Source organism: Brassica napus, chromosome A6, assembly GCF_020379485.1.
Source record: "Brassica napus cultivar Da-Ae chromosome A6, Da-Ae, whole genome shotgun sequence".
NCBI lineage: Eukaryota > Viridiplantae > Streptophyta > Magnoliopsida > Brassicales > Brassicaceae > Brassica > Brassica napus.
Window position 1 is genome coordinate 11,827,029 of NC_063439.1, and position 59,715 is coordinate 11,886,743.

General features: G+C 36.7%; 7 protein-coding genes and 1 pseudogene across 9 annotated transcripts; 4 read left to right on the forward strand and 4 right to left on the reverse strand.

Annotated features, from left to right (window-relative positions):
* Positions 1-5,788: 5,788 nt before the first annotated feature.
* LOC106351685 lies at positions 5,789-9,179 on the forward strand (annotated as a pseudogene).
* Positions 9,180-10,268: 1,089 nt separating this feature from the next.
* On the forward strand, positions 10,269-15,533 carry LOC106350182 (uncharacterized protein At1g24485). Its single transcript, XM_048734776.1, has 6 exons — positions 10,269-10,561; positions 11,210-11,729; positions 13,589-14,121; positions 14,255-14,302; positions 14,462-14,620; positions 14,699-15,533. The coding sequence occupies exons 1-6, from the start codon at positions 10,501-10,503 to the stop codon at positions 14,839-14,841; spliced, it is 1,464 nt and encodes a 487-aa protein (XP_048590733.1). The 5' UTR covers positions 10,269-10,500; the 3' UTR covers positions 14,842-15,533.
* A 1,455-nt stretch (positions 15,534-16,988) lies between these two features.
* LOC106350181 lies at positions 16,989-17,453 on the reverse strand. The gene has a single exon (XM_013790102.2). The coding sequence runs from the start codon at positions 17,451-17,453 to the stop codon at positions 16,989-16,991; it is 465 nt and encodes a 154-aa protein (XP_013645556.2).
* Positions 17,454-20,145: 2,692 nt separating this feature from the next.
* On the forward strand, positions 20,146-21,058 carry LOC106347533 (17.4 kDa class I heat shock protein). Its single transcript, XM_013787099.3, has one exon. The coding sequence runs from the start codon at positions 20,417-20,419 to the stop codon at positions 20,888-20,890; it is 474 nt and encodes a 157-aa protein (XP_013642553.1). The 5' UTR covers positions 20,146-20,416; the 3' UTR covers positions 20,891-21,058.
* On the reverse strand, positions 21,033-25,877 carry LOC106347532 (E3 UFM1-protein ligase 1 homolog). Its single transcript, XM_022687454.2, has 20 exons — positions 25,620-25,877; positions 25,226-25,537; positions 24,871-25,137; positions 24,684-24,731; positions 24,430-24,495; positions 24,219-24,322; positions 24,016-24,109; positions 23,886-23,942; positions 23,391-23,778; positions 23,150-23,304; positions 22,992-23,057; positions 22,840-22,908; positions 22,670-22,762; positions 22,511-22,576; positions 22,055-22,101; positions 21,900-21,963; positions 21,729-21,806; positions 21,598-21,660; positions 21,395-21,487; positions 21,033-21,308 (listed from the first exon to the last, which is right to left on the reverse strand). The coding sequence occupies exons 1-20, from the start codon at positions 25,791-25,793 to the stop codon at positions 21,198-21,200; spliced, it is 2,415 nt and encodes an 804-aa protein (XP_022543175.2). The 5' UTR covers positions 25,794-25,877; the 3' UTR covers positions 21,033-21,197.
* Positions 25,878-25,973: 96 nt separating this feature from the next.
* Positions 25,974-27,998, forward strand: LOC106347531 (exosome complex exonuclease RRP46 homolog). 2 transcript variants are annotated; one of them, XM_013787094.3, is made up of 9 exons: positions 25,974-26,104; positions 26,328-26,486; positions 26,571-26,684; positions 26,758-26,858; positions 26,969-26,989; positions 27,148-27,220; positions 27,314-27,381; positions 27,458-27,578; positions 27,757-27,998. In XM_013787094.3, exons 2-9 carry the CDS (start codon positions 26,381-26,383, stop codon positions 27,867-27,869), a joined length of 717 nt encoding a protein of 238 aa, XP_013642548.1. In that variant the 5' UTR covers positions 25,974-26,104; positions 26,328-26,380; the 3' UTR covers positions 27,870-27,998. The 2 variants fall into 2 exon arrangements, with proteins under 2 accessions (XP_013642548.1, XP_013642550.1); XM_013787096.3 differs by having other exon boundaries at positions 26,019-26,104; positions 26,379-26,486.
* Positions 27,999-28,052: 54 nt separating this feature from the next.
* Positions 28,053-30,104, reverse strand: LOC106347530 (nudix hydrolase 9). 2 transcript variants are annotated; one of them, XM_013787093.3, is made up of 9 exons: positions 29,894-30,104; positions 29,738-29,812; positions 29,521-29,577; positions 29,314-29,396; positions 29,171-29,229; positions 28,936-29,084; positions 28,732-28,866; positions 28,484-28,642; positions 28,053-28,351 (listed from the first exon to the last, which is right to left on the reverse strand). In XM_013787093.3, exons 1-9 carry the CDS (start codon positions 29,963-29,965, stop codon positions 28,232-28,234), a joined length of 909 nt encoding a protein of 302 aa, XP_013642547.1. In that variant the 5' UTR covers positions 29,966-30,104; the 3' UTR covers positions 28,053-28,231. The 2 variants fall into 2 exon arrangements, with proteins under 2 accessions (XP_013642547.1, XP_048590734.1); XM_048734777.1 differs by having other exon boundaries at positions 29,171-29,396.
* Positions 30,105-45,854: 15,750 nt separating this feature from the next.
* On the reverse strand, positions 45,855-47,590 carry LOC106350178 (mitogen-activated protein kinase kinase kinase 20-like). The gene has a single exon (XM_013790100.3). The coding sequence runs from the start codon at positions 47,209-47,211 to the stop codon at positions 45,979-45,981; it is 1,233 nt and encodes a 410-aa protein (XP_013645554.1). The 5' UTR covers positions 47,212-47,590; the 3' UTR covers positions 45,855-45,978.
* Between the last annotated feature and the right edge of the window lie 12,125 nt (positions 47,591-59,715).

Sequence of the window (59,715 nt, forward strand, 5' to 3'; positions counted from 1 at the left end):
ATTTCCTTTAGACCATATTAAGACACTAGAAGAATTTGTTTTGGGCATCCAGGAGCATGAAGCAACCAAAGACTACATCATCTGCAAGCTATTCAAATATTCTCTTTCTGGGAATGCGGTAAGTTGGTTGAAGCTCCTACCACCAGGATCTCTCACTACCTGGAATGATGTCAAGACTGCGTTTCTGACTAAATTCTTTGATGATGCAAATCCTGGAGAGATAAGAGATGAGATTTGGACATTCTCTTAGGGACCTACTGAAACATTCACAATCTCTTGGGACAGATTTAGGAGATACCAAAGGGACTGTCCACATCATGGTTTTACAGAGATTCAGCTGCTGAAATAATTCTGTCAGGATATTGATGCGTGATATCATATAATGCTGCATACTGCAAGCGAAGGAAACTTCAAGACAAGGAAACCAGAGGAAGCTAAGAAATTGATTGAGAACTTGGTATCAAGCAAAATTACCAAGAATTTGGATATGCACAAGATAAAATCGACTGCAATGGATGGTGACAAGATTGCTGAGGCCGACATTGGTTATGTATATGAAGTCTCTTTGGTGGAACAGGCTATAGAGAAGAATGAGAATCATGACCATATTCAGAGGATATAATCTATAATGGAAAAGATCCTGAAAATTTAGCAGAAGATGAGTGACCACTTAAATCCGAGGTTGGATTTTGTCTACAAGAAGCTGACTGGAAAATTTGAAGCCTTGGACACCCATGTCATGACGCTAGATACCCAGGTTTCTCAGACTGCAAAAGCTATGAAGATGCAAGAAGCTCTGGTTAAAGGGAAAATTGTAGAAAGTGAGAGGCACTAGGTTGATGATATCTTAGATAATGATTCCAGGGAAGTGATCGAGTATGAGAACTTGGAGGAAGAAGCTTTTCTAGTCAAAATTTTCATATCCATTGGCAGCTCACATTGGCGTCGATCGACACCGTCAGCCAAGCATCGATCGACATCTTCAGCTGAGCACCGATCAACAATATCAGCTGGGCATCGATCGACACCCCCTGAAGAGTACAGGAACAGTGAGAATTTAACGACATTCAGAATTTTCTGCTCGACACCCACACCCTCCCATCTCGTACAGTGTTAAAACAGACGATATTGATCGGCATCATCACGACGTAATCGATCGACAACAACAGAGGAGCACCGAGCGACATCAGCAGCCGAGCAATGATCAACAATCTCCTATGACATGTCAACTGCGTTTACCAGACCTCGATGCACACCGCTTGAACAGAACTCAAAACCCATCTCAGACATCAGTTTGTTTACGAACAGCATAAAAGACCAATCAGCAACCTGCATATGCACCAGAGCAAGAGCAATTGACTCTAGTTGAAACCTCTTTCCTTGAGAGTGTTGATCGACGATATAAACCAGGTGTCGATCGCATCAAATGGACGGACACGAACCTGTCATGGAACGGCAGGCAACAAAAGAAGGGATTCCAATTGGGGAAAGAGTGAGATCTAGGAAACCCTATATTCCTTAACACCTCAGGAGACAAGTTAACAAAGTGGAATTTGATGGATTTCACAAGAGGGTGAAGAGGGTTCTTAAGGATATGTCTTTCGAGGTTGCCTATCATAAGTACAGACTTGGTAATTTTTTCAGAGAGAGCAGAGAGACAGATAAGGACATTGAATTGCTATTCAACAAGGTCAGCCGTAAACCCAAGAGGACACTAAAGAAGGAACAAGATCCTGGAAAGTTCTTGATTCCATGCTGTATACATAGCCAGAATTTTGCAAACGCCCTCTGCGATACTGGATCTGCAGTCAACATCATGGCCATCGACACTGCTGAGCTATTAGGACTAAAGATGGAGCCTTGTCAAGATAGTTTCACTTTCTTGGATAACTCCAATGAAAACTCAGCAGGAATGATCAAGAATGTTAACATGGAGATAGGGGAATGTATTATCTATGTGGACTTTCATGTTGTGGATATCAAATCAGGGAAGACATCTCCACTTATTTTTGGAAGAGCATTCATGGCTACAGTGGGGAATTTTGTGATCTCAAGAAGAATAAGATGTGCCGGACTAATGTTGATGAAACTGTCTTCTATGATCCCGTGGAGAAGAAGAACACTGAGGAGTTTATTTCATGAATAGAGATGTTTGAAGATCCAGCACCTACAGTTGATTCAAATCGCGAGCTTGCAAAACTATGATTAGCATCGTTCGACATTCATATTTCAGCATTGGTCGACATTCAGCCTTCAAAATCGATCGACACGAAGCCATTAGCATCGGTTGACACCATTCGAATTTCAGAACAGACCAAGACTGAAAAGTCTAAGTCTAGAGGAAGGATTAGGAAGATGAAGAAGAAAAAGAAAAATAATGTTGATGCAGATTGCGTGTCACTAGTCCCTTCGCAATGTCAAGAGGGAAGTCTTGAGTATAGAGTGCGCTGCAGAGGAGGTCCAGAACCTTTTACTAGGGTTAAAGTACTATGTGATCCAGAGCTGAGAGAGAAAGGGAAAATTTATGCAAGAGCTTTTATCAACTGCATCAACAAAATGAGAAAGAGAGACATTGAGACTTGTTCTGAAGAAAGTTCACATTCTCATCCGGTCCAAATAAAATCTCCAAAAGTCAAGCTAATGACAAAAACATAAGCTCTGAATGGAGGCAACCCGTTTTAGGTAAGTTTTAATTATTTATTTTTTATGTTATACTGATTTTCGCATTTATTTATTTCAGAAAAAAGATGATGAACAGTGACGATACTGTAGCAGAGGCAATGTAACATCGATCGACATTGTAGCAGAAACGTTGATCGACATTGTAGCAGCGATACTGTTCATCGGCAAAAATAAAAATAAAAAAATAATTTCTGGTTTTATTTATTTCTGATTTTTTGTGTTATATTAATTTCAGGTAAAAAAAAGAGAACCGAGGAAAAGAGGTTATATACCATTATGGACCGACACCTGATCATCGTCGGTCAACACCACTTCACATGAGCATCGTGCGACACCTGATCAGTGTCATTCGACAAAACATCAAGAGAATCGATCTATGGTCACTTAATTGTGTCTATCGCCATTCACATCCAGCGAGCAGGTATATCATCTTACTTTGTTTAATTTCATACTTATGATTTATTTTTCCACCAATCTTAGACTGTATAACAATGAGGACAGTGTTTTTTTTTTAATCTGGTGGATGTATTACTAATATTGTGCTTTATTTTGAGTTTTATATTTATTGAATTTTATTGAGTAAAGAAAGGGATGTGGAAATTTTTCAATTTTACTTACTATCTAACCACTCTCTAGCACCATTCTTTGAGGTTATTGACTGCAAGGTGTACTGAATGGAAATGCAAAAGTGGATCACCTGCCAATAACATCCATGCTAGCTAAGAAAGTCCGAAGGAACCAAAGCTGACTTCCAACCTTAATAAACTTAACTTTCTTGTCTTGGGGCTTGGTTTACATTGGATTAGATTCTTCTGTCAGGTCTGAAAGGTATAAGTCTGGAAATTTTTCATTTTCTTCTCTCCTCTCTTCGGCATCCATAAGAATAAAAGATTAAAATGGTTTCATGCAGTTTAGAGGGGTAGGAGTGTCTCATGCGACTCCATTATTCTTGTCTAATGGAATGATCACACATTGTTGGAAGCGAGGGGTAGAAGTGTCTCCTGTGACCCCACTATTCGCCTACACTTACCAAGAAAAGAAAAAGAAAAGAAAAAAAAATCGAAAAAAAGATGAATAAGATCGACTGCATTAGCATTGGATTTAGGATAAAAAAGATTCAGATAAGAGATATAAGAGGAAAAGAAACCATAATAAGACTACATGTGTACTTAGATACTTACTGGAGTAAGAATCCACGTGTCCCTTGATCGATACTCCAAGATTTAGCCTACACGTTTAAATGCAGAAATAATGTCAGTAAAAGGGTATGTCAGACGGAATCAGCTAAGCAGTGGGCTAGATGGTTTGTTTGCTAAGCTAAGGTCTAGTACATGAAGTGCGTCTAAAATTGGCACTGATTTGATGTGGCTTGCAGCATTGCAGAGGTAAAAGTAGGAAGTTTAAAATTGTGTGAGTCCTTGTTGTTTTCAAACCTCTTTCACATATTTATTCTTGTTTTGCTTGAGGACAAGCAAAATGGTAAGTCTAGGGGTGTGATATACCATGGATTTTATCCACTTTTAGCCATGGTATATGAGTGTTTTAAAATATATTATATGAGTTTGGAGTATGTTTTAGAGTATTTTCAGGTTCAGGTACGTTTTGGAGCACTTTTGGTATTTTGGAGCCTTTTGGAGTCTTTTGAGGTACATAACTATATAGACATATCAGATTTTTATATATGGATATAGACCTTCCCACGGTGAGATTGAGCTGATCATTTGACACAAGATATAGCTATAATATAGCTTTCCAATGTCACTGGTTTGAGGTCAATCCAACGGTTAGATCAGAAGTTATGCATGTTTTACTGAAGTGTGGTTAGTTTGTCTCGCGAGAGAGAGCTGTTGAGGAGATGAAGAAACGTCGATCGACGACACAGCTTTGGTGTCGATCGACGGTGATGCCAGAACGCGGTCCGAGTATATTTGAAGACCGACTAAAGCCCAGAAGCAACCATAAATTACCAAGATGCCCTTGGATGATCTAAAACCATATTTCTGTGTTTTTAGGCCATTGTTGATGGCTACGCTTTCTATTATTCTATTCTATTATTTTATCTTAGGTTTGGAGAGAAGATCAACTCTCTTTCAGAGATTGATTGGAACTCTATTGGTTTTATCATTGATTTCTTATCTATTATTCAGACTATGATTTGTGTTATTGCTTCCATGTCTCACAATTCACCTATAGGTTTAGGGTTCAAATAGGTTATGAAGAACTAGCCCAAAATATAGAACTGCTAAGTTGTTAGTGATATACATCAATAGAATTGTTCTTACTGCTTGTGTTCTAGTGTCGCGAACTAGAACTCTGATATTAGGATAATTAGGCGCAAGCGAAAGCATGGTCTTTTTACCTGTATTGTGCTAGGATTGCTAGAAACAAACGGAAATTGATCTAGGAAACTTAGTGAACATAATTCAAACATGCTCGGTAAAGCTTGCTGGAAGGAACATCGATCGACAACCCTATAGGTGTATCGATCAACATTTCGAAAGGTGTATTGATCGACTATCCATTGATAGCATCGATCGATACTTTTTCCAGATCGACAAACGACAGTTGAGATCTGAGATCCAGATAGTAGATATTCTAAACAAACAGAAGTTGATAGAATATTTCTTAGTTTGAGTTTTATAATATCCAATACTTATCTCTAGCTTCTATACTATTATAATCCTGATTATCTGAATAGAAACCCTAAGTCTACTTATTGCTCCTTATTGATTACAACCTCAACCAATCAAACAACTGTCTTGTTCACCTTGCTTTCATTTATTTACTGCCTTATAAACCGTTTGTCTAGCTTAACATTAATTTCTAAAGTCTATTGTGTGACCTAGCTCTCTGTGGATTCGATCTCTAAATACTACAACTTGACCTTTTGTTTGAGAAAGTACAAATCACTTAGGGTAATTTGAGTGATATCGCAAAACATATTTATTTTAGTGAAAGTTCAAATTTAAAAATCAAATGTGCTCATTTACAGGGCAAAACATATTTTCCCAAATTGCATAACATATTAAATGTGGCGAGTTAGTTGGTTTTGACACCCTATCTTAATCATAATTTTCTAAAACAAAAATCCAGATCAGAACCGCTGTGGAAATATTATATGAGCTGGGTAATCTCAAAAAGTCAAGTCAACTAGATATGAACATACTTCATTTAATTCTATATATTACGTCTCTGTGCATGTATCTAAGTTAATAAGCTACGTTGATGATGGCGGCGCTTCTTCATCTCAGCACTCTCTTTTCACTCTTAGCCACAATCCTTTCAATCGCAGAAAGTACGTACAAACATAAAACTCCCCAACATTGATTATTTACTAGCTTTAACCCACTTCAGTTATTTTTAACTCACTTACATCGTTTTTTGGTTCTGTTCTATCATTAGGTATAAGCATTGACTGTGGATCAACGGGATCCTACGTTGACTCGAACAATGTAACATGGGTCGGAGATAAAGGCTTCGTCACGACCGGCGAGCCCATGAAGATTCCAGACGTCATTACGAAGCCGATCAACACCCTGCGGTACTTTCCAACTGGCCAAACCAACTGCTACACCAACATTCCGGTGACAAAACGCCAGAAAACACTCGTGCGGACAAAGTTTTACTACGAAAACTACGATGGTAACTTTTCCCCGCCATCTTTCGACTTGGTTTATGATGGGAAACACCGTGATTCTGTTGAAATCACTGAGTCTTTACTCAACAACGAGGAGACGTTCTATTACTCGGAGTTGATATTTGCTCCGGCTAATGAGAGTATTAGCGTATGCCTCATCCGTACGTCTCCATCCGACAACCCGTTTATATCGTCCATCGAGGTTTACAGCTTAGACGTCGGAATGTATGCCGATCTTGGTCCCAGTGAAGGTCTGATTACCCGACAAAGAACTGCTTGCGGGGCCAAAGAGAGTATAAGGTAGATATTGCCTTACCTTAACAAAAAAAAAGGTTTGGGGTTTCATATATGCGTATTTAAAACATGGAGCTCTAATTAAAGTAAATAATTGTGTACATATAATAATCGTATTCTTAAAACATATAATTATTTCAGACAGGTAAAATTTTTAGTATCTAATTAAAGTAAATAATTGTTTACATAAATAATCGTATTCTTAAAACATATAATTATTTCAGAGCGGTAAAAAATTTGTGAGGAGATTGAGTCCTTGTAACCAAAGTTGGTCCCAACTTGAAAGAGATAATGGCAAGGGCCAGAAACTTTTTAAAAATACCGATTTAATTATTGTATCTAACTTTCGTGTTTGAACTTATTTTAGCTACCCGTTAGATCCTTACGGTAGGCCATGGTACCCGTTAGGTGCCGATGATACACTGGCCGATCTAACAACCTCAGCCCCGTCGATAGACATCACAGGGGCGTCAAACAAGCCGCCAGAGGTTGTTATGTCGAAGGCATCGTCATCGCTTGGGGAAAGCATAAAACTCTCTAACTTGGCGCTCCCCTTAACCGGTCTACCGGTATACTTGGCTCTTTACTTCTCGGAGCCTCAGACTCTAGGTCGCACCCAAAGACGGTCATTCAACGTTTTCTTGGATGAGACCCAAGTTGGTTCCGGTCCCATCATTCCGGTTTTTGGGAAAGCAACTCAACTTGTTTTGAGAGATGTAGTGGCCACGTCAGGGTCCCAAATAGTATTTCAGTCCACTGGTGACTCGGTTTTGCCACCCATCATTAACGGTGTGGAGCTGTTTTCGATAAGTAACAGCCGGAATGGTGGAGGTGGAGGTGGAGGCCGAAGCCAAAGCAGCGGTGGTAATAATGACTTTGGAGGTTAGTCTTTAATTTTAGTTTTAAGTGAAATAATAGTATAATATTGACCAATCAAACCATAAACCCCCCATCACCTTTTGCTTGAAACATATTAATATATTTTGTTTCATATAATGGTAAGTTTTTTTTTTGGGTGCAAGTATAATGGTAAGTTAGTAACTAATTATGTTCGGGAGGAGTGGCAACATAACTACGAACGTTTTTAATCGTAGAATTCCCCTTATTTATTTAATGTGACACTATTTTCTAATATGAAATGTATGGATTGTCAAAATGAACTATAACTCATGAACTAACTCAATTCAGCTTGATTTTTCATGAGCACAAATTCTATTTTTTAAGTTCATTTAATAAATGAGTTTAATGAACGAGATTAATTAGATCACGAATTATATGAACGGTTTTTATGAACATGAGCCAATTCATGAGCTTAGTCATTTTTATACTTAAAATTATATATATATCTTATGTAAAAAAGATAATTTGTATATTATCATATTTATCTTTTAAAATTAAAATGTAAAACCAAATTTTTTAAAGATATATATTGAAAATTTATAATAAAATTTTATATACTCATCATCTCATATATATCTTTAAATTTAGATGTAAAACAAAATATTCCTAAGAGATAATTTAGAAATTACTCGTAATTATCTTACTTAATATTTTGTTTTCATTTAAATTTTATAAAACATAGATAAGTAATATAGAAATCATACTTTTAATTTTATAAAACTTATTTTAATATTTTAGTTTATGATAATTAATTTTTTATAATAGATCGCAAGCTAGCTCGTTTATCTCATGATCTAAATGATATGAGTTCAAGTTTACATATTGAAGTTCAATTAATAAATGAGCTAAGCTGAGCTACCTTATGATAGATCTGAACTTACTAAGAGTTGAACTGAGTTGAGCGAGTTAGCTCATTTTGACACCCCTAAACGTAATTCATACATGATCCACACTATTGATTAAAAAAAACAATTGCGAGCAGAAATCATCCGTAGTTAAGGATTTTGCCCGATTTCATTCGGCAAATAACTCCTCGTTTTAATAATGGTATAATACATAATTTAATTTTACTATCTTTACACAAAATAACTAACTGGACACCCTTCTATGATGGCTATAGGTGAGGCAAAAAACAATGGAGGAAAGAAGAAGAAAAACAAATTACCACTCATTCTTGGAGTTGCGTTCGCCTCTGCGTTTGTAATTCTCTCATCAACGTTTGGAGCTATTTTCTTGAGAAAGCGTCAAAATACTAAGCCACAGTCCAATACCACACCAACTACGTCCACAGGTATGTATATATATAGTTGATGACTAAGCGTTACGTTGATATTACTGGATTAAAAAAAGTAGCACTGATGACAAGTAATCGTTACTATCTGTATATTTTCAAGAGAATGGGACAGGCACTGGAATGTCACCTCTAGTTGAACAGCAATTTGCTAGTGATGCAGACCACTCTTATGTTGTTCAAGATGATCATCACTGACATTGGTTCCTAGTTGTCAACGAGCTACATCCATGTGTTTTTATTCTACTTTTAAAATTTATGATATTTTTCTTTATAAATAGTATTCTGTTTAATTGTTATCCGACCAACAATTGTTATTAAACTCATGTTTTCATCACATTCTTTTTAAAGATATGGGCATTACCACTGATTTCAGTGATCCAAGATGGTTTTTTTAATATTTTCTATATACACGAATATGGATCATGAGAGTTCCAAACCGGATAGATCATGATATTAAAATTAATTGTAGTACATATGGAAAAGAAGGAAGTAGGTAATGCATGCCGGAGTTGGTCAGACTTTTTTAATTTAAATATATATATATATATATATATAATCTATATATCATTAATTATTATAAGAAAGTTGGCAGTTACATATATCTCGTTAAAACATATAGTCATACACATTGCAAAAAGAAAGAGTTTGAAGCAACAAGTAAATAATTTGAAAACTTATTATAAACCCTGATGTAGTTCAAGCTAGAAAGCTGAACTATAAAGTCATCACAGAAGCTTTAGCCATAGCCCACGTCGACCATGCTTTCCATTTACGTGTCTTCCTCTACCCTTAGCTTGTAGCTGCTATCTCAGTTGCCTTACATGCATATTGCAACAACCCACTTCTGAAGATTTTTAATTTCAAAGAAAATGGATCAAGAGCGATTTTTCTACAAAGGAATTATTTCTCTAAATGTGGAAACACTTGATTTCTTCTATCGAGTTGAAACAAATGTGGTCTAAGCCTCTAAGAAAGTATTCGATTAGAGAGGAAAAAGCAGAACATTGACTTTCTCTGAACGGGTGGTTATTGTCTTGCGTCTTGCGGGCTTGTTGCTCGCATTAGCGTCAAACCAACGAAGATTACAAAGCGGTTAAGTTGTTGTTGTTTATTTCTTTGTGTGTCAAATAAAACCTCAAATTGTGTGCAATAACTGTATCAGTGTCAAAAGGTCAAAACCGTGTTTGCTATATAGTATCGTAACTGGAAATTATTCGATTAATTAATTAAATTTTTTTTGTTTGCTAAGAAAACTAATTAATTTGCAACTTGCTGATAAAATAGACTAACTTGCCGGTCACACTAAGTGATCAGAATTAAATAAATCGACAACCACGAAATGTTTATTTGGTCAGTCAAACAAACATGGTAGAGGGAGCTCATGAGAACCCTAAAATTGATTACTAAAAGAAACAACAACAATGCATATTCCTGACACTGTAGCATGAGTTTGAAAAGGTCAAGATTAAAATGCACATAATGTAGGAATATCCTGTACTTGCCGGTTGTTGATAAAATTATTATTTCTCAGCTGGACAATAAAAATGTCAAAGCTATAAAATGTTTTCGTGTTCGATTCCAACTTGGTTTTAAGATACTAATAGACAGCTAAATTCTGCAGATATATCATATATAAAAAGATGCGTGCACAGATGTTGTATAGAGAGCATTAGTTGAAAAATTAGCTCCCACCATGGCTACTGATTCTCTTTTTCTTCTCTTTTTTCTTTCCATCATAACCCTCTCTCAAGCGAGTAAGTAAACTCTCTACTAACTTGTAATTAAACTCTTCGTTTAAATAGTTTTCAATCTTACATATTGTAAGTTCTTTCTTAGAACCCAACCAAGTTAGTTTAGTACACCAAAAAAGTCTTGGATTTAATCGTTAATCTGAACACCTTGGTCGGGATCAATCGACATGATTAAAGGGTCCTTTTCATGTTTTATTTTCGTCGACTTGTGTTTAGTCTTTTGTATATGATGCGGTTTCCTATAAACGTTTACGAAAGGCTTTTGTTATCATATGGTCACAAAGATCTATATAACGACTTTTTTTCAAAAAAAAAAAAGATCTATATAGCGACCGTGTGAAATTTTCCGAAACCCCATCACACATTAAGCGTGAAACAAATGTCTTAGTCACGTTTTTATAAATGATGATTTTTCAGAAAACTTCTTACTGCAGATTATTTTATGCTAGGTTCTAAATTCACTTTATCTACAACAGAAAAAAAAAATCATCATTTATTCAATTACACAATTTTTTTAGTTACGTTGTTATATCAAATAGCACTTCATTATTTGCCTCAAAGTTGGATACATAATCCATTTTTAGCTATATATGATTCACATCATCATCATCATGACACTATCATGATTCATGCATGCATGATCAATTTCAGGTGTAAACATAGACTGTGGAACGTCATCATCGAGCCTAGACGCCAACAACATAAAATGGGTCGGGGACAAAGACTTCATCACATCCGGAGAATCGGCCACAGTTTCCTCCACAACCGTAGAGAAATCCCTCACCACACTCCGGTACTTCCCAACCGGTGAATCCAACTGCTATAACATTCCGGTAACAAAAGGGGGAAAGGTTCTAGTGCGCACGATGTTTTACTATGGGAACTACGACGGGAAGGCTTCATCCCCAACCTTCAGTGTAGTGTTCGAAGGGAAACACCGAGGCACCGTATCGATATCTTCGGCATTCGAGCCTTACACTTTAGAACTGATATTTTCCCCAGCCAGCGGAGAGACAAGCGTATGTTTTGTGCGCACCTCTTCGTCATCAAACCCGTTTGTATCATCCATTGAAGTTGCTGACTTGGCCGATGGCATGTATGACGAGCTTGGTCCCGGTGAAGGTTTATTTTACCAACAACGAGTTGCGTATGGGACAACAGAAACTATAAGGTAATTAACATTATCCAACTACGTACTTCTATAACTAACATAAATAGTGTTGAGTTTCATGATCAATGAGTAAATTGGCATATATCCTCCAGTAATACCCTTTATTTTTTCTAATTCTTAATGTAGACTTCTGAAAATACCTTTCAATTATATTTTCTTTTAGTTTTGTGTTCATGGTCAAAAATGTTCTATTTATTTACAAAAAAAGTGTTTTATTTCAAATGAAATGATAGTATCTTCCGTTTTAATCCCAAAATGTTTGTAAATTGTAAATGTATATGGAAAAAAGAAACCATTTGAAAAACAAATGATGATAAGAAAACGAAAAAAAATTGAAAAAATAAATTTTAGTGTGAGATTTTTAGAGTCTCTTGTTGTGTGAGTGAAGAACAAACCCTTTAGGGTGAAATGACTTTTGAACTGATGAAGGGAGAATCTGATGAAAAAGAGTGTAAGTGATTTAGAAACAAGAGATTATAGAGATTGAGAGTATAAGAGATTGAGAGATTAATCTTGATTGGTAGAGCATAATGCAGTAGCAGCATGCTATAGAATCAGTATGCTGCAGGAGCTGTACGCTTTTTGCTAAACTGTTTAATAGGATGATTGTTAGAGCTCTGTGAGTATGCTATTTAAAACTATTATAAAAATTAGTATATAATATATAATATATTTATTTTAATGAATATATTCCTATTATATATATATAAATATATAAAATTAAAATATAAATAATTAATTTATTTTATCAATAATTTAAAAATTATGATTATATCGAAAAATTATTTTTAAATATAGATAGTTTAATTATAAAAGATATATTTAAAAAATTCACATTTAAAATAAATAAATTATATAAATTAAATTATATAAATTAAATTATATTTTAAATGTGAAATATTATTTTTTCTAAAAAATATTTTATTGTAAATTAATTTTAGAAATGCAAAAATTTATTTTCTGGTTATATAAATAGTTTTATCATATTATTAAATAAAATAAATAAATTAATTACACATTTTCCTTAATTTTATAAATTATAAATGCAAATACTCTTTTAAAAGCTTCATATGAAAGCATTGGCCATAGAGCATTTGGAGACTATTAGCATTTAGTAAATACTTCTCTAAATGTTTTTCTAACAATTGTTGATTGGATAATGTAGAGCATGATGCTAATGCTTATGCTCTACCAATCAAAGCTAAGTAACCAAGAATAGAGTTTCAAAACCAAGAACACTTTAGATAATGAAGGAGAAGGGAAATTCCCCTTAACTTACTTAAGTTAAATCTGTGTACAATGAGGACTTTTATAGCTAAATACATAAGACAATAAAGATTAAAGAAATATGAAGAGGACAAAGAGATAAGGGTCCAACAGCTCTAAAGAGATAATTAAGGTTCCAACAGTACTATTTTGAATTTTAAACTTTGAACTTTTGGACTGTAGTGAACAGTGCTCGCGAATCCTTACAACACCAAAATGTTCAATGAAGGTTTTTCAAAATCGCCCACTTTGATGCCGTAGGGGATATGTCTTTTTTCTCAAACACTGTTCTTTTCCCTTCAACATCAAAGTGCTCAATATAGCTTTTTTGAAGTGCTCACTTCGATGTTGTAGGTAAATCTGTTTTCCACTTCTCTTTTGCTCTCTTTGTCTTTGATTCTTCCTTCTTCATTTTCTTCAAGTTAACATTTAGTAACTAAACAAAACACATATACGCCAAATTTAAACAACAATCAAGACCATAATCTCATTAACCATAAAATATGTAAAATGGCTAGGATTAAACCTATACTTACAAGTTAATAGCTTCTTGGGTTTGGCTATATAAGAATAACTTTTTCATTTTCTTTTAGATCGGATCTTTACGGTAGGTTCTGGCTGCCTTCCGAGATAAACATATTGTTGACAGGAGTACCGTCAGCAGCTGCATCTATCGATACCTCTGATGCATCAAACAAGCCGCCTGAGTCCATTCTTCGTAACTCTTGGAATGGGGAAAGCTTAACACTATTCGACGCCACTCTTCCTACGGGAGGAGTTCCTGTTTACTTGGCTATGTATTTCTCGGAGCCACTCGAAATGAGTGTACGATCGTTCAACATTTTGTTTGGCAGTAAGAAAGTTGGTACGGGTCCAATTGTGCCAGTGTATGGAAAAGCTACCCAAGTGGTAGTGAGAGACGTCGTGGCCAGCTCAAGCTCCCAGCTAGTGTTCCAGTCCACAGCTAGTGCACTTTTACCCCCCATGATAAATGCGTTGGAGCTCTACGTGATAAGTTCTGGTACAAGTGGAGATGGAAGCGGTAATGGAAGTGGAAGCGGATCAGGAACAGGTGGAGGTGGTGGGGAAGGTGGAGGAGGCGGATCTGGGAGTGGCGGACCTGCAGGTTTTTTTGAATGAATTTTTCAGTGATTAGTCTTGGTTACGGAGTAAAATCCCAAATTATCAAAAATGCCTTATATATATAGTTACCTACGTAATTTAATATATAACTTTTTTTTGTTTAACTTTTTCCTAAGGCTCTGGTGGGACTGGAAAAGGGGGAGGAAGCAATGAAGGGAGCTCAGGTTGGTAATTCGAGTTTTCTTTCCGTTCTAGCTTGCGATCTTGATGGGTTTATTAGTTTGATGAAAGTAACCCATATATACAGGAGATATCTTTATGCATTTATAGATCATAAATGAAGAAATGCAAGTAAAAATCAGTACATTCTGATATCAATGTAGGTGGGTCAAACAATGAAGAAAAGAAAAGTAAACTGCCAATTATAGTCGGTGCGGTATCTGCGGTAGTGTTTGTTATTATTGTATACGTTATCGTTGCTATTTTCTTGGCGAAACGTCGCAAAGGAAGGCTGCAAGGACTAACATTGCCAACGTCTACAGGTAGACATTGGTCTCTTGATATGTTTAGTATAATTTGTACTGTATACAAAGAGTTTGATCTCTTTGTTTTGATGATAGTTTCTCAAACGGGTACTGGACCATCCCCTCTATTTGGACAACAGACGGGGAACGACGCGAACCAGTCAACAAATGAGGCAGACATGGGAGATATCGACGACCTGATTGGAGTGAACCAATCGTATGTAACACAACAACATTGAACTTCTGTTTGATATAAATATTTTTAACCTTCAATAGTTCAATTGTATGGCTTTCCAATGACTTTTCTTTTTCCTTCTAAATTGCGAGATGTTTTTTGTTCTTTATGGTTTTTTTTTTAAATAAAGTTGTTCTTTATTGTTAATCACATTCAATTATTTATGGGAAATTACTTGATGTATGCAAAAAACACATTATAGTTCACTAACTAACCGAACAAAAATTATCCCCTATCATTTCTACAATATATACCATATTGACCTTTATATTTATTTCTTTATTTTTTTTAGTTTTTGCTCATTTTTATCCCCTTCAATCTTATTTCCTAAATAGTCTTTAAAGTATATAAATTCATATATTTTAAAATTCAACTGCAAAACATAATCTTCTAATACATATAACATGATTTGAATTTTTTAAATCATATACTTTTTCAAAAAATTAAACACCCACCATTGACGAAACTGGACTGAGATGCGGCGCCACAATAGATAGAAAGAACATGAAAACAAAAAACTAAAGAGAACGTTTTCTATGATTCGACTTCCGTTGCAGAAGAAAACCCTCTTTAATAGAAGTCAAATAATATGAGCATTTTGATAGAAACTGAATCGATTCATCAAGCTGAGGAAGATAATTGGTTTTGGTACCAAAACGTTTTTCGCAAAAAGAGAGATTAAAATAAAAGAAGTAATTGCATATATTTTAATGACATGATCTAAATATTTTCTTCAAATGAATGACATGTCATTAAATTTGTATTTGATTGGTTGATTAAACATGTTGATGTGGACACTCTAGATGTTGATTATATTATCTTTTTAGTATTGTAAGATTTGTGAGGTTGTGAATGTTGGACCTGTTGACAATCTTATGGAAAAAAGGAAAATCTTTAACTAAGTAGAATTAACTATTTGCGAGATAATGTAGATGAGCATTTAATTTTATATTGTTTTATTTTTATGACATGATATTAATTTAATTATTAACATTTAGTGATATGTGTTTAAGATGTCCAATGTGGTTCAAGTATGCAAAATAAGTATCAAATTTCTTTAAATCTAATGAGGCATCATGGTTTGTATGTATTGCTCGGGTTTTTTGGTGTACGAGAATACAAAAAAGGTCTTATTTTTTTTGTTTTGTTTCTAAGATTTAAACTGTTGATAATATATGATTTTAATTGAATATTTTTATTTTGTTGATGTTTCAAGAGCTGTGATTGTCTCTAATAACTTCAGTGCCACTGCTATTCTTTTTGATCCAAAACTACAAGAAGTGTTTAATCTCAATTCAAAGTAACCTAGCGATGATTTTGTTATTTCTAAAGAAGACTTTGATCCAAAATCTATATATTTTAAAATAGATTTATATGATGAGTTTTTTCCGTTAAGAATCCACTAAAATTTATAAGTAGAATGAATGTATTGAATGAGGCGTGTTATGCTTATTAAATATTTTGGTTATAGCAATATAATGTAGGTTGAACCTATAAACCTTGAATTTTTTTTTTGAAAATGTAGCATCTACTCTTATTCAAAACATTATATAAAAATATCTCTAAAACTACCGAGCTTGAGCCACGAATAAAAAATTAGAAAAATACCACCACTCTTCGATATTGAAAAGAATTTTGTTAGTCATAATTAATCAAGCAAATAATCCAAATTTTAAATAAAATAATTGTGTTTAGACCCACAAGCCATTATAATTTGATTAAAATCGAATAAAACACACAAATAAATTTAATATGTATATCTAATTAAATAAATTAGTCTGAATACAAAACCTAATTCTATCACTTTTTATTGAGAATATATATTAATCTGCATCTCACGCACAAGGTGCGGATCCACACCTAGTTGAGTTTTCCATTTTTTGAGGAGAGATCATTTAAGGATGGATTAGCTGAAAGGATGATCTTAGACAAGAAAAAAATCACGGAATATCTGTGTGCGTCACCAAAAGCGTAATTTTGTTTTTGTCAATTGAGTTCATTCAAGGATAACTGAGTAAACCAACGTACGAACAAGCCATAAACCGGCCAGTAAGAAGAATAAAGAGGAAAAAAACAAACAAAGGTGCTGTTCCAGAGGGGCCAGAAGTCGCAAGCTTGATCGATGGAGTCTGCCTGCACTCTCTGCTTCATTCAAACAACTGACGAGGGCTTCAGCACACAAGATAAATAGGAATGGAGATAAGGGATTACCTTGTCTGATACCCCTCTCTGGCTTAATAAGCCATGTTCATTCCCATTCATGAGGACAGAGAAAGAGACCGAGCTAACACAAGCCATAATCCATTTGATCCATCCATGCGCAAAGCCCGTTTTTTCCATCAGAATCTTCAAGAAGTTCCACTGAACTCTATCATTGGCTTTTGACATGTATGTCTTTATTGCCATGAAGCCATCAGACACTCTAGCATTAACCTTGAGGCCATGGACCATTTCATGAGCTATGAGTATATTATCTGAGATGAGTCTGCTTGAGACAAAGGCTCCTTGAGTCTCTGAAATAATACCATGAAGAATATGCTTCAAGCGGTTGCAAAAAATCTTGGATACAATCTTGTACTGAACCGAGAAGAGCCTAATAGGCCGCATGTCTGACATCTTGGACGGGTTTGGAATTTTAGGGATAAGACTCAGCTGAGTGTGATTCCATCCATCCGGAATGTCGTAGCAAAGAAGGATAAGATTTATGAAGTCAAGGAAGGCCCAACGATGTGCCAAAAGCGCTGGTAAAAGACTCCTGTGAGGCCACCTTCTCTCGGGGCGCTACTCCCTTTAACACTAAATACTGCCCTCTTAATCTCATCTTCTGAAATATGAGCCATCAGATGCTCATTCATAGTCTGCATCACACGTTCTTGGAACCCAGCAAACAGAGATTCAATTTCAAATGGGTTAGAGCTCATGAAAAGATCTCTGAAGTATTTGACTGATATCTCTCCTTTTGCTCCTTCAGAGAAATGTTCTTGTCCAAGTTCATCGAGAAGCATGAGGATTCTGTTTTCGTGCCTCTTTCCTTTGACACAGTTATGAAAAAACTTGGTGTTCCTATCCCCAGATTTTAACCATTCTTCTATGCATTTCTGTCTCTAGTAGATCTCCTCTTCCTTATAAGCAGCCGCAAGCTCTTGTTTTAGTTTCCCCATATACGAGAAACATGGTGATCTCTTTGCTATTTCTCGCTCAAGAGCAGATTTGAGTCGAGTTATCGTGTTCCTGGAGTTCAAATCTGCATGTTTCTTCCACCTCAGAATCCCTCTACGACAGCGGTTGATCCTCTCCTTTGTGTTGTTTTGAAGCTCCTCTCGAGATCCCCAGCATTCTTTGATAACATCCTCTAAGCCCGCTTTCGTTAACATTCTTTTATCAAAGAAAATTCTTCCTCTACCAGATCGGCTCTTTCTAATGCAAAACAGATCCTTATCGGTCTGTGGTCGGGCGTCCACATCTCAAGGTATTCCATACTAGCTCTAGGAAAGAGGGTAAACCATTCATTGTTGCCAAAGCTCCTATCCAGTTGGCATTTGACCCACACATTATCCATTTTCCCTCCCCAAGAGAGCATATTGCCTGTAAATCGGACTTCTTTCAGTTTACAATTCTCCGCCATGTTCCTAAAATCCCAAAAGGACGATTCAGGACGCACAACTCCACCTTCCTTCTCTTCATTGGACATAAGTTCATTAAAATCACCCACCAACAGTCAAGCCTCATCTCGTGCTAAGCCAATATCTGTCAAATGCTCCCACACCTCCTGTCTTTTACTCTTAACAGGATCATCATACAGACAGGTCAAAAAGAATGAGATTGACCCCAGTGTAACTTTAGTATCAATAATCCTCTTGTCACTACTCAGAATCTCTACTTTGTAGCTCTCCTTCCACATGAAGGCCAATCCTCCACTAAGGCCTAATGGTTCCATAGTAATCATTTTTCCGTAACCCAAACTCTCTTGCAACTCAAACATATAGCCGTTCCTTTTTTTTGTCTCCATCAAAAAAAGAAAATCAGGAAAGAACCTTCGATGCAAGCCCCGAAGGTGTTGAACTGTCTCGTTGCTTCCTGCTCTTTGACAGTTCAAACTCATATAACTCATTGGGGAGGCAGCGGCTTCAATACGGAAGCCACCGTAGGATCTGGGGTTTTTGTATTTTTGTTGTCTGATGGAAACAGAGGCAGAGTAGGCTTTCGTTTCATAGCCATCTGAGAAGGAGATGTAGATGAGATACCAGCTTCCTCTGATGCTATAGTAGGTGCCTCGACGTTAGATTCCTTTTCCACGAATGAGGCCTCATCTGCGTCTTTCCCTGGCTCTGGTTCCCGGAGACTCGCCCCTCAGAAGAAGGGCCAATACGAAAACCCGTGGAAATTAGATTAGGGGCAGAGTAAGTAGAGTGTGATGAGAAGGATGATACATCATCAGTCTCATTATTGCTACTTATCCTGAGGAGCTTGTAAGGACCCTTGTCTTCCTAGCGAAATGTTTTGCGCGCAACATCAGGTTCCTGGTAATTAAAGACATGACCTTTACCCTTATCTATATTGCTTGTAAGCCTTGTGAGACGAACATAAGACTCAGCTTTATTGTTCTCAATGCCTTGCCTCACTCGCTGAACAATAAAGCTGAGTCTTATGTTCGGAGACGTAAGCAATATTGATAAAGCTTTGTTGAGAGAATCCACCATTCTTGTTAGGAGATTGCAGTCGGAGAGAATAGAGCACTGGCGGAGAGGAAGATTTTCAGGAAGCAAGTCTAGCACAATTGATGTGAAACATCCATTAATTACGTTAAATTCGACCACATTTTTTTGTGAAATTATCACAAAGGGAAAAACGTGATTGAGTCAAGTGAGGAGAAAGGGAAAGAATGGAGGAATATAGAAAGTCTAGAAAAAAGACTAGATTTAGTGCTCAAGATTTGGAAATAAAATTAATTGTCCAAAAAAGAAAGACCGAAGCCACATGCCGGTGAATAATGTCCACTCAATAAATCGAGAGAAGAGATTTATTAGAAAGTAAAAAAGATATCGCCGGAAATCGTCTTTTCCAGAGAGCGTAAGAATGAATGGGGAGGAAATTATTATCAATGAGGGGAATAGATGCGTTTACAATATGTGATACTTTTGAAGCGTAATTTTTCTAGAACACTAATTTTAGTTTTTGTTCGAAAAACTCGGTTATACCAATTGGATAATACAGTCTACAGTCTTAAGGCCCTATAATGGGGCCCATGAGGAGAGGTTTAGAGCTTAAAACGGCATGGTGTCGACTAGTCCAAAAATGAAATTGCAGGCAGTGCACTGAAACTTCTTGAACTCGCATGAGAAATCAGATAACGACGCTGAAAACCGACAGTGATAAAGAAAAGAAGAATCGTGATTTTTAAAGAAACCTGCAGAACGTTCTGTCTCTCTTATCTCTTAGCTCTCTCTCTCTCCCCCCCTATATATACGCAAAGGCACGCAGGCTTCAGAACCATCAAAGTAACAAAAGAGAAGCAAAGCAAAATTGTAGAAGAGAACAAACTTGTGAAAGAGCATCTTAGTTTTCTGGGCAGTAAAACGATGTCTCTAATCCCAAGCTTTTTCGGTGGCCGAAGAACAAACGTGTTCGACCCATTCTCGCTAGACCTGTATGACCCGTTCGAAGGATTCTTAACGCCTTCAGGGATGACAAACGCAACCTCCAAGGACGTGGCAGCGTTCACAAACGCGAAAGTGGACTGGAGGGAGACACCAGAGGCGCACGTGTTCAAGGCGGACTTGCCGGGGCTGAAGAAGGAAGAAGTGAAGGTGGAGGTTGAAGATGGCAACATACTTCAGATAAGTGGAGAGAGAAGCAGCGAGAATGAAGAGAAGAGTGACAAGTGGCACCGTGTGGAGAGGTCAAGTGGGAAGTTCATGAGGAGGTTTAAGTTGCCGGAGAACGCGAAGGTAGATGAAGTGAAAGCTTGTATGGAGAACGGTGTGTTGTCGGTCACGGTGCCTAAGATGCCTGAGAGGAAGCCTGAGGTCAAGTCTATTGACATCTCCGGCTAAATAAGATGGAAAATCAGAGATAAAACAAGATAAATAAGTATGATGATGTGAAATAATGGGTGTGGATGTGTGTTATTTTCTTGCTTTTTTCCTGTTCTTCTCTTTCCTTATAATATGGATCTGGATGTATAATATCTGTAAATCTTAATAAAAAAGTGTCTTGAAATATAAAATCTCCCAACCGGTAACAACGAAAATCATCTAACACAGGTCATAACTGGATTAAACAAGACTTGTACTGTCTACGTTTTGGTATAGTATATCAGCAGAACATATGAGGAGCCTGTGAGATCTAACTTCGTTGAGACTAAGATTGTTGTGGTTGTGAGTCTCCCAGGACAAGGGATCTAAGGACAGGCATTTGACTCTCGAGGAGCTCCCTTTTGCTGAGGATTCTGTCTGCTGAGCAATCATGTTCCTGTACATGTGAAGGGAACAGCTTTAAGAGATCATTCACTTGAATGAATATATGTATATGTTGTCCACAAGGAGAAAGATGTAAACCTCTCCGGTTGAAGCCGACATCAGAGCAAGAAGCGTTACAGTTGCTTTTTGGTAATCGGTCAAAGTTTTGTACGCAGATTCATCAAGTTTATCCTACAAGGTTGATATAGACGTAAGGTCAGCGTATTGTAACTGCTTGCACTCAAACTAGATGTTCCCGGGAGAGTGGAGTTATATTAGATTGTCAACTCATGAATGTCTACCTTCAAGTGTGAAATAGCTGCAGCAATAGCTCTACCTGGGGCTTGTAAAGCTTTATTGTGCGCCTGTAAAACAAATTTCCAACCATTGAATTCTAAGTAGAGAAGTTACAAAAAACATGGATTTATTATACCTTAATATAGAGGAGAGAGACAACTTTGGCGAGAAGTGCAACAGGGTCTGATTCGGTAGAAACTTGAGATATCAAATCCTGAAAGTACAAAAAACATGGCCAAGAGAAGAAAACAAGTGACTAGATCATATTAATATGTAGACTGAAACAACGATAGGGTGTCGTACACACCTTGCGATATGCATGTAGGAGAGTTCTTTCCAGTTTCTTGTCAAGCTTTTTCAAGGCCAATCCACTGCACAAATGAAGTTAACATTCAATCGAAGTCCAATGGAATCTAAACGGATTTGCATCAGAGATATCTTGATAAACAAGATTCAATATACCTTTCCTCTGCCAGGTCTCTGAAGGTGGTCATGAATGCGTCTACACGCTGAGACAAAGAATCCAAAATCAATGGAGCTTAGTTTGTATTCACGAGGAAAATCAAAGCGAAACCAAAGGTGCGAAAATAATGCCTTAAACAGAGTGACTATATATATATATTTTTTTTTTGGGTCAAAAAGCAGAGTGACTATATATGTAAAGGAAAACAGCTGAAATAGAAATTTATAGAACTAGTCGAGCCTAAATAATAGAATTAAAGATTCCATATGAACTAGTAGCTATATTTTCACATCCATATCCTTTGTCTCACTTACTGACTCCCATCAGAATTCCAACAGAATAACTCTGTATCAAGTTTGTCAACCACAGGACAGGAGTAGAGAAAAAGAGAACAGTCTACTACTTTTTAAAATAAAGGGCAGTTATTTTCGCAATTGCATTATAAAAGATCTAACCTTCCCTTCCAAGGCCTCAACTAATGCAAGGGCCTTTCTCGAGAGTGAACCGTTGAGATTTTTAGCCTGTCACAAAGGAAAAGAATCAGCTAGCATTACTTTAGAATATAAAGTGCAAAAACAAAGTATTAAGATAAATTATTGATCAAGTGCACATACAAGGGCCATTCTTTCAGAAGACTCCAGCAAAACTGAATCTTGAGCTTTGGAATCTCCAACCTCAATACCATTCTTCAAGTTGTTGAGGATGTCCTGTTTTGATAATCACATCTTAACTAGCTAAATCTTTAAGAAAATGGCCTAGGAAGCTCACTTTATTTTTGACTTACCAAGTCATGAAGTAGTGTATCAGCAATTGTAGCTGCTGTTGTTCTCAGCAGATGCCTATGTAAAACAGCCTAGGACCAGAAGAAAAGAAATTGATACATTATATTCTTTAGTTAGCAAGTGCGGCCTTTCAAAATGGACAGAAAGTACTTACTGAAGTCGATTGGTCATCTTCAAATAGCTCTAGCGCTTTTTCGTACAGCTGCATATTTAGAAACGACTGCCAAAAGGAAAGCCATTAAAGCGAGTAACACAGGATATACATTGATTGTCCAAAAATATAAAACTATAGTTGAAGCACTTGGGTCCAACCTCATCAAGCTTTTTCTGAAGATCATCCTTCAAGCGTTTCATTCTATCTGCATTTTCTGTGAAGATTTTCTTTCTTCTCTCCTTTAATGAGTTAATGAGCATCGGTCTCATAAGGTCAGCTAGATGCTTGAGAATTGAATCTGGGTTCTCCATACCTGCAGTACACAACATAGCTACTGTCACACGGACAATAGGTACGTAATTTTGTATGAATGCAAAAGAATGACTTTCTCAGATGTACCTTCATCTTCAAACTCAGGCACAGAGTCGACGATCTTTTTCATCACCCATCCGTCCGGGGGGATAAAGTTATTACCTTCTTGCGCCTTAACGGACTCTTTCTTGCCTCCTGCTTTCGCATCCAACTTCTGTGACGAGGATGAATCCCTGCCTTTCTTCTGGTTTCTCTTAGATTTAGGACGGGCTTCTTCTTCATCATCTGGAACAGTTTCTACGGTTGCTGTCTTCATGCTGGCAGACTTGCCTCTCTTCTTCTTTGATCCTTTATCTGTATTAGCAGGTATGCTTTCTTGCGACTCTGAAGATTTGCTTGGATGATCTATCAGACTAGCAGTAGAAGCTTGGATGCTAAAAGCTTCTGCATCTTTCTCAATTTGATCATATATGCCCTGAATATTAAATTAGTAGGTCAAGCTAAGTCGTAGTTCAGATAGAGAAAGCCAATTGGAAAACACAAAGGAAACTACTAAAAATACCCTTCATTTCATATGATTACCTTTATGAACCCACTGCTTATGACATAGGATTCAGCCAGGATAAGTGCTTTCTCAGCCTGAATAGAAAATAAATCAGCAATCAATCGCAAAAGAGCACTGACTAGTTATCAAATTTGACCAAAATACCACCTTGAGAGCTGATTGGACGGAGGGACAAAGAAGCAGAATCTTGTTTGCATCCTGTGATGTGAATGACGCAGGCAATACAGAGAGGGAATCGATCCTGAATCGAGTAACAAGGTTTCAGTAACAACGTGTAGAGACAGTATAACACATAAAAGCACACAAACACCGTAGACAGAGGGGAAAAAAGTACGGGCAATAAGCCTCACCAGCTGTTTTGTTCAATAGCATCCTCGGTTGTAGAATCCAGCATCTCAATCATCGAAGAATGAATAAATACTGCAGATAAAGGTTTCCCATCTGGATATCTAGACTAAACATGTCACACAACAAAAAACATAATGAGATGAAAATTAAAGAGGCAACATGATACTCCCAAACTAGAGAAAAATTTATGTTAAACTAACATGATCGTTATACCTGTAAGAACTGCACGGCTTGAGAAATCCCAAGCTTCTGCATGGTCTCATAGGGAATATAAGAATTCTGCAGGAAAACGGAAGAAAATAAACCACCAAACCGTTGCTTCACTTTTCTACAAGGAATAATAATTAACAGAACATGCTAAAAGTGCAGTCTGGTGAAGTTCAAGTTTAAACCTTTTCTCAACCCAATTACTTAATAAACGGATTCATACATGAGGCCATTTCAGAGAGAGCGACAAAAAAAAAAACCTGTGAGAAGAAAGAGTCTACGCATTCCTTTTGAGCAACAGCAAAAACCTGTCCCAAAAATTAAACTGCAAAGTTAATAATCTAATGAATGAACAAGAAGAGTCCTCTCATGACATCATGAAGACTGTCGCAATTAGTAATACATAAGATGCCAGAGACCAAGAAAGATTAGAACTTTAGGACATACAGAAGGAGTCCAATGGGTGCCAGCACGTAGTGATCCAAGCATCTCCTCTTCCTTCAACAGACGGTTAAATATAGACTGGAAAAACGCATTCTCAACAGCGACTCCACTAGATCCATTCATTTGTTGCACCAACTGTTGTAACGGCGCCCACAAAGCAGACAAATTGGAAGGAACAAAGATACCCCTGGAAGCACCTCGAACCATAGCGGTAACACGTGCTACATAAGCAGGCGTATATAACTGTCCACCTTCTAGCCTTGCTTTCACCTAAAACGGATTGGAAAAATGTAAAAAAAAAAACTTTCATTCACAAAAACACAATGTGGAAGAGAGAGAGGAAAAGATTTGGCATTACCAAAGTTCCAAGGCGAGGCTCTAAAACGGATTGCACCAACTCAGAGCCAACCTGTAACTGACCAGCAAGTTCAGCCACAGAGATTTGGCTGCATTCTTGGAGCCTCTCGTTGATCTCTTCTGCGATTGAGTCCCAATAGGTTTGTGATATGATCTCTCCCTGGACAAGCATTAGCCCTGGATCACTCAAGACCACATCCTGTGCTTGCTTCTCCACATGATACAAATCAACCCCGATCGTATCCGCCAGATCGATAACCGAGACACGGCCCAGTTTACTGATCTCGGTGGCGATTTCATTCTTCAATTGCTCCTGCATAGAACGTGCTCGATCAAGATCAAGCAGTTTGTCAACTTCATCATGCAACAAGCAAAGGAGATCAATAAAAGAGTACCTGAGTGATGTATTCTTTTCCGGTGACAGTGTGGAGGAGATCGAAGTCGATGACGCGAAGCTCCTGAAGCTTCTGAACCAATTCGACGACGTTTCGATCGGATAATCTGACGCTTGACTTCACCTGCTGAGCGAACTCGAACTGTCTCTGCAATTCCAACAACTCTTCATCCATCTTCCTCCTCCTCAGATCAAAATTAAGGAGAAATCGTAGGGCTTTTCCGTCAGACGGGAAAAAATTGATTCTGTTCACAAACAAACACCGGATCAAGTATTTATTATGGTTACTGATTAAACCGGTGTTGTTAATAACCGGACCGGTCGGTTAACGGTACACGTTGTAACATTTTAAATTGATTGATTAATTGAAACCGAACCAAAGAAGAAGCCCTAATATTTCTGCAGAAACGTTCTTCTTCTTCATTCTCTCCTCTGGTTTCTGGTCTTTACTTCTTCTCCCAGCTTGCAGCTCCGGTCTAAGTTGAGGTAGCAAGTTTCAAGTCTCAGAGTCTCTTCTTCTATCTATGTTTCTTTTCTTTTGATGCTGTGAACTTTCGTTAGAGTCGGGGAGACACATAGTTTTTGTTTCAATATTGTCTCTGTCTGCGACACAACAAGTACTGTCGATCTGAAACAACGAGTCTTTGTTTCTGTAAACAAGAAGCCTACACCGAATGTACATAACATGATTTTGTGTTTTTTTTTTCAGTATAAGAATTCAGAAATTTGACTGCTTTTGTGTCGTCGTAAACAATTGAAGCAATGGAGATTGATAGAGAAGATGGCAGAACGCCGAATCAGCTGAGACCCCTTGCTTGTTCACGTAACATCCTTCATCGTCCTCATGGCTCTGCTAGCTGGTCCCAAGGTAACTCTTTTTTTTTTGTCTCTAGCTTTCTTTCAGAATGGGATTAATTGATGGAACTTTCTAATGGGTATTGCTTCTCATTAGGGGATACAAAAGTTCTAGCTGCAGTTTATGGACCTAAACCTGGAACGAGGAAGAACGAGAACCCTGAGAAGGCTTGCTTTGAAGTCATTTGGAAGCCTAAATCCGGGCAGATTGGTATAGTAAAGTATCTGTCTTGCTTTCACTTTTGTTATGTTTCTGTCTGATTATTAACTCTGTGTCATTGTAGGAAAAGCCGAAAAGGAGTTTGAGATAATACTGAAAAAGACGATACACAGTATTTGTGTCTTGACCGTGAATCCAAATACCACCACCTCCGTGATCATTCAGGCTAGTAACATGTTTCAATGCCTCTTTCCTTTGTAATAACTGTCCTTGTCTTGTAAGAATATCAGTTTGAGTTGTCTCTGATGTTTTCAGTTATTTGCTTTCTTGTGTAGGTTGTACATGATGATGGTTCTGTATCCTTTTTTTTATAATGCTCGACAACCATGTCACGATGTCTTGTCATCCACATTTAATCCGCTATAAGAATTTCATCTGTTTTGAGGGATGGTGAAATATTTGTTGCATTGATTTTAAAGACAGCTTTGGTTTCCTTAATCCAGTTTTGTTTTAGCTTCTACCGTGTGCCATAAACGCAGCATGTGCAGCTCTTGTAGATGCTGGAATACCTATGAAGCATCTCGCTGGTACATCTTTTGACACTTTATCCTCTTCCCTAATTCACTTTGTGTGTGCTTTTTCTTCGAATTGCTTCATCAACATTTTATTTTATTTTTCAGTTGCTATATGTTGTTGCCTGGCTGATAGTGGATATGTTGTACTCGATCCAAACAAGCTTGAAGAAAAGGTTAATTAAACAAACCTTGTTTCCCCATTACTTATATGTGTATTGGCTAAACTTTTACTTGAACTACAATGAACAGAAAATGACGGCTTTTGCTTATTTAGTCTTTCCAAATACAACTCTCTCTGTTCTTCCGGAAGTGGAAGGCGAGCCAGTAGAGCATGGTATTATTACATCAGTTACGCATGGAGTAATGTCAGGTATTTGCTATAAACTTCTTACTTCTCTTGAATTGAATAGAATACACTCTGCTACCTTCTGGAGGGTCTATTGTGTTTGTATCATACATTTTGTTTGTCATGTGCTGTTTTAAGGAGTTTGTTTATCAGCCACTCCATAATCTAATAACATCTCGCTCCTGTTTTTGTTTTGTTTCAGTGGACGATTACTTCCTGTGTGTAGAGACCGGTCGTGCTGCAACGGCTAGTTTATCTGCATTTTTTAGGAAGAACTTCCAACAAAGCCAAGGAGCTTCTTCCAAAGCTGGTTAGAAGCATGGATCCATGTGGTTTTGTGCGAGATTTTGAACGATTTTGTTATCCTTGTTGTAGCTTTTATGGAACCCTTATCGTCAATGTGTCTAATTAAAATGAAATGAAAGAATCTCGTTTGGTTAGTTATATGAACAGAGGACCCATCTTACCTTCAATACAAGTGGTGTCCATGCTCAGATATATAATAAGCTTACGAATCATCATGTAAACAAAATAGTACAAATTTGCTAGAAAGTTAAGTAATGACATAACAACATCCCGACGCTTAATACCATTAGGTACATTGTCAACTAGCTAATGAGCTACTTACTGAGTTCACTTATCCAACATACAAAATCGTGAGTTTAAGTTCGTTCCTCTTAGGTCGATGTTAAAGGCGTTTCATTAGTGCTCTTCAGACGTTGAAGCATCAGTTCATAGAGCGCAAAGCCACCATGGTGGCAACCTGGCATTCTTGATGTCATTGTCTTCAGCTCCTCCTGATTGATCAGTACAAAGAGGAACTAAAATTATTGCTGATGGGATCAAAGCACTTGTAGAAAGTAAAAACGATAGTCTTTTTTTGTTCCCAGAATGTATGTTTTTTAATGGATTAGAGAACTTCAACTAACCAAAGAGACAGTGTGGAGCTGTGTTGACTCAAACCCATCTTCAGCACTAGAATATAGTCCCGGAATGTCATCTGAATGGTGATTACACTTGATGAAGAAAAACATAGCTGGCCTCACATTCAACTCCCTCCGAGATATTCCAATAAAGAGAGGAGTGCTCTGCAAATTGTACAAAAGATGGATCAGATAGCATTCCAACCAAATATTCCTTTAAGAAGACAACACAAAAACTATCCCTTGTAGCTTACAAGAGATGATGCTGGTATCCCAGTTTCTTCCACAACTTCACGAGTAATGCTGTCAAACATTTCTCGAGTCACCTTCTTGTTTAAAACATCTCCATCTTTTTCAAGCTGATGAGAATCAATTCCTACTGACATCGGCTGCAAAGTTTAGAAGTCATAAAGAGTTAGAAACTGAGACAATATGATGCGTTATGTAGTTGCATATACCTCTGGATGGCCACCAGGAAATACGTAGTGACCTGGAAATTCCCCGACATTATCACTCCGGCGTAACACAATAATCTTATGGTCAGACGTCTCTATAACCGCAGCATTACCCAATGGACTTGATGTATGTCGACATCTTACACAGTCATCTGTAAGAGAGAGAGAACAAAACTGGGCGATAAACTAGACAATGATAGCAAATATTTCTCGGAGATTAGAGGTATCTGTTGTGTACCTTGTGATGTAACTAGGAACTTCTCCCACTGAGAGCTCAAATTCGTTCCTACAAAAGTCCTTGAAAACCATGTCCAAGAAACCAATGAAGGTTGATCCTGTAATTTTAAAAAAAAAAAAAAAGAGAGAGAGATAAAGAGTAACCTGTAATCTGTCAGGCCAAGGCGAAGGTAGACGTGTGGCAGTTCGTTGGTACCAGCATCACCATCTAAACATATTGATCCAAACTGAAAATTTTAACTAGGGGTAAGTAAGCTTAGTGAACAAATTAAAAAAAAAAAAAAAAATTCTATGTGAAAGCCTAAATACAATTCAAAGAACGAATCTTGATCATTCTCAACATATGCTTACTCTGAATTTTTGTCCATTGAACAACGACGAATTGCCCTGTGTTCTCTGCTCCCAAGCCTAAAATTGCAAAGGACACGCACCACTTGAACAACTCATCACATCAAACACACTCATGGACATGAGATCCGACCAGAGTTTATGGTTTCACATAATTAAACAAGAAGTGTAATCTTTGCCAATTACAAAATGAGATCCGATCAGAGTTTCTGGTTCGCACCTGTGCAATAGAATCTTCAAGATCGTGATCGGGATGTTGAATCCGATCATGAGATTTCGAGAAATCCACCGACACCTTTAGCATTTAAACAACTAAGTCAGTTTGATAATGAAAACTATTAAACAAAATAACACTCTGAGAGAGTATTCGATTAACCTGAGATAGAGAGAGGCCAGAAGGACATGAGAGGAGAAGCTGGTATCTTGACCCTTCTGCTATTTTCGCCATGGAAGAAACTCCTGCGAACCATGTACAGTGGACACACGACAAAGCTATGCGCTAGAAAGTGCACCTTAGACGTCGACAGATTCCGGTACCAATTAGTGGGTCGAGAGATTACATGTGAGGCCCTATGGATCATTATGGATCAGAAGGTTTTAGAAATGGGCCCAAGCTTAATCATTTTCCCTTTTCTGTTACTACATCATATTTTCTTTCTCAAAAATTATATTTTTCTTTATACCCTGGGTTCCAATCATTTCTTTTAACACTGATCAAATCTCAAATATATCATCATATAATCACTAATATTATTCCGAGGAAACCCAAATTATTATCAAATACTTGCAATACATGTGATATTGATGAACAACGCTTCCACGATGCAGCTCTCCTCGTAATGCTCGAATCGACAGACGGTTCTACATGTACAACATCTTCGATGGACTTACTTTATCCACATATCACAACGAATGACTCTGGAAATAATCTAAAACGTCTAATAAGCTTTGTATCCTAAATCTGTTAGAAAATGTATCTCTTGGAATCAAACCTCATACATGGCACGGGTGCTTTCACATGCTCCAATCATTTTATTAGTAATAATAATTTGAATTAAAAACTGTGGGGCTCGGTCCATTAAGTCCACAAAGGGGCGAATGCGAGCCACCAAAATTGAACATTATCAAAACCAGAAGTAATGAATTGGATATAGTGGAGCGGATGAGGATGATGGTTTTTGACAAAGTGGGTTAGCAAGACACCTGCATAAAACCAAACCTACGTTGTTTTATAACTTTTTCATGTTTTTTGTGTTATAGCATGTATAATGTTTGTGTTGTTTTTTTGAACGATTTGCACACAAAATACACAAAGAATTAGAAATTTGCAGGAATGGAAAAAATGCTCAAACATGAGGCTCAGCTCCAAACAAAATGATTGTGATGACTCTACTTCTTCTTTCTTTTATGTATGAAGCAAAAGTTTCGTAATGAATACATGCATGTAATCATGACTTAACCTATATATATACAACATGTGAGTATTTATATAGCATGTACATATCAAAATATATCCAACAAAACCTGACCAGTAAAGCATTAAAAACCAAAAACTTTTCACTAGAAATCACACAAAAACCCTTTTACATAAGAAGCAGAATAGTCTCTCTCTCTCTCTCTCTCTCTCTCTCTCTCTCTCTCTCTCTCTCTCTCTCTCTCTCTCTCTCTCTCTCTCTCTCTCTCTCTCTCTCTCTCTCTCTCTCTCTCTCTCTCTCTCTCTCTCTCTCTCTCTCTCTCTCTCTCTCTCTCCCCTTAATATCTTTCTTCAATGGATGATTCAAGGCAAGGAACAAGGAAGATAACATCAATAATTTGGGATAATTTCGCAATGATCATCAAGGTTTTGATGGTTATTTGGAGGTTAAGAACCAAATGTAATCACTGCACAATAAACTATGCCTATGAATCACAAAAGACATGTACACCCAGCTATAATCAACATTCACTAGCATGCAACAGAACTCCTAGTAAGGAAGATGTAGTTGCTTTGTTGGTTATTGGATAGGGAAAACTACAACCAAGAATCTTTAACCATAGTGGTTTTCGTGATATGGTAGCTAAGGCTCCAACCAAATTCTATAATAGAGATCTAAAAATATAAAAAAAACTAGAGATAGAACTTTTGCTCCAATGGATTCCTCTATAATATATTTTCTATTCTATAGGCCTCTATTACAGAAGTGGGTTGAAGATAGTCTAAGTGCATTATTGAACATGATCTTCATTTCTCCTATGTTGAGTATGTTAGAGTTAGGTTGATATGGTTGTATTTGAATATTTATGTGAAGTTTATAACTAGAAAGACATATGCATCATTATGAGTTAAAAAGTAAAATTAGAAGTAGTATCATTTTACAAATTTATATATATCATTTTTGTGACAGTTTTTGTTGAAACTAAATTTTCAGGAAATTCAAATATAATATTGCACAATAGACTATGCCTAGGAAATTCAAATATAATATTGATAACATCAATAGTTTGGGATAATTTCGCAATGATCATCAAGGTGTTGATGGTTATTTGGAGGTTAAGAACCAAATGTAATCACTGCACAATAGACTATGCCTATGAATCACAAAAGACATGTACGCCCAGTTATAATCAACATTCACTAGCATGCAACAGAACTCCTAGTAAGGAAGATGTAGTTGCTTTGTTGGTTATTGGATAGGGAAAACTACAACCAAGAATCTTTGACCAGAGTGGTTTTCGTGATATGGTAGCTAAGGCTCCAACCAAATTCTATAATAGAGATCTAAAAATATAGAAAAAACTAGAGATATAATTTTTGCTCCAATGAGTTCTTCTATTATAGAGGAACTCAATAGAGCACAAATTTCATATATATTTTCTATTCTATAGACCTCTATTATAGAAGTGGGTTGAAGATAGTCTAAGTGGATTATTAAACATGATCTTCATTTCTCCTATGTTGAGTATGTTAGAGTTAGGTTGATATGGTTGTATTTGAATGTTTATGTGAAGTTTATAACTAGAAAGACATACGGATCATTATGAGTTAAAAAGTAAAATTAGAAGTAGTATCATTTTACAAATTTATATATATAATTTTTGTGACAGTTTTTGTTGAAACTAAATTTTCAGGAAATTCAAATATAATATTGCACAATAGACTATGCCTAGGAAATTCAAATATAATATTGATAACATCAATAGTTTGGGATAATTTCGCAATGATCATCAAGGTGTTGATGGTTATTTGGAGGTTAAGAACCAAATGTAATCACTGCACAATAGACTATGCCTATGAATCACAAAAGACATGTACGCCCAGTTATAATCAACATTCACTAGCATGCAACAGAACTCCTAGTAAGGAAGATGTAGTTGCTTTGTTGGTTATTGGATAGGGAAAACTACAACCAAGAATCTTTGACCAGAGTGGTTTTCGTGATATGGTAGCTAAGGCTCCAACCAAATTCTATAATAGAGATCTAAAAATATAGAAAAAACTAGAGATATAATTTTTGCTCCAATGGGTTCTTCTATTATAGAGGAACACAATATAGCACAAATTTCATATATATTTTCTATTCTATAGACCTTGTAGAGCTTTGGTGATGAGAATCAATCTGGTTAGACTTAAACCGAGGAAGAGTTGCTGGTTTGAAGAGGAAGAAGTCCGGTTCAGTAAAAGCGGTTAAGGCTCATGGTTTATGACGTGTTTAGTCAACTTAATATGTGTAATTAGTCCCTCATATATAAAGGGCTTATGTGGTTAATCCCCTCTCTCTTGTGAGCTACATTCAGAGTGAGCAAGAGAGGGATTCTTCGAGTGATTGTACGAGTGAAAGGAGTTAGTGGATTAGCTGTTCCGATCAGCTCGAGACGTAGGGTTGTTACTCTTCGGAGGGCCTGAACTCGTTACTTGTGTGTGTCGTCTCTTTTACGTTCTTGTGAGTTCTTGAGTGAGAGAAGATCGAAGGTGTGTGAATCGCGATCGTGAGCTGAAAGATCCTAACAAAGTGGTATCAGAGCCAGGTTGAAGCTCGATGGGCGATTCAATGGCGAAAGTCAAGGTTGCGATCTTTGACGGACAAGGTGATTTCTCGATGTGGAAGAAACGGATGTTAGCTCACCTATCGATCTTGGGATTGAAAGATTCACTGGAAGAATCGATCCCAGATCCCAAACCGATTAAGAAAGAAGAAGATCCAGATGTCTATCAAGAAAGGTTGAAGGAAGATGAAGTCAAACGACTTGAACGAGCTGAGAAGGCGATGAACATGTTGATCCTGAATCTCGGAGATCATGTTCTACGGAAGCTCGATGATTGTGAAACTGCGGCTGCGATTTGGATTGCTCTCGAAAGGTTATACAATCAAAAGACTCTTTCAAATCGAATCCACTTGCAACATAAGTTCTATACGTTTAGAATGGTGGAATCGAAGTCAATAGACCAGAACATTGATGATTTCTTGAAGCTTGTTTCTGGATTGAGTAGCTTGAGCGTGGTAGTCACGGAGGAAGTTCAAGCAATCTTGTTACTAAACTCGCTGCCAGCACAGTATAACTCTCTTAAGGAGACGTTGAAGTACGGAAGAGATTCATTGACGATTGAAAGCGTCACTAATGCGGCAAAGTCAAAAGAGTTAGAGCTGGGGGAAAAACAAGATCTCAATGTGGCAGCTAAGAGTGGAGATGCTCTAGTAGCAAGGGGAAGACCTGAGAAAAGAGAATCTGGAAACAGAAAGTGGAAAGGTAGATCAAGATCCGGTTCTGGATCAAGAATCACCTGCTGGTACTGTAAGAAGGAAGGTCACAAGAAAGCGGATTGCTACGCACGTAAGAAGAGGCAAGAAGGTGAAGACAATGCGGAAGCAGCTGTAGTAATTGATGCACTAATGGCCTCTGACTCATGGCATCAAGAAAGATGGGTTATTGACTCAGGTTGCTCTTACCACATGACGTCAAGACGTGACTGGTTTGATACGTTTGAAGAAGTAAGCTCAGGACAAGTAAAGCTTGGAGATGACTTTACTGTGGATGTCCAAGGAGTTGGATCAATCAAGATCAAAGCGTTTGGGGGGACAATAAAAGTCTTAAACAATGTCAGGTACGTTCCTAAACTCAAACGGAATCTACTCTCGACTGGAACCCTGGATAGACTAGGCTTTGATCATGCTGGCGGTAAAGGAAAAACTAGGTTCTATAAAGACGGAAAGTTAGCATTACAGGGAACCCTGTCTGGAACCTTGTATTTGTTAGATGGAGAGACTGTGATTGCAGGTGAAAGCAACAACGTTCTGAAAAAGAGTTCGAGCGATGAAACCGTGTTGTGGCACAGACGCCTAGGACACATGAGTATGAAGAACCTGCAGATTCTAGTGAAAAAGGGAATACTCGACAAAAGAAGGATCAGTGATCTAAGCTTTTGCGAGAATTGTGTAATGGGGAAGCATAAACGGCTCAGTTTCAACATAGGAAAACACAATTCAGGAGAGGCTCTCAAGTATGTCCATGCCGATCTGTGGGGATCACAGAATGTTACTCCCAGCATTTCGCAAAAGAAATATTTTCTATCCATCATAGATGACTTTACACGGAAGGTATGGGTGTTCTTCTTATCAGCAAAAAATGAAGCTTTTGAGAAATTCTGCGAATAGAAGAAACTTGTTGAGAACCAAATCAGCAAGAAAGTGAAGTGCTTGAGGACTGATAATGGACTTGAGTTCTGCAATGCTGAGTTTGATGGGTTCTGTAGGAAACATGGAATCGAAAGGCACAGGACGTGTGCCTACACTCCTCAGCAAAATGGCGTCGCAGAGCGTATGAATCGAACGTTAATGGAGAAGGTGAGATGTCTGCTGGATGAGTCAGGGCTTGAAGAAAGATTTTGGGCTGAAGCTGTAGCTATAGCCGCCTATCAGATAAACAGAAGTCCTTCCTCAGCCATTGACGATAATATTCCAGAAGAACTGTGGCTAGGAAAGAAGCCGGGTTATAAACATATGAAGAGTTTCGGTTCAATAGTCTATGTGCATAGAGATCAAGGAAAGCTGAAGCCAAGATCAGTAAAAGGAGTATTCTTGAGCTATCCTGTTGGAGTAAAAGGATATAAGGTGTGGCTCCTAGAAGAAGAGAAGTGCGTGATAAGCAGAAATGTGATCTTTACTGAAGACAGAGTCTATAAGGATGAAGCAAAAAGTCTCGGGAAAGAAGAGATAACCAGAGGCACAGAAACTAAGAGCTCTGTATCTCTGGATACTGAGGCTGACAAAGGTGTAGAAAAAGATGCAAGGGAAGCCGTAACTTCAGAGGCTCAAGTTGATGGCAGTGACTCTGAAGATGAAGAAGGTAATAGTGGCAGCACAACTACAGACGCGCATGAGGGCTATAACATAGCCAGAGATAGGCCTAGAAGAGAAATAATACCTCCGGCAAAATATGGTGACTATGACTTGGCAGCATTTGCTCTTGTTGCGGCCATTGAAGTTAGTCAAGATGAGCCGAGAGATTATCAAGAGGCAATGAGGTGCAGAGACAGTGAACTCTGGAACGGAGGAATGGATGAAGAGATGGCTTCACTGAAAACAAACAAAACATGGAGGTTGGTGAAAAGACCTAAAGACAGGAAGGTTATAGGTTGTAAATGGGTATATCGGTTGAAACCTGGAATCCCTGGAGTAGAGAAGCCACGACACAAGTCAAGGCTAGTAGCCAGAGGCTACTCTCAGAGAGAGGGCATCGATTACCAAGACGTGTTCTCTCCGGTCGTTAAGCATGTCTCAATTAGGCTGCTGCTTGCGATAACAGTACATGAAGATCTTGAGTTGGAGCAGTTAGATGTTAAAACTGCATTTCTGCACGGAGTTATTGAAGAAGAGATATTCATGGATCAACCAGAAGGATACATTGAAAAAGGAAAGGAAGCTTATGTGTGCAAGCTTGACAGAGCACTATACGGGCTTAAGCAAGCACCGAGGCAGTGGAACAAGTGTTTTGATCAATTTGTGGTTGATCAAGGATTCAGAAGAAGTGAGTATGATCATTGTGTATATATCAAGAAGTCAAAGGCAGGATACAAGGTGTACTTGCTTCTGTACGTTGATGATATGTTGCTGGCCTCTAAAGATATGGAGGAGATAAAGACAGTTAAGAAACTGTTGGGAAGCAGATTCGAAATGAAAGATCTGGGTTCAGCTAGAAGAATTCTCGGCATGGATATAATAAGAGATCGTGAAGGTGGGGTACTTACATTGTCTCAGTCAGGTTATATCAAGAAAGTTCTTCAAGCGTTTAACATGAACGAAGCTAAGACTGTATCTACCCCTATTGGAGTTCAGTTCAAGCTATCTGGAATCAAGGATGGAGATGGGCAAGAGCCGGTTGGAGAAGATGTGCCATACGCAAATGCAATAGGAAGTATGATGTATGCAATGTTAGGAACGAGATGTGACTTAGCCTACGCTGTAGGTCTGATCAGTCGTTTCATGAGTAATCCCAGTTCTGAGCATTGGTTAGCGGTTAAATGGGTGCTCAGATACTTGAAAAAGACAGAAGACTTGAAGCTTGTGTTCAAGAAGCAAGGAGAGTTCAAAGTTGAAGGTTTTTGTGATTCAGATTTCTCATCTGATCTTGACAGAAGAAGATCGATCACAGGGTATGTATTTACAGCAGGGGGTAGCGCTATTAGCTGGAAGTCTGGGTTGCAGGATGTGGTAGCGTTGTCCACGACTGAAGCGGAATACATGGCTCTAGTAGAAGCTGTAAAGGAAGGCATTTGGTTAAAGGGTTTGATTGAAGAGTTTGGTTACGAGCAGAAGAATGTTGAAGTGTGGTGTGACTCACAAAGTGCACTCTGTCTCGCAAAGAACAACGTTCATCATGAAAGGACGAAACACATTAGCCGGAAGATGCATTTCATTAGAGATATTATAGCACAAGGTGATGTGAGGGTGCTGAAGATAGCAACAGAGAAGAACCCTGCTGATATGTTGACAAAGGTTCTACCTGTTGAGAAGTTTAAGAAGGCACTGAGGTGCATTGGAGTAGCAAAGCACTAAGGTGCTAGCTATGGCGACAGGGAGATCATAAGTTTGCCATATTAAGGAGTCTGTTCAGTTTGATGTCATCAAGGTGGGGTTTTGTAGAGCTTTGGTGATGAGAATCAATCTGGTTAGACTTAAACCGAGGAAGAGTTGCTGGTTTGAAGAGGAAGAAGTCCGGTTCAGTAAAGGCGGTTAAGGCTCATGGTTTATGACGTGTTTAGTCAACTTAATATGTGTAATTAGTCCCTCATATATAAAGGGCTTATGTGGTTAATCCCCTCTCTCTTGTGAGCTACATTCAGAGTGAGCAAGAGAGGGATTCTTCGAGTGATTGTACGAGTGAAAGGAGTTAGTGGATTAGCTGTTCTGATCAGCTCGAGACGTAGGGTTGTTACTCTTCAGAGGGCCTGAACTCGTTACTTGTGTGTGTCGTCTCTTTTACGTTCTTGTGAGTTCTTGAGTGAGAGAAGATCGAAGGTGTGTGAATCGCGATCGTGAGCTGAAATATCCTAACAGACCTCTATTACAGAAGTGGGTTGAAGATAGTCTAAGTGCATTATTAAACATGATCTTCATTTCTCCTATGTTGAGTATGTTAGAGTTAGGTTGATATGGTTGTATTTGAATGTTTATGTGAAGTTTATAACTAGAAAGACATATGCATCATTATGAGTTAAAAAGTAAAATTAGAAGTAGTATCATTTTACAAATTTATATATATCATTTTTGTGACAGTTTTTGTTGAAACTAAATTTTCAGGAAATTCAAATATAATATTGCACAATAGACTATGCCTAGGAAATTCAAATATAATATTGATAACATCAATAGTTTGGGATAATTTCACAATGATCATCAAGGTGTTGATGGTTATTTGGAGGTTAAGAACCAAATGTAATCACTGCACAATAGACTATGCCTATGAATCACAAAAGACATGTACGTCCAGCTATAATCAACATTCACTAGCATGCAACAGAACTCCTAGTAAGGAAGATGTAGTTGCTTTAATGGTTATTGGATAGGGAAAACTACAACCAAGAATCTTTGACCAGAGTGGTTTTCGTGATATGGTAGCTAAGGCTCCAACTAAATTCTATAATAGAGATCTAAAAAATATAGAAAAAACTAGAGATAGAATTTTTGCTCCAATGGGTTCCTCTATTATAGAGGAACACAATAGAGCACAAATTTCATATATATTTTCTATTCTATAGACCTCTATTACAGAAGTGGGTTGAAGATAGTCTAAGTGCATTATTGAACATGATCTTCATTTCTCCTATGTTGAGTATGTTAGAGTTAGGTTGATATGGTTGTATTTGAATGTTTATGTGAAGTTTATAACTAGAAAGACATATGCATCATTATGAGTTAAAAAGTAAAATTAGAAGTAGTATCATTTTACAAATTTATATATATCATTTTTGTGACAGTTTTTGTTGAAACTAAATTTTCAGGAAATTCAAATATAATATTGCACAATAGACTATGCCTAGGAAATTCAAATATAATATTGATAACATCAATAGTTTGGGATAATTTCGGATTGATCATCAAGATGTTGATGGTTATTTGGAGGTTAAGAACCAAATGTAATCACTGCACAATAGACTATGCCTATGAATCACAAAAGACATGTACGCCCAGCTATAATCAACATTCACTAGCTTGCAAAAGAACTCCTAGTAAGGAAGATGTAGTTGCTTTGTTGGTTATTGGATAGGGAAAACTACAACCAAGAATCTTTGACCAGAGTGGTTTTCGTGATATGGTAGCTTAGGCTCCAACCAAATTCTATAATAGATATCTAAAAATGTAGAAAAAACTAGAGATAGAATTTTTGCTCCAATGGGTTCCTCTATTATAGAGGAACACAATAAAGCACAGATTTCATATATATTTTCTATTCTATAGACCTCTATTACAGAAGTGGGTTGAAGATAGTCTAAGTGCATTATTGAACATGATCTTCATTTCTCCTATGTTGAGTATGTTAGAGTTAGGTTGATATGGTTGTATTTGAATGTTTATGTGAAGTTTATAACTAGAAAGACATATGCATCATTATGAGTTAAAAAGTAAAATTAGAAGTAGTATCATTTTACAAATTTATATATATAATTTTTGTGACAGTTTTTGTTGAAACTAAATTTTCAAGAAATTCAAATATAATATTGCACAATAGACTATGCCTAGGAAATTCAAATATAATATTGATGGTCATTTGGAGGTTAAGAACCAAATGTAATCACTGCACAATAGACTATGCCTATGAATCATAAAAGACATGTACGTCCAGCTATAATCAACATTCACTAGCATGCAACAGAACTCCTAGTAAGGAAGATGTAGTTGCTTTGTTGGTTATTGGATAGGGAAAACTACAACCAAGAATGTTTGACCAGAGTGGTTTTCGTGATATGGTAGCTAAGGCTCCAACCAAATTCTATAATAGAGATCTAAAAATATAGAAAAAACTAGAGATAGAAGTTTTGCTCCAATGGGTTCCTCTATTATAGAGGAACACAATAGAGCACAAATTTCATATATATTTTCTATTCTATATACCTCTATTACAGAAGTGGGTTGAAGATAGTTTAAGTGTATTATTGAACATGATCTTCATTTCTCCTATGTTGAGTATGTTAGAGTTAGGTTGATATGGTTGTATTTGAATGTTTATGTGAAGTTTATAACTAAAAAGACATATGCATCATTATGGGTTAAAAAGTAAAATTAGAAATAGTATCATTTTACAAATTTATATATATCATTTTTGTGACAATTTTTGTTGAAACTAAATTTTCAGAAAATTCAAATATAATATTGCATTGCAGCACGGGCATTTTTCTAGTTAATCATTATATAAAAGTGAGGGTTTATGGGTAGATGAGTTCTTAAGTATTCTTAAAATTTGGAAATGTCATAGTAATTGGCTCATTGATTCTTAAAATGATGGTAATAAAATCTGTTGTTATTGACTTGAATTATAAAATCCATTTATTTGTTACTCGAAATTTTTTTAGTTATTGTTAATTTTCTAAATCTAGTTAATCTAGTGTTATAGGAAGATGAATTTTCAACATTTTTACTCATAAATATCACATCATTAGAGAAGTGGTAAGTATTATAAATAAATACCAATATTTTTAGTAGATTTCTATTTTTATTTGTTTTGTCAACAACATTCACCATGCAAGTTTAAACTCTAGTGACACTAATACAAATAACAAGGTTATATGTATAAATGGATCATCTAAGATTTCACACCTACCTTGGTAGTAATAATACGCCTTGTGTATATAATTGTAGACGAAAATTTTTATCTCTGCATACACGACTTGTGAATCGATGATGTTGGAGTCATCGATTCTTGCATAAAGAGAAACATATGAGGTATATGTGTAGTCTTTATCCCCACCTTTTGGGTAGATTAGGAACGTCCTTTTAACATTTGTTAAAGCCAAAATAGGTCATAATTAAAAACACATATAAGCTACCAAAATAATTGAACTTGATGAATAGTGAACTTACCAATTAAATTCACCAACGGTGAAAGGATGGGACTCATAGTATCCATCCTTGACTAGATCCATCATGGTTTTGAACGACTCGAACTTGACGCTATAAGATGATGGAGAACTGTTTCCTAATTTCCTAATCTCTTCTGGTGGTACCTTGAGTTTCTCGTTTTTATGTGACCCCTTTAGTAACAAAAGAAACATAGCCCAGTTAAATAACAATGATTATCGAAAGATACAACAATTATCACACCATGAAGTATCTATCCATAAAACATCACGAACAAATAATCAAGAATTTATTCATGAATGATCAAATGTTACTTTCTGTTACATCAGTCAAATGTTATTTAACAGTTAACAAATAAAATTTTTACGATTACTCAACAAATGTTATCGTTAAATTCAGTTGTAAAAATGGGATTTTTGCAAAATTGACCTACAACTCAAAGTCAAACACAAAACTAACTTCCCTTTTTTTTGGAAATTAGTTATGCCCTATTCACCCCACAAGTTCATATAATTAACGAAAATACCATCAATTTTTTTTTATTTTTTTTTCGAAAATGATATTTTTACTAGTTACTATTGTTTGTTTCCATCTCTTAAGTATTATTGTTATAGACACTAATGATGATTATTGTTACGAGTTGGAAGAATGGTTAAAATGCTTCTTAAAATGTTGTATCAATATGAAGCTACCAACATTCTTGTTTATTAAGATGAGAAAAAGGCCATTGGAGTTTATTATTGCATATGAGAGATCCAAAAATAAGAAAAATGCTACAGAAATCTTTATTTCATTGATTTGTAAATGTGTAAACACATTGTTAGCACATGTATTACATCTTGGAAAACATTATTACTGATTTTACAAAACAATTCACAACTAAAAAGTAGACATGCAATTCACAAAACAGACCACAACCAAAACTATTATAGATCATTCCTCTACAAAGACAAGCTTGGACTCCACTTGATATGGAAAAAGACTTTGTCAGAAGACTTCCAGGAAGTCCAGACGACTTCTAGGAAGTCCAAACGACTTCTAGGAAGGCCAGACGACTTCCAGGAAGTCCAGACGACTTTCAGGAAGTCCAGACGACTGAAATGGAAGTAGTCTGGAAGACTTCCTCGAAGTCGTCTAGCGCATTATATTTTAGACGAGTAACAGGTAAGTCGTCCCAGAAGTCTTCCAGATCTAAAAAACCTGCATATCAAATCCAGATCTGAAAAACCTGCATATCCAAAAACATTTAAATGACTTAAAAACAGAAAAAATGAGTGAAAGATTAGATAAATCTACCTTTATAGAACACACAAAAATACATATCTAAAATTAATAGATCTACCTTTAAATGAGTAGAAGATGAGTACCATTTGATTAAAAACCTGCAAAAACGATAGATTAGTAAGAAATACATGAGACAAAACTGAAAAATTCATATAAAATTTGGTGTTTTCAAGTCAAAGAGATTAGAGTGGGTTTGGAGAGTTTTAGTTTGGAAAAAAAGTAAGAACTTTATACAACAAGAAGTTATCAAATGAAGAAAAATCAAACATACAAACTTATCAAAACGCTCAGATCTATTATGAAAGAGAGACTTCGTCAGAAGACTTCCATGAAGTCCAGATGACTTTCAAGAAGTCCAGGAAGTCGTCTGGAAGACTTACTTGAAGTCGTCTGGACTTCATGAAAGTCATCTGGACTTCAAATCCAGATCTGAAAAACCTGCATATCCAAAAACGTTGAAATGACTTAAAAATAGAGAAAATGAGTGGAAGATTAAATAAATCTACCTTTATAGAACACACAAAAATATATATCTAAAATTAATAGATCTACCTTTAAATTAGTGGAAGATGAGTACCATCTGATTAAAAACCTGCAAAAGAGATAGATTAGTAAGAAATACATGAGACAAAACTGAAAAATTCATATAAAGTTTGGTGTTTTCAAGTCAAAGAGAGTAGAGAGAGGTTGAAGAGTTTTAGAATGATGAACATTACATTTTTGTTGCAGCCATTGGAGAGGAGGAGAGAGAATGTGTAATTTTTTCTTTTTATAGGGAGACAAAAAATCCAATTAGGTTGAATATTTTTGATTCAGACGACTTACTAGTCCAGAAGAGTTTAATATTTTTAGCGGGAAATTAAAATATTTTTAGCGGGAAACTAAAATAGAAGACTTTCCAAATGACTTACAAGTAAGTCGTCTGGTTTAAATTATTTAAGCGGGAAAATATTTTTTTTTAATTTTAGGTGGGAATATTTGGACGACTTACATGTAAGTCGTCTGTTTTAATTTCTTCACCATACGACTGAAATGTAAGTCGTCTAGATCCTAAACATAACCCCTAAATTTAATTAACTAACTAAACACTTCATAAAATTAAATTAAATTACCAGAACGAGTCAGCTCTGGTGGTAAAGGGGTTGCGGCTGTAACTTCCGCCACCCGGTTTCGATTCGCGCTGGGAGAGACTATTTACATTGCTTGGGTTCCCGGCAAAGAGGTGAAAACACCTTTTTTATCAAAAAAAAAAATTAAATTAAACTTCAAAAGTGTTTACTATACACAAAAATAAACACGTATAGGTAAAATATTAATTTTTCAAAAAAATATTCAAGCTTTCCAAAATCTAACCCTAAGAATACATACAATACTATAACATATGTTCCCAAACCCTGGACCAAAGAATACCATGATTCACTACTTACACTCATCTATGTTGAAAACAATTCAATTTTGTTATATTTTAATTTATATCACTTAAAATTGTTTATAATTACATGATTTTAATTTTTCGCTTATCAAAATATTTTTTAAAAATTTTATAAATTATTTTTAAGATCAGCTATAACAGAAGACTTACTTTGAAGTTGTCCAGACGACTTCCAACATCTCAGACGACTCAGACGACTTACTATGGCTATATTCGTAAAAATACCTTATGTTTTTTTGTTTGGTCACAAGGGTCTGGGTTATAATTTCACAGGCTTTTAGTTAGTTTTACATTTGATTCAAGTTTGGGTATAGATTTGGGGTTAAAATCAAGTTGTGAGTTAGTTTGGCAAAAACCCTGTAAAAATCGAATAAATGTTCGAGAAACCTATGAGAAAATGCTTCTAAGAGAGAACAAGTCAACCCTACGATAATGAGACGGATCATGGCAAAACTTATGGGAAGTAGAAGCCAAAAGAAAGTAGTCATAACCTGATGTCGAAAGCCTAAAGAATAGGGATCACTAAGAAAGAATCCTATTTTGGAATTCACAGCTACTGCCAAGAACACGACAACCAAAGCTACCAAAGGCCATCGCCATCCAATTGATCTCTTCCCTCTCGTCTCTACTTCTATGTTTGCACTTGCTTCCATGATAAATCAATCCTTCATAAGACAAAAACTCAAGATATTTCTTTAAAACATCTTTTGTTCCTGATATTAATACAAGTCGCGTGTTGAAAAAAGGTCTTCAGATAAAAACATCTTGCCGTCTTAGGCTTCTCATCTCCGTTGACTAAACACCACTCGTGCCGTTTTTTCTGCTTATGTAACATTTTGGCTTGGCTCAGTTTGAATCAATCAACTCTATAGTGAAAAATCTAGGGAAATTCTATATTTATTTGAATTAGTCAACAGAAAGTTGAGAGTAGGAGATTCGATGGATCAGCCAGTGTATCACAATTTTTGTTAGAAATCGACTACCGACATAACTTTAATAATCAAACTCCCAATATAATTTTACACAACCGTTGTAACCGATCTACCGTAAACACAGCTCGTCTATAGTAACAATAGATCCTTCTTGTTTGCACAAAAAGTAGAAAACAGAAACAAGAAAATGCCATACATTAAGCGCTCTACCAATTTACTTATTGTACCTTACTTATGTGACTTATTGACAAAAATAAAAGCAATTGACTTTATCTCAACCTGAATCCTACTTCGGAGATCCAAACCGCTTAGTTATGTTAGTTAGATGCCTCAGAGTCAAGTACGGATCATCAGTAGATTTGGTTGGTCATTGTTTAAGCATCAGAAAAGAAAAAAAAAATTAAATATATTTTTTTTTTTTTGGTGAAAAAAATAAATATATTTGTTCTTCATGAGTTTACCTTTAGAGGCTCAGCTTCTTCGCCTTGTCATTGTGGACGTTCTTGAGCTGCTTGGTGGTTTTCTGATTTCTTCTTCACCAAGTTTTGCGCATATAGAGACCTGAAAACAATCACATGCACAAGTGAATAGGTTCAGATTCATAACAAGGTCTGAGACAGAAAATGAAGTAAATAGGCTTGGTAAGGTACAGGTTATAATCACAAATACCTGCAGGATATGAACAACGAATTCAGGTTTTGAAAAGAGTATACTCCATGCTCTTATCGTGAAACAAACTTGACCACAAACCTCTCACCACGTACTCTGTGATGAAGTAGATTGAAGATTAGACAACAATACCTTGTATTACTTCTCGACATCATAGCCAACAAGAAGAAGGCTAGGGACGCCAAAATAGTCAACAACGTGATTAAAACTAGCGGCACCACGAAGACACCAACTTTTTTTGGTTGTTTGTTGCAGACAAGATTGTGTGTTACAATCATCTAAACAAGTTCATGTTTCCTCGTTTGTCATATACATTAACTAGCAAGATACAGTCTATTTGGTTTTAGACATATAAACTTGTCTGAATGTTCTGTTACGGCTACGGTAATTAATCAGTACGATTGAGTTTTCATGAAATTTTCAGTCTCTTGATGAAGAATTTAAGTACAACTGACATTTACGTATATATAGTTTTGTCAAGCTTTCGAGAAAATCAATTAATTCACTGCAAGTGAAACATTTATGCTTCTTACAATAACCATTATTTTTGCAGCATTAATACAAATAATGAAACAAGATTAATTGACATGGACACCTATTTTTGATCTTCTTCTTCCGACTCCTCTTCAGGGTATTCTTCATCTATTTCAATCGCTTCTTCTTCAAATATTTCGTTTTCTTCTTCCTCTTCTTCTTCAAATATTTCTTCTTCTTCCTCTTCCTCTTCCTCTTCTTCTTCTTCTTCAAATATTTCGTTTTCTTCCTCTTCCTCTTCCTCTTCTTCTTCAAATATTTCTTCTTTTTCCTCCTCCTCTTCAGGGTATTCGTTATTCCACCTAACAAAAGGATGGTTCATCAAGCTGTCAACAGTCCACCTTCGGGAAGGATCTTTCTTAAAACACTTTGACAGAAAGTCCTTTGCTTCTTCAGACAAAGAATCAGGAACATATGGAACCAAATCGCTTTCACCAATGAGAGTAATCCATTCTTCCCAACAACACAACGCACCATGCTCTGCCCAAACACGTTCCCCTGTCAACATCTCAAGAACCGTGCACCCAAAGGCCCAAACATCCGCACCATAGTCCAGAACTTTGTCCCCTATAAGCTCGGGGGACATAAACCGTGTTGTGCCTCTCACGTGACCCCATCCATCACCGTACTCACTCGACCCTTTCTCCATGGCTTTCCCAAAACCAGAGATCTTAGCCACAAACCCGTGATGCTCCCCTGTCTTCTCAGCGGCGAGTAAAATGTTCTTCGGTTTGATGTCGCAGTGGATTATCTTCTTTTCATGGATATGCTTCAGACCAATCAGGATACTCATAGCGAACATCTTCACATTGTCTTCCGCCAACCCTATTCCTTTGTGGAGTTTGATGTGTTTCGCGAGGCATTGACCGTGACAGTACTCGAGAATGGTGTTGTACACCATCTTCTTGGTTTTCTTGTCATGTGTGGTCACGTTGCCATAGTAGGAGACGATGTATGGGTTATCTTCGAGACGGTTTAAGAACTCAGCCTCGTTCTTGAGCCGTGAAGCCTGTGAGAACTCGGTCGTTTTGATTGCCATCTCTTTAGGAAGTGATTCTTCTTCTCCCTCGGTCGTTCTCACGGCTAAGTGAACAGAGCCATATGAGCCTTTTCCAAGAAAACTAGTCAACACCCAGAAGTCTCTTTCTCTAAAAGGGCTCTTCTTGGTCGAGGAAACAGCATCGTCCTCTGTTTTAGGCTTCTTGTGAGGACAGTCGGAGTCGCAGCTGTTGTCGTCGTCGTCACATCGACCATATCGACTGCTTTCTTTAGAATCAGACATAGATCTCTTCATCTTTCTTTCCTTCGTTATCACTCTCTTTAGATTTCTCAGACTTTGGTAATCAAACGAACAAAGACTAATTGTGTAGTTGTGTCCTGTGTGATTTGTATTTATAATCCTACTACTTGCATCTCAAGTTTCTCTATTTACTTTTTTCAATTAGGTTCGGGGATGTCAGGCGCAAAGCTGAACCTTAGGTTCGGACCGTGCGGTGATCAATCCAGCCGTTATATTTGACACGTGTAATGTTTGATTTCTCTATTTCCTTTTTTCAGTTAGGTCTGGGTGCAAAGCACTGATAATCCAGCTGTTTCAATTTTTACTCGAACGTTAGAACTGCCACGTGGAATTCAAATTTCTAAATTTCCTTTTTTCGTTCCTTTGGTAATAGTACTACCCTTGTTCGAAAACTCGCTAGGCGCTACGCGTGCGGCGCACTAGGGCCTAGCGATTTATTGAAAAAGCGAAAAAAAATCAGGGAGTACGCGGGGAGGAATTTTGTGTACTTTATACGTATAATACCACATATTATAACTAGAAGTTAACATTTTAAATTGTAGTTGCTATATATTTATGGTTTCATACATATTTAATGAATTTACGTTACTAAAGTGGTTATTGCCTCATTGTAACTAAGCAAGGGAAGGTCGACACACTTTAAGGTGGATTAAAAATTTACAAATGTAATTATATATATACAGTTTCTAGCATACACGATGATTCTTCACAGGTGAAGTGGTAACTCTGCACAGTACACTTAACGTAGAGCACAGTTCGACTCTCGTGTCTTACACTGTATTATTTTATTACTCATTTATTTTAATAGGGATGAAGTTGTATTTTGTACTCGTCTTCTTCCCAGACCTATTTTTTTTTTCAGTATGCGGCCGCCATTGTTTTTACTCGAGCTTTCGATGATTTCATCACGTAATCCCTTAGATTTAGCACTTACATAATAAAACACATACTATTCTTGTGTTTCCAATACAATATTAACAAAATCTGAGTTTTTTTTCTAATGTTTCATGATTTGGACAAAACGAGGTTTTGTCAATTCGACGCCCGCGTTCTCTAATTCTACGCTCCAAGCCAGAATTACTCGTGTTACTGTTCAACACCAACCGAATCGATCTTAATCGCCGCGCTCACCATACGTATAGCGTTTAACCGGCCGCAAAATCGGTTACGCGGCCGAGTTTTTGAACAAGGAGTACTACTAATAACACCTAGATTTTTTTTTTTTTTTTTAATAACAACTAGATGAGTGACTACTCCCTCTAGATTTAAGAGATTGATGTTTTAAAATTTGCATGTAAAAAAAAAATACATATTTTTATTTATTAGTTTTATCTATTTCCAATAAAGGCTACCTCTCAATGTTTTTAGATTCTTTTTTTTTTAAATTAAAAAACAAAATAGATTGTAGACAGAACATCAATCTTTTCTTTTGTAAACAAAGAGAAAAACTAAAACATCAATTATTTATATATGGAAGAAGTATTATTCTACTAACGAGATTATTATTTATTGAAATATTAATCTGTGTATTTAATGAAAAATATTAGACCTCGATCCAGTAGCACATAACATAATTTAAAAAAAATATTTTATGATAATTTAATGTTAGAAAAACACTCATTAAATATATATAAATTTGATGTACATTTAACTGGTTATAACATTTATTTACATATTGAATAGTGTATATTTTATTTTAAATATTTTATAATTAACTTATTATATAATAATAACTATTAATGAATTCATCTCATCATATGAGTATGACCCTTTTTCAAATGAGATTGAAATCATTCTTAATGTTTATGTTCTATAAAACAAAAAACTTATTTTTAAATATTTATCTTGAAATGATTGATATTCATTTTTGATATTTTTATTGTCAAACTTAGATGATCCATTTTTAGCAGAGCAATATGAATATTGTCTAACTTATAAAATTTTAACTTTGATAAAAGTAAATTATTTATTCGGATATATATCCAATATTTAGCATAAAACTTAACGAAAATAATAAAAGATAAATTTAATCATCAGTTAAGTCACGCATTGCAGTGTTTTTCATCATTTGTATTTACTTACAAAATTTGAATCATAACATATATACAAAATATACCTTTATTACATAAATGATATATTTTTATTTAACAAAAATAAGAGGAGACAAATATGATAAAATAAATATAATCAGTATGCTCTATAAATATTTTTGTTGATGATTATATAAGATTAACTGTGTGCTGCTTAGAATTATGAGAATTCGGCAAAAAAAAACCTCAACTTTGCACGAATTGCCAAAAAAACCATGAACTTTTGGACTGACCAAAAAACACCAAACTTTCATTTTTCAAATAAGATGAAACGACGTCGTTTTACATGCAGACCTCTGGATTCAAACCCAGGTTGATTGGTCAAATGGCAAGGTATTTTACCACTGGGCTACTAGCACTTTCAATGTTCTTACTAACATGTTTACTTTTATTTGGTACATATTAAATATAAAAAATTCTCTAAAAACTTAATAAGATCTTTAAAATTCCAAAAAATTAAAAAATTAAGAAGATCTTTATAAAATTAATTTAGAAATTAAAATTAAAATTAAAAATAAAATTTTATTTTTCTTTTTAAAAAATAAAAACTCTTCCAAAATTTTCTATAAACTTAAAAAGATCTTTAAAATTCCAAAAAATTGAAAAAATAAAGATTTTTTTTTATAAAATTAATTTTGAAATTAAAATAGAAAATAAAATTTTATTATTTCTTTTCAAAAAATAAAAAATCTTCCAAAATTTTACTTTTCTTTAAAAAAAAATAAAAAAATCTTCCAAAATTTTCATAAAATTAATTTTGAATTAAAATGATAAAACCAATGACAAAATTTTCATAAAATCCATTTTTAAATTATAGAACCAATAACAACAGATTTGAAATTGGATTTTAAAATGATAAAACCAATAACACTTGATTTGACTTGGATTTTAAAATCCATTAAAACACTTAAACCAATAACACCTTATGCTCCCCTGATTCTTTTTTTGATATTTTCCTTTTTAATACTCTTCACTTTTTCCTTTTTCGAATTAGGGTAAAACAGAACCGTAATTGTTCAAGGCTTCAAGCCCTGGGATTTCATTAACACAAGCCGTGTTAATTATACAGTTTTAATTTTTATTATTTTTAATACAAATAAATGTGTTTGGGGCAGATAATTAATGGGCCCTGTCTCATCTTTGTAAGCCCAAAAGATGGCACCAGGTGATAGTCATCGCTGCAAGAGTTACCACTGATATTACAATTGAACAAATAGATTTCAGAATTAATTATATAGATTTCAGAATCAAAATTAATGTATTTGGGGTTGAAGTTCTCATTATCGTTTCTTCAAACATATAATTTGACAGAAAATACAAGTTCGACATGCATCTAATTCATCGTAATGCAACAGATATATTTCTGTTTCTTCTTCTGAAGGTTTTTGTTGTCCAAGAAATTCTGGGGTCATGTTTGATAATATTTAATTTGACCAAAAACCTTTATCAAAACAAGCATGATCAAGTTTGATGAATCCAATTTTCTTGTTTCATATGTTGGTGTTACTTCTTGATTTATGATTGTTCGTGTAGATCTTTCAGTATGTTCGTAGTATGTTCGTATGAAAGACACTTCGTATGCAACTCTTTTGAAATTTAATTCGTGTAATATGAAGACTCTGACAACCTGATGTAGCGTACATCCTAACCTCGTTATGCTTTGGTGTTCTTCTTTCCTTTTCTAAGATATCTATATTTTCCTTTTATGCATACATTTAGGTTTTCCTTTATTCTTTTGTGTTAGGACTTATGTCCCTATATATTGTGATCTCTTGGATTTGTGAGAGACACAACCTTTGAATTATTGAATTAATAAACTAGAGCTTTGGTTTTAACAAACTCTTGAATCCTTATTTCCGGGCATTCTCTAAGAATTCAACGGCTTTAAGAAGGCTTAGATAGCGGGTATTCTCAGAATTCAACGATATCTTTGCATTATCGGTTACTAGACGGTACTTCCGCTCCGTCACAATCAAACTCCACCACCTTCTCTTTTGTTGCAACCACCGTTTCACTTGCGGGAATCTCAACAGAAGAGTATTAGAGATGGTGAAGCTCCGAGATCTGAGCTCGATGAAGATGGTAAAGATGATTACAGGGGAAAGAGAGCGAAAGTTTGTTAGATGTAAAAATGTATATTATGATCTCGTAAGTTACAATGTACCGTATTGTTTCATATATATACAAGTATCTATACCGGTTTAATCATATCTACATAACCGGTTATCATAACTCTAATACCCCCCCCTCAAGATGGAAGAAACAACTTGTGAATTCCCATCTTGGACATCAAAGTCTTGAAGACGCCTGGCTGAACCGGTTTGGTGAACAAATCAGCTAACTGATGTTCGGATTTGACGTGCATTGTCTTCAAGAAACCACTCTGTAGACGCTCACGAACAATGTGACAATCGTTCTCAATGTGCTTTGTGCGTTCATGGAACACAGGATTCGAAGCAATATGTAGCGCAGACTGATTGTCACAATACAGAGTAGCTGGACCAGAAGGAGAGCAGTGAAAGGATTGAAGCAAGGAGTGTAACCAAATGAGTTCACATGTGGCATCAGCCATCGCACGATACTCAGCTTCAGAGCTGCTACGCGACACTGTTGGTTGCTTCTTAGCTCGCCAAGAGATCAACGAATTGCCTAAGAACATGCAATATCCAGTAACTGATCTTCTCGAATCAGGACATGTTGCCCAATCTGCATCACTGAAAGCAGTCAAATGTATCTCCGAATTTGAAGGATAGAAAAGACCTTGAGCTGGATCATTTTTCAAGTATCGAAGCACACGATGGGCCGCATTGAGATGATCCGTTCGAGGAGCAGCCATGTATTGACTTAGCTTGTGTACTGCGTAAGTAATATCCGGCCTTGTATGTGTCAAGTAGAGGAGACGCCCCACAATACGACGATATGTTGAAGCATCAGGTAGTAGCTCACCAGTTGTCTCAGAAAGTTTCAAATTTGGTTCCATTGGGACAGTGACAGGTTTGCAACCTAGATAACCAGCATCCTGAAGTAACTCCAGTGTATACTTCCGTTGATTAAGTGAGATCCCTGTTGAATTACGAGCAATCTCAAAACCAAGGAAGTACTTTGCTGGACCAAGAACCCGAAGCTTGAAAGCTGACTGCAGAACATCCTTGAAATGACATAAAGCCGCTTCATCACTTCCAACAAGCAGTATATCATCAACGTAAATCAATGCAGCAATGAAGAGAGTTGACGTTCGCTTAACAAAGAGAGAGTGATCAGCGGGAGCTTGAACAAAACCTTCATCAAGAATGACCTTAGTAAGCTTGTGATTCCACTGACGTGAGGCTTGCTTTAAACCGTATAAGGACTTATGAAGCTTGCAGACAGAACCCGGAGCAATAGTCTTCCCCGTGAGTTCTTGATAACCTTGAGGAATCACCATATAAATTTCCTCATCTAAATCTCCATTTAGAAACGCATTACTGATATCCAGTTGCAGAGTGAACAAATTCTTAGCTGATGCCAAACTCAGAAGAAGACGAAATGTTCCTAGCTTTGCAACCGGTGAGAAGGTATCTATATAATCCAAACCTTCAAGCTGCGTGTAGCCCTTAGCAACAAGGCGTGATTTAGGACGCTCAACAGTCCCATCAGCATGATACTTATATGTATGAATCCACTTGCAGCCAACTGGGTGTTTTCCCACAGGAAGTTCACAAACAGACCAAGTACCCGTACTCTCGAGAGAGTTCATTTCAGCTTTCATGGAACCATTAAACTCATCTGAATTAAGCGCCTCTTGAAAAGTTTTAGGAGGTGATTTGGTCGTTATAGAGAGAAGGAAGTTCTTATGGGTTTCAGAGAAATGGTCATATGATAAAAAAGCTGAAATGGGGTATGAAGTGGTATGTGTGGTATGAGAAGGAAAAGAAGTTTTATCAAGCAAGTAACAATGATATTGATCTAGATATGCAGGGGCCTTAGTCTGACGTCTAGTTCGTTGACACGGTATCACACTATCTGATGCAACAGGTTGATTAGATGATTCAACAATAGATGAAGGAACAGAATCAGCAATAATATCCTCATGATTAAAGAAAGATGCATCAGTGGATGAACCAACATCAAAGTAGGCAGGAAAGATAGAGTCAGGAACAGGTAAAGGCAAAACATGTTGACCAAAGATATCAGAATCAGAAGCTGCAGGGAAATTTTCAGAAAATGGAAATGTATTTTCATGAAAGACAACATTCCGAGAAATGGATATGACATTAGTATGTAAATCGAGAACCTTATATCCTTTGAATCCGTGAGGATATCCAAGAAACACACAAGGAGATGCACGAGGTGAAAACTTGTGACGATCTTTTAGAAGGGTAGATGTAAAACAAAGACATCCAAAAACTCGAAGATGATCATAATTCGGCACTTTAGAAGTAAGTATTTCGTAAGGAGACTTGTTATCAAGAAGTGGTGAAGGAGTCCTATTTATCAAGTACACAGCAGTTTGAACACAATCACCCCAATGAATAAGAGGTACATTAGATTGAAATAGCAAGGAACGAGCCACATTAAGAATGTGTTGATGTTTTCTTTCGACAACTGAATTTTGTTGAGGCGTGTATGCACATGAAAAATAATGAAGAATGCCATGTGTTTTAAGAAGAGATTTAAACGCAAGTTCAGGAGCATTATCCGAACGAATGGACTTAACCTTTGCATTGTATTGAGTCTCAACATAAGCAAGAAATTCAGGAAACACAGTTTGAACAGAGCTTTTGTTTTTAAGCAGATAAAGCCATGTAACTCGTGTGCAATCATCAACAATGGTGAAAAAGTATTTATATTCATCAACTGTTGGAACATGGAAAGGACCCCATACATCAAGATGAAGAAGTTCAAAAGGAGATGATGACAGATTATTAGCAGATGAAAATGACAGACGCTTTTGCTTAGCTAGTGGACAGACTTTACAAACTGACTCATGATCAATTTTGGAATTAGAAATATCAAGACTCTTGGATAAAACCCGAATTTTGTTGTAAGAAGGATGACCAAGACGTTGATGCCAAACTTCAGATGAAACATGTGACAAGATATGTGTACTAGCAACAGAATGATGAGCAGGAGCAGGGGACTCAAGGATGTAAAGATTTTGATGAAGGTTACCCTTCCCAATCATGGAGCCCTGAGTATGCTCCTGTAACAAGGGAATAGGATTGTATGGCAAGATATAACAAGAATCAGAAGAGAAAAGAACAGAGATAGAGGTATTAGCAGTCAAAGCACTAATACTGAGAAGGTTAAATTTGAAATTGGGAACAAATAAAACCGATGTGAGGACTAAATGTTCAGAAAGAATGATAGTGCCAGACATAGTCACTGCAATATGAGTTCCATCAGGAAGTGTGACAGAGGTGTTAGAAATGAGACTCGTGTTTATGAACTTGTCAAAATCAGAACAGACATGACAACTAGCCCCTGTATCTATGACCCATGAATGCATTGGTAAAGTAAGGCTTTCTTTAATTCCCGCAGATGAAATAAAATGAGAGGATAAAGGAGTACCTTGAGGGAATGAAGTAGAAGATGATGTGTGTGTGAAAAGTTGAGGTTGAGGTTTAGAATAAGAAACCGAGCCATCAGAGAGTTTAATGGCACTTCCAGAAACCTGAGAATAGTTGTCTATGACTGGTGGTGAAGTGTTTATGACACTGAGAAGACGCTGTACTTGTTCTGCTGTAACCGACCCAAGATGAACACCACGTTGATCATGCAGAGAAATGGATCCAGATTCTTGAGTAATGATGCTGGCCACATTTTCAGTCTTCTGCGGAGCTGAAGAAGTCTTTGACTGAGGAGGATTCTGCTGAAGCTTGTTGGACAAAGGAGCTTTGTAGCCAGGAGGGTAACCATGTAGTTTATAACAACGGTTCACTGTGTGACCAAGAAGACCACAATGAGAGCAAATAGGACGCGACCTTTGCTTGTTATATCCTCCAGAGTAAGCAGCTACAAACGCATCAGTAGAAATATTCTCCTGAGAAGCTTGACAGATAACAGTACTTGTAGACTTCATTGATCGTTGACGTTCCTCCTGAGACACAAGGTTAAAAGCCTTGGCAATGGAAGGTTTAGGTTCCAACATCAGTATCTGGCCACGAGTTGCAGTAAACGAATCATTCAATCCCATAAGGAATTTAAGAACTTGGTCTTGTTCATCACGATCAGCAATGTGACGACTACTATCGCATGCAGGATTAGCACAGCAACAAGTGTATGGAGTCTCGTGATTCTTGAGTTCTTCCCAAAGCTGCTTGAGACGAGTGTAGTAGTCACTAACACTCTGAGAACCCTGGACTTCTGCATAGATTTGTTGCTTGATCTCAGCAGTACGAGGTCCATCACTTTGCTTAAACTGATCATGAATGTCAAGCCACATCTTGCGTGCAGTAGGCAGATACATGATGCTCTTGGCAATTGGTTTATCCACCGCATTAACCAACCAAGTGCAGAGAATATTGTTACAACGTAACCAAGATCCATAATCAGGATGCGACGAATCTAGCTCAGAAAAAGTTCCATCAACAAATACAGCTTTGTTACGAGCACCTAAAGCCATGATCATCGAACGACGCCAGCTATTGAAGTTTCCTATCCCAACAAGTTTCTCAGAGACGAGAGTAATACCAGCATGATCGGCATGGTGAACGTAAAGAGGATTGGAATGAGGATCAGATAGCGACGGCGCCGTCGGTAGGGAATCAGGAATCGGATCTTGAGTCGGCATCGTTCCAAGAAAGTATCGCGACGAGAATCCACTGATCGGAGAAAGGAGAACTCAATCGAAACGCGAAATCAGAAGAACAAAGACGACGTGAGAGAGAATCCGAAAGAAAACCACGATCGAAGAGAAGATTGAACCGATGAGATCAAGAATCTTCGGATGATATGCGAAGCTCATCACCAAGATTGAATGAGTAAAGACGAAGCGGAAGGAATGAGATCAGAGTAGCTCTGATACCATATTAGAGATGGTGAAGCTCCGAGATCTGAGCTCGATGAAGATGGTAAAGATGATTACAGGGGAAAGAGAGCGAAAGTTTGTTAGATGTAAAAATGTATATTATGATCTCGTAAGTTACAATGTACCGTATTGTTTCATATATATACAAGTATCTATACCGGTTTAATCATATCTACATAACCGGTTATCATAACTCTAATAAAGAGTAAGGTTAATGTCAATTTAAAAGTGGAAGAAGTGCCAATAATGTCTCTCTTCAGTCTTCACAAGAGACAACAGCTCGACAAACTTTTTATTTTCTTCTTCATCTAGATCCACCACGAAGAGGCAAATTAGCAATGAGTACGTCGTTTCTGTATACACAGTTCGTGGTGATGCAAAAGTATTTTTAAAAAGTAAAGCCGCTTTACATTCGAATCTCACTTTGGTGCAGCGAGAAGTTAAAGCATTCCGGCCAATAAGCCTTGACTTCTCCACTCCTTTAACGAAACCTCCAGCGGAGAAAGTCACAAAGCTGTGTCTCTAGTGTGTGGATGGTTCCTATAAAATTTTAAGTAGTATGTATGTCAACCGAAGTTTATCAGGACACAAAAAAGTATAGACACCCGGATTGTAACTGAACGCCGCCTATCATGTCGAGCTCGATCGATTTAGGCTTCAGATTGAATCAAATCTTCAGAGAAAGGTACTTCCTATTGTTTAGGCGCAATTCACATTCTTTTCGATCGAATCTGTTTTTTATTAAAAATTTCCATTATCAATTTGTTTTTCTGGCATGGTTTCAAAATCAAATCTCCTTCACTTATCTTATCATTTATATCTTAAATTATTTGTTACTTATCTCAAATTGGGCGTATAATGTGTGTGTCTTTCTGTGAATATTTTTTATATATGTTTGTGCAGTGATGGGAGGCTGTTTCTCTGACTCAACATTGTCATGTCAATCAAGTTTCTCCAATTGTTTATGCGCCAAGGAGAATTATAATATTCTCACGAAAGATTGGTTTCTGGAATTAAGTGTTTGTATGTATAGGTTAGTAAGCAAAATCACACCCTTCACTCACATGAGATGATAAAAAAATCTGGTTGTGGCTTTTGAAAATGTGAATAAGGATTTTGCACTACTCCGCCCATACCATACAGACCTTTAATCCTGAATCCAACCAAAGCTGAGCCTCCTGCACTTTGTTTGTTTGCTTGTTACCTTCATACAAGTTGATCAGCACATCAACTATGATTTGGGAAAGGACTCTTGCTGTCTTCCACCGCTTCAAATGCTCCTAAAGAAGAATGGTTTCAAACACTTGATCAAACATCTTTGCTACATACGCTTGTCAATGAATAAACTTTGCATTTTCTTGTTTTGGTGGAAAGATGAAGACCTCAATTTTTCTGCTGGGGGTTTGTGCTCTCTCAGTCGACTACTGGGTTGAGTTCCTGAGCTCTACACCTTTTGATTCCTAATGCATATGTCATAAGTACTGCTACAATACAAAGACACATGTTTAGAAATGGGAACCTTCAGGTTCTTTACATAAGGCTGCTACCACAAACATTATCAACCGTGTCATCCAAAATACTCAGCCTCTAAGCTGTTAAGATGCAGCGGATGTGATGGCTGGGGACTGGGCCTTGCCAAGAGATAGGGTTATTGTGCTCACTATGTTGGGTTGGTCCATTTTCTTGCTATACTTTTTGAGTTTGATTGCTGCATAGAAAATATTTTGAGTGAAGAATGTCAAAACCGTGTACCGGACAATTCTCTCAAATAGAAAGTTTTAAGTTTTATCACAAAAATAGATCTCAAAAAATAAAATGACCAAAATAGCATTTTTCATTTTGAAAATTTTAATTTTTTTCTTAATTTTTAAAATTTGAAATCCTATCCCCTAAACCTCACTCCTCAACTCTAAACCATAAACCCTAAATTCTAAACCCTAAACCCTAAACTTTAAACTCCATTCTCTAATTTCTAATGTCTAGATTAATTAACTTTAGGGGTATAAGCGTATATTTACTTCTTTTGATAAAACATTTAAGTTTATTTTGGTTATTTCTATTTTTAAGATCTATATATGTGACAAAAACTTTTTTAAGATCTATCATTGAAAATTTCTCTTTGTGTAAATGCCTCTTGCCTTTGGAGTACTGGTCCCCTATTCCTTTTCCTTGAAGCTTCATTCATATTATTACTTTACAAAGTTGATTAAGGCATAGTTGCATATTTGATATCCGTTTAATTTTTCTTTGAATGTGGTATCCCTAAAATTCAGGTTCACTTAGTAAGGTATGTAATATATATCCCTTCCTTTCCTGGGGATCATTTTGGATATGTGATTTTACTTTGGATTGAGAGTTTTTTCTTGTTTGATGCACGGAAAGGAAAACAAAGTGGGATAGAAACATGACTTATTCACTCCACACACTAAGATATTATAAAGAAACACAAACTTAGGCTAGCTGATTACAAATTACACATGAGATAGTTTGACAATAGATATCAATTATTTTTATCAATCATTCTTATAATTTTTTTGTAACTATGTAATTCTTATTAAAATTCTCTATATCAGGCATCATTACAATAATTTCGAACGAAGATTCAAGCAAAATCGAGACAACCATAAAACTTGGTAGCTTTGATTCCACAAACTATATATAAGTTTTTGGATGTAACTCCGGATCCTACGTCATCATCACTACCGCATACAGGTTACTCCGAGAGGAGCTGATCACTCCCACTATCTTCCATGTCCAAATTATTATAGTTTCTTAAGCTCGGACGAGGAAAATAAAATGATCCAACTTTCCGAACAAGAATAAAGACCACCATTCAGCACTGGGATAGCCGAAATCCCGAGCGGCCACGCCACTGAGATGATGCCGGAACCTGCAAAGACCAACCAAAGCTCCAACGCCACTCACACGCTTCACCTCTAAGAACTAGAGGGTGATTCATTTGATACACCATAAGCAGCTACCAGTGACAGATCGATGCTACTAACATGAAGAGCTGAACCCGAAACACCCAACATGAGACTACGCTAATCTATATCGGACTCTCCACGCGCACACCCATGAACGGGAGAGTCAACGCCTGAGCATAGACAACTCTAGCCGCCGGAGGAAAAACCAGAAATCTTCACACGCCGACAAGCAACCTCTTTCGATTTTGCTAGAGAGGAATTCACCGCTGCACGGAAGAGAACCGTCGAAGCCCTTCTTGAGAGAGGTAGAGAGCACCTCCAACGCCCAGATACCAAGGCAGTTGGAAGAATGCTGATGACCAACTCTCCACACAAACAAGGAGCCGGAGAAACCAGATCCTAGGCAGTAGAGCCTTCTCCAAAACCCACACACCGCCAACTCTAGCAAAACCGGGACATTAAGAACATATCT

Coding starts and splice junctions, on each gene's coding strand:
- LOC106350182 (XM_048734776.1), top strand. CDS start 10,501: ATGGCTACTGATTCTCTTTTTCTTCTCTTTTTTCTTTCCATCATAACC. Junction 11,730..13,588: donor GGGACAACAGAAACTATAAG/GTAATTAACATT, acceptor ATTTTCTTTTAG/ATCGGATCTTTACGGTAGGT. Junction 14,122..14,254: donor TGGGAGTGGCGGACCTGCAG/GTTTTTTTGAAT, acceptor CTTTTTCCTAAG/GCTCTGGTGGGACTGGAAAA.
- LOC106350181 (XM_013790102.2), bottom strand. CDS start 17,453: ATGTCAGACATGCGGCCTATTAGGCTCTTCTCGGTTCAGTACAAGATT.
- LOC106347533 (XM_013787099.3), top strand. CDS start 20,417: ATGTCTCTAATCCCAAGCTTTTTCGGTGGCCGAAGAACAAACGTGTTC.
- LOC106347532 (XM_022687454.2), bottom strand. CDS start 25,793: ATGGATGAAGAGTTGTTGGAATTGCAGAGACAGTTCGAGTTCGCTCAG. Junction 24,323..24,429: donor AAGCCGTGCAGTTCTTACAG/GTATAACGATCA, acceptor TGACATGTTTAG/TCTAGATATCCAGATGGGAA. Junction 21,488..21,597: donor CAGCTATTTCACACTTGAAG/GTAGACATTCAT, acceptor TCAACCTTGTAG/GATAAACTTGATGAATCTGC.
- LOC106347531 (XM_013787094.3), top strand. CDS start 26,381: ATGGAGATTGATAGAGAAGATGGCAGAACGCCGAATCAGCTGAGACCC. Junction 26,487..26,570: donor CTCTGCTAGCTGGTCCCAAG/GTAACTCTTTTT, acceptor GCTTCTCATTAG/GGGATACAAAAGTTCTAGCT. Junction 26,990..27,147: donor TTGTACATGATGATGGTTCT/GTATCCTTTTTT, acceptor GTTTTGTTTTAG/CTTCTACCGTGTGCCATAAA.
- LOC106347530 (XM_048734777.1), bottom strand. CDS start 29,965: ATGGCGAAAATAGCAGAAGGGTCAAGATACCAGCTTCTCCTCTCATGT. Junction 29,813..29,893: donor CTGGCCTCTCTCTATCTCAG/GTTAATCGAATA, acceptor TAAATGCTAAAG/GTGTCGGTGGATTTCTCGAA. Junction 29,578..29,737: donor TTGAAGATTCTATTGCACAG/GTGCGAACCAGA, acceptor TTGCAATTTTAG/GCTTGGGAGCAGAGAACACA.
- LOC106350178 (XM_013790100.3), bottom strand. CDS start 47,211: ATGAAGAGATCTATGTCTGATTCTAAAGAAAGCAGTCGATATGGTCGA.